Source organism: Parus major, chromosome 1A (genome assembly GCF_001522545.3).
Source record: "Parus major isolate Abel chromosome 1A, Parus_major1.1, whole genome shotgun sequence".
In the NCBI taxonomy this organism is placed as follows: domain Eukaryota; kingdom Metazoa; phylum Chordata; class Aves; order Passeriformes; family Paridae; genus Parus; species Parus major.
This window is the reverse complement of record NC_031773.1, coordinates 50,011,697-50,082,089: the sequence shown is the minus strand read 5'-3', so window position 1 is coordinate 50,082,089 and position 70,393 is coordinate 50,011,697. Positions and strand designations below refer to the sequence as shown.

The 70,393-nt window shown below is 45.3% G+C and overlaps 2 protein-coding genes and 1 long non-coding RNA gene across 7 annotated transcripts; 2 read left to right on the top strand and 1 right to left on the bottom strand.

Annotated features, from left to right (window-relative positions):
* The first annotated feature begins 35,872 nt into the window (after window positions 1–35,872).
* On the top strand, window positions 35,873–48,320 carry HMGXB4 (HMG-box containing 4). The gene is made up of 10 exons (XM_033514307.1): window positions 35,873–36,027; window positions 36,630–36,793; window positions 38,078–38,153; window positions 39,054–39,992; window positions 41,374–41,457; window positions 41,967–42,031; window positions 42,328–42,433; window positions 42,942–43,111; window positions 44,283–44,405; window positions 45,999–48,320. Exons 1-10 carry the CDS (start codon window positions 35,889–35,891, stop codon window positions 46,041–46,043), a joined length of 1,911 nt encoding a protein of 636 aa, XP_033370198.1. The 5' UTR covers window positions 35,873–35,888; the 3' UTR covers window positions 46,044–48,320.
* On the bottom strand, window positions 38,605–49,308 carry LOC117244413. 4 transcript variants are annotated; one of them, XR_004497447.1, is made up of 5 exons: window positions 48,918–49,305; window positions 48,591–48,801; window positions 39,561–39,726; window positions 39,156–39,455; window positions 38,605–39,070 (listed from the first exon to the last, which is right to left on the bottom strand). It is a non-coding gene; the product is annotated as an uncharacterized LOC117244413 (long non-coding RNA). The 4 variants fall into 4 exon arrangements; XR_004497445.1 differs by having other exon boundaries at window positions 38,605–39,455; window positions 48,913–49,308; XR_004497446.1 differs by having other exon boundaries at window positions 38,605–39,455; window positions 48,976–49,308.
* A 48-nt stretch (window positions 49,309–49,356) lies between these two features.
* TOM1 (target of myb1 membrane trafficking protein) lies at window positions 49,357–70,185 on the top strand. 2 transcript variants are annotated; one of them, XM_015629353.2, is made up of 16 exons: window positions 49,357–49,465; window positions 56,658–56,742; window positions 58,488–58,566; window positions 58,733–58,882; window positions 58,994–59,128; window positions 59,370–59,516; window positions 60,493–60,609; window positions 61,058–61,191; window positions 61,846–61,879; window positions 62,375–62,483; window positions 63,468–63,588; window positions 65,975–66,050; window positions 66,454–66,516; window positions 68,211–68,270; window positions 68,629–68,665; window positions 68,771–68,919. In XM_015629353.2, exons 1-16 carry the CDS (start codon window positions 49,414–49,416, stop codon window positions 68,917–68,919), a joined length of 1,548 nt encoding a protein of 515 aa, XP_015484839.1. In that variant the 5' UTR covers window positions 49,357–49,413. The 2 variants fall into 2 exon arrangements, with proteins under 2 accessions (XP_015484839.1, XP_015484841.1); XM_015629355.2 differs by lacking the exon at window positions 66,454–66,516 and having other exon boundaries at window positions 68,771–70,185.
* The last annotated feature ends 208 nt before the right edge of the window (window positions 70,186–70,393 follow it).

Genomic DNA, 70,393 nt, shown 5'->3' with positions numbered 1-70,393 from the left:
GCTTAAGCATGGTGAGAAATCTATTTTATATTTTCAACACCCAAGCTATTTGCCTTTACATGCTGAGTGTATCTTTGGCATGGTTTGTTTTAAAAAGAGACAAAGATCTAATTAGGTAAGTCCACTACCCCTGCATCTCTGGGTAGTTTAGAGTCTGCACATAAGTTAACCTGCTCTAAAGCTACACACATGCAAGTCAAACACATGCACCAGAAGTCCTTTCATAGCTTGCTAGAAGTCTTTAGGGAGGCTAATGGGACAGCATGTGAGCAAGCTCATCAGGTCAAGAAACGTACTAACAGTGCCTTTCTCGCAGGTTCCAGACCCACCCAGACCCTCTCTGCCCCTGGAATCAGCTCCACTTCACGTGGTCACCAACTCCTTACCCGCAGCACTGCCCACAGCATGGGTAGGGATCAGCACCTGGGATTTGCCCTAACAAATTTACCAGGGCTTCAGGTGCAACACTGAACAAAACAGAATAAAACTACAGCTTTCTCAGCACCCACTTAATTCAACTGCTGTGATTTCTGTGTATTGACTTGACCTAAATTATTTAACAAGTGATGTTTATTAGAAGGAGCAGCACATACGCTTGCCCTGTTCTTATTCTTTTCCAGGCATCTGTCTATGGCAACAGTTTGGCGGGGAAGAGGAGGAAGGAAGGGAAAGAAAGCTGCTGATTTTTGTTTGGTTTTTTTTTTTTTCAGGCTTACAAATTCTCTGGTGACTACAAAAGGTATTTTATGAGTGAAGTGGAAAAAGGCCCACTGGAATGTCCCAGTTGCTGCAGGGTGTGGGATCTAGGCAGACAGCATTGACCCACTCTTCTCCCCCTCCCAGCCAGGCCCATGAAGGTGCTGTTTGTCAGCTGGCTTTGCCAATTCACCCCATTGTGGGGAGCTACAGCTGCACTGATGCTCTGTGGCACAAAGGCTGGACGCAGTGGGAGGGGACTGCTCAGACAGAAAGGCAGCAATATTCTCCTCAGGAAAGAGGGGAAGAGCTGGGGATCAGCACCAGTGCCACAGGGTCTCAGGCCTGATGATCTGGAAGAACACTGTCAGCCTGACAGCATCAGGCACAGATCCTCACAACCACAGACAGCAAATAAGCAATATGAAGTCCTGAAATTTTCTCTTTTGGTCATGCCATCACCGCACTCCAAGAGTTCTGAGAATCCAAGAATTCAAGAATCCAAGTTTCTAGTGATACTTCCACACATCCCAAGCCACCAATCCCCTACCCCAGAATCTAGCTGTGGCAGGATCCTTGTACACTGGGCATAGCATAGTGTTTGTTAGCTTTACTCTCCTTGGAGGATTAGATACTTTACTGCCAGTCTTTATGCCGTCAGCTGCTCTACCCAAAAGCTGCTCTGCCTGGGATTTGACTTTTAAAAGCTGTCTCTGAGGGCACACAGAACTCTGGTGGCAATGCCTCCATGAGGTTTTGCATGTGTACTGCTTCTGAAGTCCATCTGTTCTCCTCAGAGAAGCTGGGCTCCACTGCTGTTCACCCCAAAGGATCAAGAGAAATGAAGGAAGATGCGACGACTCGTCTGGACCCCTTCTTCAGCAGGAGGTAGAAAAGATGCAAGTGAGAAACTGCTAGTTGTGCTTCATCTAAAATCTAACTGCACATGGCAAATTGGGCAGGCAGAGCATGGATTGTTACATCCTGTAGGACAAACAGGATTAACAGCCCTGGTGCTAGCCAAATGCAGAATTATAAAAAACAGAGATGGAAGGGCTCAAAGAACATCTTGTCCACCCCAATTCCACAAGGCACCATCTGCTGTTTGCCTAGTCAGCTCTTAAAAGCCTCCCACGATGGAGATGTCACTGCCTTTCCAGGCAACTTTCTCTGTTGCTTTTTCTGCCATTGCTGTCAGGAAGTTTTCTTCTCATGCCAAACTAAAATCTCTCTTTCTATGATGCAGGGCCATTATTCCTTACCCTCACCAAAGCAGTCAGGGAAAAAAAAAGTATTGTTTCCTTACTGTGGCTTTTTGTGTTTTTAGAAACCATTGTCAGCTCTGTCTTCAGTTATCTCTTCTCTCAGTTTAGCTTAGTTCTTTCACTGTTCTCCAACCCAACATGTTTTCCACCGTCTATGCTCTCTATTATATGTCACAAATTGGCTCAGAACTCTTGGAGTGCGGTGATGGCATGTCCAAAAGAGAACCCAGCAGTCTTCCAACTGATGGTGTTCCTCCTTGAACCATAAACTAGTTTTCAGGGTCACTTTTTCCATAAAGCATTTCAAATCCTGCCTTTCTAGATGTTTGCAGAGCTCACCCTCAGCTGCAGATTTAATAATCCCCTAGCCTATCCACCAAGCTGTTTTAATGAAAACATGGTATTATAGAGCACCCACTCAATAAATCTTTATGGTCTGACAGCAAATCATTGAAAACTTATCTCTAGATCTGTTTATCCTTTTTCCATTGGACTGTTCTCTAGTTTGTGTAGCTCCATGTCTATAGCAGACTGACATCCTTGTTTTGCCCAGTTTGTACAGTGAAAGCACCAGCAGTGTAGCACCAGCCTGAGTTTCCAAGGGGGTCACGCTAGGTTCAACCTCCAAAGAGGTGGATCTTTCCCTTGCAGGGGCTCCCAGCACAGCAATGTGACTGTAGAGGCTTGAGCTCCACTTCTGGTAGCTGCAGTAAACGAAAGACCAGGCTCCACAGTGTGTTTAGGAAGGGAAAGCTTTCTGGAGCCATTAAGTCACTAACGTCCGTGTAGTCAGACCTGAAAGAAAGGTGCTGAATTGATGGATGTACTTGTCATATTTATGGTTTGTAGCAGTGTGATGAATGTGCTTTGTGGTTTATAATGTGATGCTCATTTAACTCTCCTTTTTAAGATCTGGCTGATTTATAGAAGCCAGTGTTACTACTGCATTTCAGTGGGGTGACAGGGATAATATTAGAGCACAGAGGTTTGTCAATTAGTCTCGTATGACAAAGCCAGGCTCCAAATGGCTGCCTCTGATTGGGAAGATTTAACCCTGGAGAAAATGGATCCATTTAAAATATATCTCTGGTGGTGGAGTGACCCACTGATTTATGTCCTTACCCAGCATTTTGTGGAAGTCCTAATTTATGAGGCTACAGCTCCAGGTGCCTCAGTGAGTCAGCTCACAGAGGTGTGTCCCAGCACACAGCACATCTCTGGCTGCAGCAGATGTCAGGTACCGCCACCCAGCTGTAGCAGAACACCCCAGAGCCATCCCTTCCCTACTTTTCCCATGATAGCTAATGGATTGGAGTATATTTGGTTTTATTACCCATGGAGAAGCACTTGATTTTCAGGAGTCAGGGGTTCAGCATGCACCAGAAAGGGTGGGTGCAAGATCTCTAATCATGTGAGTCAGGGCAGGCATATAGTACTGCTGAGAGCTTTGATTTATCAGATTTAACACACATCAGTGTCCATGTTCTCATCCTCTGCTCTGCCATGGACTCTCTGCTGACTTTTTTAGCAAGTCTCTTCCTCCATCTGCCTCATCCTTCCCCCCACTTTAAAGCTAATGGAAGTACTTAGCTCACACATGTAATTAGCACTCAAGCAGCACTCTAAAACCACCAGACTCATGTGTGTTTTAAGCTTTTTCACCCCAGGAAGGCAAATGCCTATGTATAACACAAAATCACATCATACTATTTCTGGTAGGCTCTTCCATGTTCATTTAGCTCAAAATGCTTTGCAAGGCTACTGGAAATGCAGTTAGTTATCAAGCTAAATATAGCAAAACATCTGAGGTTGAGGCAAGAAATTCAGAAAAGTGAAAATGTGTGCAGACAGAGAAGGAAGATCACCCGTTAAAATCAGTCAACACACCTAGTTCTTTTTCATTTGCTGACTTGGACTCTCTGGATTTTATGCAGATGCAGAATTTTATGACAGCTGCCCCTTGGGAGTGCATTACACGCTGAATTTTGTCCCTGGGACGGAGACATTTTAAGCAGACAGATGGTGCAAGAAACAAAAAGTTGGATACACAGGTGCCTGGTGCTGGACAGGTGCATGGAGGTCAGGATGAAAAGTGGGGATAGCTCTGTTTTGGGAGGGGAGGAGCAGACCTAGCCAGAGATGCTGTCAGGGGTGGGGTGGAGAGGTGCCTGCTGACAGGGGTTCCAGAGGCAGAGCTGGTACAGGGCTGGTAACATAAAAACGTGGTTGGGTTTGGGGGGGAACCTCATCTGTTGGCTCAAACAAAACCAAACCCTCATGACCTAGGATGCTTTTGAAGGCTGCTGAGAGCACCTCAGCTCCAGCACCTCCTGAGATAGCCCTGGAGAAATGCCTCCCTCCCATGGAAAATGGTCACATTGGAAAATGGTCAGTAAACCATATGTTAGCAGTGATGTGGCAGTGGGGCTCTGTCACCAGAGAGGCCACAGACAGCCTATCTATTGCTCTGAAGTGGGTCTCCCCCTGCTTTAGTTCTTACTGATATTTTTAGGCTGAGGCACTTTATGCCTTCAACTTCCCCCTTTTTTTTTTCACCATCAAATGGCCGTGAACTCTCTCACACGGTTGACAGAAATTTGTATCCTTCAGCAGTAATAGATCCATCAAGACTAGGCTGAGGTAACTGAATGCAGAAATGCATATTTGAGATGCTGTACATTCTAATAAACTACACTGCATGAGTGGAATAGATATTGAATTTAACATATGCTGGCATGAAATAATTCTTACTAAGTGGTGTCTGGAGTCAGTTTTCAATCTAATTTCCCTTTTGTAGATTTTTTTTTTTTTTTTTTTTTTGTGTAAATAGATTTTATAAAGATCAGCAAATTTATTTTTGGGCACATAGTAAGTTTTCCTTATGATGAAGAAGACAAGAATGGTTAAGCAGGTTAAGCATCCACCTGTACACTTAAGGGACTGAAATTGTTTGTTGGCCCCAATATACTGAAACTCATCTGAATACATTTCATCAGAGAAAAAATTGAATTTTTCCGAGGTCCAGCAGACTTTTGAAAAGCTAAGTCTTGTGTCAAGGTTAATTAGGAGATAACTTTGGAAAGGCACCAAGGTAGCTGGCCCAGCATGGAAGACGGCCATCAGGCTGGCCCTCACCCAGCCCTGTGAGGCTCTGGGAGACTGGATGCAGCCATGCAGCCAGAGAGGCTCCTGCCCATGCCCTGGGGTGAGCTGCTGGGAGGGATAGCTTTGCTAAGATGAAAGGCAGAAGAACCCCTCTCTACACTTCTGCCTTTGTTCCCACTGCATCCTTCAAAATGGGGCTCAGGCTGGAAAGTAAGAGTTCCATACAGACATGGTTTCTTTCTCCAAATATCATCATCATCATTATTATTATTATTGCCATAAATTGTGCAGGTACAAAGCCAAGAGGAACATCATCATTACCCAGCCTGCTTGAGATGGGCAGTGGGAACAGAGGTGGTGTTCATCCTCATCACCAGCCTTCAGAGAGGAGGCCTGTGCACAGACAGGTTTGGTGGATGTTTCCTATTAAAACAAACAAGGGGAGGACAATATAATATATTGCAGTCATTAAGAAGAGAAAGATGTTGATTTCCCCAAAGACTTTACTACAGGACTTCAGCTCAAAGTAGCTGGCACCTTGTGCCACATGACCATCATCTGTCATCTGTCATTTCACCCCCTCGCTGGAGCCAACCTGTCTGAGCAAACTCCTCTTTCTGGCTGCTACTTTCCCAGTGAAGTCTGAGCCAGCCTTTTGCTCCATGACAACACGCTGAATCCAGCCCAGCCTCTCAGCAGCCAGAGCTCTTGCCATCTGATGGGTGGTTTGTCTCAGCTTGGTTCCGTGCTGGGGGAAACAGGCACATCTCACCACTGGGCTCGCCAGCTTTTGGCAGAACACCAAGGATGGCACAGCATGTGGAGTATCCCCTCATCCCCTGCAGGTGTACATCTACAGGGTGCATCACCCCACTCACCTCTGTGCAGGGGGTCAAGCACATTCCAGCCCTGCCCACCAGCAGATCCCTCAAACTGACGCTTTCCATGAAGAATGTGGACACATTAAGCTTAATCCACTGGTCATGGAACTTATAGCACACCTGACCCTTCAGTCAAGGTATAGCCTTGAAAGGTCAGAGCAGGCTCAAGTGAAAAAAGGGCTCTGCACTGCTCCAAATTCCTGCAGCTCCACGCCAACCACACAGCTGTGGTGAGCAGCAGAGACCAGGCTGCAGGCGTGTTAGCAAATAACTGCTGTACAGACTGTTTATTGTCCACTTGATGCCAGTCCTTGTCAGCATCAATATCCCAATTTCTCTTGCTACAAACAAAGGTTAAGTGAGTCCAATTACTCTAGTAAGGTAATATCAATAATGCTACTAATTACAGCAATTGCCTTATGGATCATTAGTTCGTGATTATGACTTTGTCAAGTGCTTTGGCAATTTTATGCAAGAATCACTCACAATGTGTCATGGAAAAGAAATATCTTCCTGGCATTGCTAGGCTCCTCTCTGTATAACTGATCCTAAAAGTTTGTGTGAAGTCTGCCAGAAGCTTCTTAGGAAAAGAGATGTCTGTCTAGTATTTGCAAGTCCACAAGACACAGTAGGAAGAGGATAATGGCAAGAGAGGGATGGAGGGGTCCTACCTTATGCAAATGGTAATTCATTGTTTTGAGTCCTGAAGAATTTCAGAAAACAGGATCCCATGCAAATAAAATGGACCCAGATTGTGTGAGGTACTGACATGTTTTTCTAATAAGAAGCATGATTGTCCTTACAGCCTCCCTGGAGAGTCTTGGCATGTCTTATTTTCTTCGAATAAATAATTAATTTAGTTTAATTAAGATCATCCAATAGTCTGGAGATAGGTTTCACTAATTTAGAACTCATGGAAGGGTCTAAGTATGTAGATGGTATCCACGGAAACTGATTTTTCTCTTTCAGTCGAATTGGAAGTGGTTGAAATCTCTCTCTGTCCTGTAAATTTTCCTTTGCCCATAGCTCTGCTGTCAGAGCAGTGGTGGCCAGAGACAGAGTGTTCCAGAAGACATGCAGTGGGAACCCTCTGTGACCCCTTCTTTGGTCACAAACAAGTGAGCTCTTAGTGCCCACATCACACTGAGGAATTTTTTCTCATTTAACAGCTTTTCCAGGGCTTTTCCCAAGACCTTCTCCACATGACCATATTCCACATTTTCAACCCCTTGCTTAAGTGAGAACTAAAATCATTGAAAAACAACTTTAATTAAAAAAAAAAAAAAAAAAAGGAAATTGAATTTAAAGTCAGAGAAGACCCCATTACAGCCCACAAATCTCACTCATGCACATGACAGATCATAAATTTCACCCTCCATTTTTTGCACCAATATGCAGCAGAATTAAAATGCCTGTTGTAGAAAAGGTCCTTGTCTGGAAGATGATAAGCTTCCTCAGCTCATCATCCCATCAACAAATTCAAGGACTCTTTAGCATTTTGGAGGATCTAATGAAGATCTGAAAGCCTTATGAAGCTAAAGCAAACAGCTGGAAGTGAGATTTATTCACAGACAATCCCAGGGTGCTAGAATATCCCTGCAACATGTAGGCATCTTGTCTACACTTGCTCTTCACTGTTGTTCTGGATCTGCTGTAGGAACCAAACTGACAAAATAACCATGGTGGAAGTCCAGCACACAAGAGTGATATAACCCACTGCTACTCACTAAATTTTCAGAAATGGAGAAAAGTCATTCTGTTCACTGTTACAGTTCCAGCTTTAACAGTGAAACTCATGGCTAAATGTCTGCCAAGTTGTACGGCTGGACAAATGGTTCAAAAATCCAGGGACCTCAGAGAATATAAGAAGGTAAATCTCAGATGAACATGACTGTAGGAAAATGGCATCCAGAAAATGCAGCATCCCAGACCAATTTCTGCCACATTCTACCAAAACAAATTTGGTAGGCACTAGCACTTTGTTGGCCATAAAGATGCAGTACAAGCAATCATATATTTGGATGGCTTGTGTCGTGGTTAGAGCAAACCATGTAGGAAAACCAGCTCTTCCCACATGTTGAACACACCACAGTGAAAACTGAGGAGACAAGGACCTGACCTCATTTCTCACTGCATACCCTCTTAAACTTAGGAAGGTGACTCAGGCAAGGATGAAAGCAATATTCAGTCCATAATCATGTGAAATATTTAACAGAGAAAGCAGATGCTTAATAAGATTTTAAATTACTCATTAGAGGAAACCTTAAGCAAGAGACAATATACACAAGCACATTAAAGAGGACAGCATCATGGTTTTTTCTTGTTTTAATGTACAAGCAGGCAACTGAAGGGAAAAAAATCCCTTAAACTATTGTAATAATGCAGCTCCTGTCCACATCATTGGGATACCAGCTGGAAAAAGATAGATAATTCACCTCCATTTTCATTTGGCAAGATGAGAAGATCAGATGAATTGTGATGGTGTGTAGCATTGGGTCGCAAGAGTAAAATCTGCACTGTTTGTTCTCCATGGTCGGCATTGATTTACCCTCACTTGAACTGAGAGGTTATTTAAGCAGTAATTTCAGCTTCCTGCAACACAGAACCAATAAATGGATTCTCTCGTGTATTTGAGACATTTTTATTAAGCACATGCATGGAGAGACAACTGTTGATTATTCTCCAAAGACAACTGAAATAATAATTATGGTAACAAAATGTCAGAGGAAAAGCGTGGCTTCAAGCACTCCTGCCATTTGTTTATCCCTGACATGCTCATAAATACCCACCTTTCTCCTCTTTTTTCTTAGGGCTCCAGAGGTGGCAGGGTGGGGAGAAGGGAGTGAGATGCAAGCAGCAAGGCTGTTTGTGGCATTCCTGGTGACTGAGACCCTTGTCATTCATTAGCATGTGGTGAGCAGCTTCATGGAAATGGGAAATGATGTTGTACAAAAGGATTGGAAGTTAATTTCTTTTTCCTCATGGGAACATTTGGCCTGTCCTCAAGACCCTCCATTGCTTGGTTGTGCTTTAAGCAAACCAAGAAGCCCAGCCCAGACTTGATGTCTTCCCCTACCTACAAGGGCACAGAAAGGACCATAGCCTAGTTGTGTGTGTCAATGTGCCCAAGTGCCTGAGACATGGCTGGAGAGCACTGTCATCCCACCTTTTGTTTTGTGGTTTGTGCAACCTGATTTTTGCCAGTCCCATTAGCAGGGGTACAAGAGGGCTCATCCACTTGGTCCATGAGAGTGCACCAAGGAGATATCAACACCAACAATTCCTGTTGCAGTAAGGGCATGTTTTAGGGGCAGGCTTGGTAGTGTTGGGTTGGACTGGATGATCTTAAGGATCTTTTCCAACATAAATGTGCCCAAGGCACAAGGAGCAGCCCTTACACAGGCAGGCACAGACCCTTGCTAACTGGGCTGCAGCATTTCCACAACCATACCCCCTGGGAAATGCACTACATGGATATAGGGAGCTCAATGAAATGCTGCCTCTGAGAGAAGAAAACTGACTCTCTTCACTATGGTCCCTGTATGCATACCCTATTACCAAAGTCAGGCACAAAACAAGTGTCTGAGCACTGCACAAGTGTAGGATCCCCTTCCACCTACTCCCTCTAGTCCAAAAATGATGCCTTTTCCCAGGGAAGTCAAAATGTGCCTCATGTAGCTGATTAAGGGCTGTGAAAATTCACAAAGCTGCCACTCCATCCCCAGCACTGGGAGTATGCACCACACAGCTAAAAGAGGAGGTGCAGCTGACTTATCCCTGCTTCCTCGGTGCATCCATTCCTGAGCAAAGCATCCTTTGCTCATACTGTGCTAGAATTAGTTCCCTGGCTGAATAAAACACTACAGCCTGCAGAGCTGTAATTTTGGCACTGCTCACCAGCACTAAAAACAATTTTGAAAAAGACAAAACAAAAAGGAATAACATATCTGTCAGTTCTTGGCACTAATCAGTGAAAATGGCTCTACTTCAGCAGTACCAAATGAACGTAAAGGTAATTGAAATGCAGCAGCCAGCAGGCTGACCACCTTTAACAGTATAGTCTCTGTGCCAATTTGAGAATTATTTGGATTTTTCTCAGGGGATTTTCATATGTATAATTACATTAACATGTAGGACCCCTGTGATACGCCAAGCCAACAGCTCTGAAGATCGCTGTCCTCTCTTTATAAACAAAACAGATTCAATCCAGGGAACAGATGCTGCCCTCTCAGGGAGCCTCATCCTGTCCATCAGACATGCAGCTACGTCCATGCAACTGCTTTAGATCATGGCAATAGTTACTGACCAGCGCTGGTACAGACACAAGAGTAATCCAAACAAAGACACCTATCCCATGTCTGTACCTCTGACCTTTAATCAGGAGCCACCAGCCTGTGGTTCTGAGTCAAGACTCAGAAACAATTCAAGTGAAGCTCAAACATAGGATCTGCCCCATGACAGAGACATGGCAGCGCAGGAGCTACAGGTAATCCAAATCCCCAGCTGTGATGGGAAATGGATTAAACCTCACAGTCCCATCCTCACGTCTGAGTCAAACCAATCCCTGTGGCAGAGCAGTGGAGAGAAGGCGCTCAGCCAGGTATGAGAAGTAGGACACAGTGATTATATGGAAGATTATGATTAGATTTATTACTAATACAGTATCTAAATATTGCCAATGCAAGTATCTAAACAACAGCTGTATCATCTATTACAATGGATTACAGTATTATCAGGTCATGGTCCCTCCTGTTGAGTCACGAGCTTCAGTGAGACCACCCTGCTGTCTACACTTCCCAGAGAAGTCAAGGTGCAGCTAGGCCCACTTAGTGTCCAATTTGGTCAACAATTTAAAGGGTTATAAGCAGATTTGTCATTCTGCCCTGCCATTCTGCAGGGCCAAATACTGTAAAGATGTACATGTACAGAAATTCCAATTACAAAACAATAAAACACCTATGTAGCTATTTTAGGATTTTATCTCTGTATTTGACTAGATATTAGTGCTTTTTAATCATCTGTCCAAAAGTGAGTGTTCCCTGCCTTTATGGACCCTGCAGACTGCAACTTTGGGAGACCAATTTTCTGAGTTGTCCCAGTCTCCAGCAGTATTTTATGCCCTCCTGTAAGCCAGTGTGCAGCAAAGAAAACATCTCAGCTCCCCCAGCACTGGAATGCATTAATTATGCAAGCAACCAGAGAGTTCCTCCTGCAATACCCACCTGGTGCTCTTATCTGAGGACACATTGCCATCAGAGAAAGGTATGTGTGAGGGGAGAATAAATTCAAAGACCTGACTAGCTTTTCTTGCAGTCACAGTCCCCTCTCACCATGAAGAAACAGGATTTCTGGCCAGGCTTTGTCAATCCCTGCCTGTAAATCTCTCCCAAAAACTCTCCCAGCCTTGGCTCCAGGAAGGACACACAATGGTCTGCTGACCATTGGCAGTCAAAAGTTGTTGACATGATTTTGTAGGGTCAGGAAAGCTGGACACATCTATACCATAAGTAGTATTAAGTGGTCTGAAGTATTCCTAAAGAATAAAGTCCCTTGGAGGCAAGGGATTGCCCAGGCAGCAGTCCTGCCTGGCTCTTGGCCAGTGTCCAATCTGATCCTACATGAGAGGCGAGTGTTTCTTCCCAAGACTCAAGAGTTGATAAAGCACAACCCCAAACCCAGAGGCTCATGGATCACACAGGACTTGCTGTGGCTGTGTCTGTGTAGCTCAGCCTGGGATGAGGAGCAGTGCTGAGCTCACCCAGGTCACTGGCTCCTCTCCTTCACACACATCTGGATGTGGCCTTTGGGGATATGAACCAGCACAGATTACTGGGTCACAGCAAGCCAGCCTGAGCCAGGTCATTTCTCTTCAGAACAGAGCTGGCTGGAGTATGAATGCTGTGTGTAAAACGAGGAAACAAGGACCCAAGAGCTGATGAGATTGACTACCAATGGCAGTGGCCTCATTTCATAAAACTTTGGTCACCTCCAGTCTCCTCTGAATCTGAGGAGATTTCAGTTTTGGTTTTCATTCTGAATTCCTCAAACCCAACCTACCTTTCAGTGAGTCTGCTTTTGAGATTTCTTGCTTTGCAGACTGGGAAAACAGGCTTGTTAAAACATTTAGATGGGGAGGACTAAGAGCATCTCCTCTATCTGTAATTCAGGCACAGAACAGAAGGTGCAACCACAGGGCATATCAGAGCATGCTGATTATTCTGTCAGGAGCAACTTAAGATGGCAAATTTGAAGCTCTTATTTCTGATCATGAAACGCCTGCAAACACATCAAGACTTTTGCACCTGCACTCATTATTCAAAATTATTTGATGAGCGGTATGTGCAAACATGTTTAACTGCACATGGATCATCTACAAATAATTTGATGTGACCTTCACTCAAGAGTTCAACATTCACACACTGCCAAGGGACCTGTCAACCACACCATTCTTTTCAGCCTTGATTTCTTAGGGCTGAAAAAGGGAAAATATTTCCTGCAAGAGGGATGAGAGAAGAAGAACAGCAGGATATTTTGCTTTTCTGTGAGATAAAAATCAGACAATGAAGGCAGGGTTCAAATTTAGGAATATTTTCATCCTTTCCTGTCTAAAGTATCAAGAAAGGGACACTCCTGATCACTGGACTGTTTGGAAAACTTCACCTCACATTTTCTCCTTGTGGTCTCAAAAAGTCATCACATTTGCCTACATGAGGGTGATCCTCTTTGCAGTGGAACATCCTTCTCCCTGATTTCACATCTAATAATTGCTCTAGCTCTGGGAGCCTGGATAGAGCTATTAAATGGCCTGTAGCATCATGCAGTCTTCTTTGTAACACAGGTCCCCCAGAGGCACCAGTTCTCCTCCTCTCTATTTGACTGTTTCAGTTTTGCTCTCTTTCTTCTGGAGCCAAAAAGGGAGGAAAGAGGAAAGAACCAGTGACAGACACCACTGATATTGCTTGATAACAGGAACTCCTACACCACAGTGATGGGTGAGAGGAACCTAGGAAAAATCAAATTTGACTGACAGCCTCAGTCCTGGATCTCTTGCCTGTGGTATTGGCATGATAGTGCTAAAGGTCTTCTCTCTAACACAATAATATTTCACATACCTGCCAAGCACGCTGATTTGAATGCATTCATCTCCCAGTTTCTGTCACCACCTATCATGGTTCATCACAATCACTGCTGCATTATTAATAATCCTTCCTCTGTGTATATGTGTATGTTTGTGGCCCAGATGGAAAAGAGCTCCACCTGATCAACAGCAATCAGTGGAGGGCACCGTCTGGGATTTGGAAAAAATTCACGAGAAGTCTGCTCTTCTGTGTCAGTTTGAGAAACAGTCCATCACCTAGGACATCATCTCAGGTACAAGCTAAAGCATCCTCTCCAGCTGGCCATGCAGGGAACAGGTGAAGGATGAAGTGACAGGGAAGAGCACAAGAGTTTACTTATTTTAATGGAACTAATCAGGAAGCTATCCTGATTAGATCAGAATGTGAAGAGTGTGCAGGTGAATGGGAATTTCACCCCAGAACTCTCCAGGAAGCCATGAAGATAAGAGCTTTGCCTGGCTAAAATCCTCACGGGGAGGGTGTCATGCAACATTTTAGTGAGCTGACAGCATTGTCAATAGGATGACACTACCCTATTTTAAGTGCTCAAGTGGGAAAACTCTGTCTGGTGGCACAGCAGAGCAATAAAGAACCTCATCTATTAGTCATGGCTCCTGTTGGGAAAGGAAAAAAAGAAAATCACTGGCATAAAAAGGGCCAAGGGGCACTGACATGTGATCCCTACTTCAGAAAATTCTGGGAAAGGACATTGAGAGCCCTGTGTTTCCCTTAACACTTGAAATATCTAATGGCTCTCCAAGACACAGGAATGTGAGCAGTGATATTTCCAGAGAAAGATTCAGTAATAAATGCTAATAAATGCTAATAAATCCTGATCTGTGTTTTGCCAGAGGGCAGCTCTCTTTCAAACAAACATGTATGTTCCATCACCATCTTCCCTTGACAACAGAATGGCAAACAAAACTGTATCCCAGCCCCCAAAGATAACCCCCAGCCCATTATTCCCTCTGTGTGAGCCGTCTATGGCACTTTAGAAGGCTCTAATTTTACCTGTAGGGCCCAGGTGGTGAAATGGAGAGTCCTTCATCTTTAGCAGAATCATCCTGGGACTCATATCATAGCAAATTTGCAGTTTTATCTGTCCTTTGTTCCCTACTAGATGGAGTTTCATGGCTAATGAATAATGAAACCATCTCTTTCCACAGTACTAAACATGATGGTTGGTATCTTCCTCAAGAAAAGACAAGGCCAAATGAGCGTGAGAATTGAAGCTGTCCTTCATCTCTGAACCCAGTTACTCTGGGAGAGCACTCAAGTCATGCACTGGGCCTGGCATATATTTATTTCTTTGACAGAAGGCTTATCTTGTCAGTGTGACAATGATGTTTGATTCTCACAAGTGCTTTTCAACCAGGGTGTACATCATAAACATCCCTCCCATCCGTGCCTTGTGGCACTTCCCACCCTGCGGTGACTCTGCCCTGCATCTGCAGCCTCCTGCAGCGTGAGGCTGGCAGTGGTGGAACCGAGCCATGGGGTGCACTAATTCACAGCTTACAGCAGCTGGGAAGGTGAATCTTTGTTAAGGTCCCATCCTGGGAATGAGAGAAGCTGAGCTGAGCCCCATGTTCCCTTCAAGTGCTTCCAGAGGGAGGCAGAAACCCCTGACAAAAGAGTGTGGCATGGGGGTGAGCATGCTTAAGCTCACTTCAACTGCCTGCCACGCTCTGACAAAGAGATGTCCATCCTGCCTCAGGAGAAGGATTTTTCAGGTTTTACCCCAAAGCATATGATCCAATACCTGCCCTTTTTGCCTTGCCTCAAGCACGTTGTAAAGGGTTGTGAAGTTAGTCCAGCCACTTTAAAATCCAGCCACAGCTTTCGTGTCCATGACCACAGGGAGAGGGGCAATACATTCCATGGATAAACTACATGCAGCATTTAAAAAAAAATATTATCAGCTCTAAAGCTGTTGCCCTTTAATTTCAGTGAATGACCCCCTGTTCCCGTGTTGCAGGACAGAGTTTAAAGAAAAAAAAGAAAAAGGAGAGAAAGGAAGAAGCAATCAATTTCACTTTCCATCTTTAATCATTGTGAATGTCTCAGACAAGGTTCCCTCCAACTAGTCATCATTTCTGGCTAAAGAGTCCCTGCAATCTCTCATCATCTGTAAATTCAATGACACTTCTATCTTCACTGACCTTCTCTGGACCTTTCAATATCTCTTAAATTTTTCTTCACCTGACAAACAATGATTTCTGACCTTCCATCAGCTTGATCCTTCCTGTTGTCCTCTAAAAAGGAGCCTGTTGCATTATTCAGTCAGTCCCTGACTATTGCTTGCTTTCTGCTTATTTAAAAGTAGGTACTGGAGTCTCTGCTTTCAAAAAAAAGTCCTTTATTTTAGGCAGATTGTCAGTGAAAGAACAAGTTGATAAAATCTTTACACAAACCTCAGAAGAAAGCTTTCAAAGTGAGTTATCCCCTCATTTCTACTCCTAACACACACACACAGAGCTGGATAATGCTGTTGACAAGCCTGGAGAGAACAACAGAAGCAGTTTTTATTGCTATGGCATCGACTTGCTTTGGAAGCTGCCCATAGTTTAGCTCTTTGAGGCTTTTTTGCCCTTAAAAGAAGCTGTAGTTTTGGAGTAAGGCTCAAGATGGGTCCTGGAAAACACAGAGTCTGCTGCTAGCAGAAATGGTGAGTGCATTGGTCTGTGTACTCTCATGCCTCTTTGTCCCTCTCTATAAAACAGTGATGCTGTTGACCTGCTTTGCAAGCATATTGATGGCTGCTAATGAAGAGCTCTAGGAAAGAGCTGGCTGTTGTCCTACATCAGTAATTTCTCTTAGTTTTGGACTGGCCCCTCCTCCAGAACATTCCATCTCCCCATCCTCACGGACATGAAAGCAAGGACATGTTCTCCCCCAGCCCTACCTGCTGCTGTCTTACAGCCCAACACATTGCCCAGGCCACTGGTTTGCCTGAGAAGAACACATGAACCTCTGTGAGCCCAGCTTTCCCTTTCTTCTCCCCAGGCTTCTTCGGGCAGCAGCAACATTCCATGCTGAAGACACTGCAAGTGTCAGTGATGGTTGTGAGGAAACAAACCAAAACAAAACAATGCTATTCACACACCACAGCTGCTCCTGCAGCTTCTGCAGACTTCTCCAGTGCTGCAACACTAGGCCAGCTCTTCCTTTCAAAATTTACTGCAGAGTCCTGGCAGCCAGGCACTTACTCTTTTTCCATGAAACCTGAGATGCTGAAAAACAGCTAAAGGCTTCTGCCAATCCTTCCCTTTCATCTCCTTGCTAAGGCTTCCTGCTACCCACACTGCTATTGCACTCATGCTCAAACTACCCCAGCTTAACTGGTTTCTGCTGCCAGCTCTCCAGAGGACAGGATAGTGCAGGGAGGGAATGAAAAGAAAAAGTTTATTTTCTATGCTGGGTTTCTTTCCTACATATGGTTTCTTTTCCGCTTGGAAAAGGGCTGAAGTGATGATTATCAGGTGTGTGTTAGCAAAGAAATCCTAGAAACCCTGTGCCATATCCTTTTCATGCTGTGAATCACTGACCTTGAGCAGAAAATAATCTGCTATTGAGCCACATTACAATGGGGTATATGCAACGTGGGTAGCCCTGCTGATATTTGTCTATCTTTGTTTTACTATTTATATCTGTAATTGTCCTGAAGAGAGAAATTAATTACAGCCTGTCTCCTTATCCAGTGATTTTGTTCATATTACAAACCTCTGAAAGCACAACTCAAGCAATTTCTGATTACTAGTGAAAGTGTCAAACTGGAATACAAGCTTCTTAATTAATCTCTCCCTCTTTCCCTCTTTTCAAATAATGATTTCATGGTGTTTATGGAAAAAAAAAATGAGAAGAAGAAAGCATATGTTAGAGATTGAGAGCAGAGAAACAATTTTCTTCCATGTAGAGGATAATTACAGGGGAGAAGCTGGAGGTAGATCCTGGCTGAAGATTTTAGGCATCATATGTGGCATTTTTCCTTCTCTGTAACAAGCTGGACAATGTATATGTCCATGGAAGCTGGACAATAAAAACTGAGCATCCCATTTGCACAGTCCTTCACATCCCCAGGGCTCTCAGGGTCTTCCACTTGCTGAAAAATCACATATTTTCTACAGAAATGTGATTCAAACAATTATGCTTTGTGCAGATGAGTTAATGCACTCGTGTCTGTCTGTTCAGTTGTCTGCCTTTCTTTTTCTCACTCCCCTGAGCTCACTGGGAAAGTTTAGCTGATTTTAATGACAGGAATAAATGAAAGGTTTCATAGAAAAAAAAAGAGAATGTCTGGGTAGAGGACATAGTCCCATGTCCTAAATTATGGAAAGTCTGCAAGCTGAACTCATAGCTCATTAGACTCCAGACAGTCCATATGGATAGAAAACCTTTTAAAAGTCCCAACCACAGAAAAAGTTTCAGCTGTAGTAACTTGACCCAGGTCTCATTAGTTCCAGTCGTCATCAACTATTCACTCCTTTCCTCCTGTGCCTCTTACTGGCTCTCAGCAGGTTTTCAGTACCTTTTGGCCATCAGCAGTCTCCTCTCCAGGCACTGAATCCCCTCCCTCTTTTTGATTCTTAATGGTGAATAGGGATGGGGAAGGAAAGACCTTCCACCTCTGCTCCTCCAACATCCACTTGTCCCTCTGGATGCTTAGGCAGAACAGAGGCTCTGTTTTCCCTGTTTCTCTTGTAATGATATAAAAGGAAGAAACTATCCTTTGCTCTCACCTTCCTCTAAACTGCTCTTGAGTGAGAGGATAACTATTTTTCATTATGACTATTACTTCCCAGGTGACTTCCCTCTTCCTGCATTAATACCAATCTGCTAATCTACAGCAGATCATGGGGATGAGACCTTGTCAGGGCCCAAGGACAGCGGTGGAGGTCATCCAGGTCCATTTATGGATTGCACAGCAGGCACAGGGGCCAGGGAGCACCACTACCAAAACTCAAACACATGCAGCTGGGGTTGCCCCAAAGGCAGCAGTGCTCGAGCCCCATCTAGCCATCAAGCCTGTGGATGTGAGGCAGCACAGAAAGGACAGGGACTCCCTGTGTCAGAGCAGTGCCAACAGCCTGGGGAACCTGCTCCAGGCTGCTGGGGTAGCTAGGTAGGGTAGTTCAAGCTGTATCACTGTCTCTCGCTGTGGGGCTCACCATCTGACTGCTTGCTTTGGAAAGGAAGCCTGGGATGGAGTGCCTCCTAAGGGGTTCCCGTACAGAGCCCTGCTCAGCTCTCAGATAAGCAGCTTGTAGCTGAAGGCAGTGTTTATGTCTGAGTTAATTCCCCTCCCTTAGAGGTTATGGAGGGATTTGAGCAGTTTATTCTGAGAAAAAGCAAGGGAGACTCTCTCCCCATGGTGATACCTGTGGGAACGCTGAAAGAAGCTTAGTGCTACCTGTCATGCACCTGTCTGATCTCCAAGTCAGAGAAAGCTGCACAGCTACAGGTAAGGAAAATTCATCCTCTGGTTTTGGAAAGGAAAGTCAAGCTCACTGTTAATTAAAGCAGAAAGTGTAAATGTTTCTGTTAAGATAGTGTAGATAGGACCCCACATGAGATCTTGTCCTTGCCATAGAGTGGATTAGGAAGAAAACAAACAAGCATGTTGGGAAAAGCAAAGATTCCTCATTATCAGCATTTCCTAGAAGACTGTCAGAGCAGATTATGAGACCCACAGGCATGTCAGAAGAAACTAGATGCATAAATATTGTAAGTCATCTTCTTAGATGGTGGAAAACTAACTGGATACATACTTGTTATCTTGCTTTCCCACAGAAACAAAGTTAATAAAAATAAAAAAATTAATAAAACTATCAGGTTTCAGTCCTTCTCCCTTCTCATGAGTAGCTTCTGAAGAGGCTGATTGTGAGACCAGCCAGACTGGACAAAGAGGGTCAAAGACTTTTATGTCTTAGTAAGTCAATGAACAAAAGCTGTCTGAGTGGTGAATACTTGAATAGCACAGTTGAAAAAAAAAATCATTAAAGAGTCAGCTCAGCACTCAGAGATTAGAGGATCCATAAGCAAGAGACACCTGAGTATACCCCAGCCATAAGAACTTGAGGTGGAACTTAGCACCCCAAAAAGGACACTGTGCTGTGTTGGTGCTCATAGCTCACAGTGCCTTTCCTCCTGCCAGGTCCCTTCTGTCCCCTGTCTCCTGGAGAGCCCTCTTTGGAAAACAGGGCTGAAGTCTCAGCACGTATCTATCTATGCCTGCCTGCTGAAGCAACAGGAAAACCTCCACAAAAGGAAAGAAAGGAGGACAGGTAGGAGTCAGCGGTCTAGGAGAGCTAAATAAGACCCAGAAGGCCCAGTCAGTAACTGCTGAAAAGGAAAGAGCATTGCACAGCAGTGAAACTGTGCTCAGCTTTTCTGACAGATGTTTCTGACAGATGTGTTCAATACCCCATGTCTCACTTCATTTGGTTTCCCTCTCATCTGTTAGCCAGGGATGTTGATTCATGCACACACAAGCAGATATGCACCCTTTGGTGTCTGATGGTGCTTTTTATCTATCCCCAGGAATCTAAGGCTGGACAGACCTTTGAGAACAGACACCAAAAGAAGGAGGCCATACCACAGCTGACCTGTGAGATGCCTTACCTTGAAATGCAACTCAACCTAAATGACGCTGGGCAGGGAAGGTAAAGCTGGCTTCTATAAAAAGCAAATACTGTGGTGAATGCTCCAGCAGCAGTGTAATCAGGTGAGAAAACAAGGGCTGCCCAAACATAGTGGAAATCTTTCATGTATCAGTTATCCTCTTTGAGATGACATGGACGGACAATCTATCTTTCTTCTCTGAACCCATCTGCTGAGCTGAGAAACAGAAGGAAAAAGGCATCTTCCTTGAATAGAAGGAAGCATCCTTCCATTACAATGCACACTTGTAAGCCAAGAAAGCCAACCTTGTCTTGGGCCGCATCAAGAGCAGTGTGGCAGCAGGGCAAGGGAGGAGAGTCTGCCCCTCTGCTCTGCTCTGGTGAGATCCCACCTGGGTGCTGCATCCACCTCTGGGGCACCCAAAGTAAGAAGGAACATGTACCTGTTGGAGCAAGTCCAGAAGAAGCCAAAGATGATCAGAGGGATGGAGCACTTCTCCTATGAAGACAGGCTGAGAGAGTTGGGGTTTTTCAAACTGGAGAAGAGAAGGCTCTGGGGAGACCTTATCACACCTGTAAGTACTTGAAGGGGTCTACAAGAGAGCTGAAGAGGGACTTTTTAGAGAGTCATGTAGTTAGTAAGGGCTAATGTCTTTAAATTGAAAGAGGGTACAGATCAGTTAGATACTAGGAATAAATTACTGTGAGGGTGGTGAGGCAGGGGAACAGGCTGTCCAGGGAAACAGTGGGTGCTCCATCCCTGGAGGTGTTCAAGGCCAGGTTGGATGGGGCTTTAAACAACCTGGTCTAGTGGGAGGTGTCACTGCCCATGGCAGGGAGGTTGCAATGAGATGTACTTAAGGTCACTTCTAACACAAACAACTACGATTCAATGATTTTCTTCTAAGCAATATGATTTGACAAGGACCAGAACAATTGAATAGACTCAGAGCCACACAATGAGCTTTTTAGAGTCTACTTTTCAGAGCAGGATGGCACTTGAAGGCAAACCTCATGGAGTTCTGCCATGAGAACCTAACAGTGCAGCTATTTGAATGCAATGTGTGATGTTGTTTATAACCTGCAGAGTGGCTGAGTAGTGTGGTATGTGTTGCATTTGAATGCATTACATTGCACTGCTAACTGACTCTTATCTTCTTTCTGATGTGTGGTCAGAAAACTATTTGTAAATGTTTACTATCAAAAATGCTGTCATGAGCTATTCTACATGTTAAGTAAGTTGGGCTGAAGTGGACACAAATTATCCCTATGATCAAAGCTTTTAAAGTTCAAATCTTTATTTAACCATGTTTCCTAGGAATCTCTTGCTTTCACATCGATAATAAACTGTTATGCTGAGGCCCTCAAGGAGCAGTAAAGTAAAATTTTCAAGCAGGCTTGAAATCATAGGCAATGTTTCTTTTTATGTTGGTACATCCTGTACAGTGAGAAGATTTCAACTTGACACGTGTGTTGCTTTGCACTTCAGCGCTCACTACTTCAGTGTCACTCCTCACCCTCTGTCTAGTTCCCTGTTCCAACAACCAACCTGGCATCCTGCTTCATATGGCACCATGTCTTAGACCTGCCACCTTTTCCCACACATTGTGACATTTCCCTTCCTTCCCACAATGCTGTTGCACATGCCAGTGTTGTCTGCTTGACTGTATGAATTTGGAGAGACTGTAACAGGTGCTGACGTATGCCAAACTTCAGAAAATTTGTCTGTGCTCTTTTAACCCCATTAGGAGGTTTTAAGTGATGTGCAAGATGGCAGATCCTCAAAGCTCTTAATCCTCTGACACCTACTGTGGTATTTAAGCAGCTAAAAACCAATAAGGACTAGAAACATTATCCTTTTGCACTCTTATAAATCTTTTTGTATGCTTACTCATGATGTGGGCTTCCAGACTGTCCTAGACTCTCACTTTTTATAAATCAATTCCCTGCTGGTTTGCAGAACTAAAGACCTAAGTCAACAAATCAACAGCATGTTCTTCTTAACCTAAAATTTCAGTTAGAATGAGGAGTCTACACAGACCCCTGCCTGAGTATTTTGTAAAGCCTTGAAATATCAAATCAAAACCCTTCTAAATTCAGCACTTCCCTTGTCTCCTCTTTTCCCTTTGAGTGGAGCAGGGACATATAATGCAGCACAGTCCTGCAGCAGGAAGTTTGTGGCTAGCAGCTGGATAAGCCTCCCCTAGACACAAATTAAGGTGGCTGAAGCAGAGAAAACTAGTTTGACTTTTGAACATAGTCCAGCTTTGTTTTATCAACAACTATTTGTACAAAGCTCGCAACTGAAGCAGCACAGATATCAACAAAGTAGTTCAACCACTTGGTTTGATCCTGAGGCACTGACACAGGCAAAGCAGGAGGTACCAGCCTGAGAGCTTGCCTTCAGGACTGGCTTTTTGCACCATCCAGATGGGACTCACCTAGTGGCTGTGTGTATGCCAGGTGAGTTGCCATGCTGGAGGGAGTCCATGCAAAGGCTGTTTGTGAGGGGACTCTGCCAGTCCTCTCCCATCCTGCACAGCAGCACAAACCCCAGAAATTTCCACAGCCGTGGGAGGTGAGGATGTGGTGACAACCTGCAGCTGCTCAGGGGAAAGCACATTGGAGCCTCCAAATTGTGTGAGACATGGAAGGAGCTGGGCTGAAAAACACGGGCTATCATTGGAGACCTTGCAGTTCTGAAGTGACATCCACATGAGAGCAAACACACCTGTTAATCTTGGAAACACTGGAGATGCCAGACAGTGGGATCACTGTGGTGCCAAATGTGATAGGGGCTTCTTTTTTGCTCATGACAATGTCCTGAGATGTGAGATTCTTCTGGACCAGCACTCTCTGGAGAAAGAAAGCCGACGTGTGCAAACTCCTCATGCGTCTCTCCAGCCAAAGTCCTTATCAGATGTGCCAGACCTGGCTGTTTCTATGTTACTTTTCTCCCTTTGTGTCGTGGTCCATGCAACTCAGTTCTCAGCTACGTCATCCCCTGTTTTATTTAAACCTGTAGTATCTGTACAGCAGTGACAGTACTTCTAATTTTGCTCCAACATATTTTAATTCTATCCTCCCTTTACTATTCCCTGCAAAACCAGGTTATGCTGCAACAGAAAAGCATTCCACCTCAGTTTAAAGATCAACTTCATGTCATAAAGGGAGTAACTGTGGTCGCAAGGCAGCTCCCAAGGCCCCGGTTCAGCAGTTTGTCTCTGATCAGCAAAACATTTAAGCACATGTTTACCTGCAGGCTGATGATTGTATCACTTAGGCTTGCCAGAGCCATGCCTTTCTGTCTCTGGTTTATGCACCCCTAGAGACTCATGAACTACTTCTAAGGGGGCCTGAAAGGTACTTAAGAAGAGCAAGCTTCTCACCAAGAGGCTTGTTTGCTACAGAGAAGGTCCAGATTCCTGCTCAGGGAGTGAAGAGACTGAGGACCAGTGTTTGAAAGCAGGACAGGTCTGACAGGGTCAGGCCATGGGCTTTAACAAAGGGCTGAGATCCCACCACCTCTAGGTTTGTCTTCATGGTATCTTGCAAACCAATGTCAAGTTGCTCTGGAGCCAGTCTGACAGGATGCCATCAGCTCCAGACCAAACATGGAGCAGTGGTGGTGAGCACAGGGCTGAGTTTGAGCTGAGACACTGTGATGAGGGACAGGCATTAGCAAAAGCCTAATTGTGTTAGCTGATTTAGAGCAAAATCAGTGTCTGCCTGAAAAATATCTTACCAATACTTCTTTAGATTGAAAGCTATGGAGAGCTTGGCGTTTCTTATCCTCTCCACCATCTGGACAGAAATGGCATGAACTTCCCATTTTTTCTGGGACAAAGCTGTGTCAGATTCTTTCCTCACAAAGCTGATCATGAATAGGCACCTGATTTCAGCCCTGGGGGCATTGTGTCCATTTCTGCTCTTGCTTCATCCTCCCATGCAGCCACAGCAAAACAAAGAAGCCTGCAAGTGGTGAATAATCTGGGCCCATCCAATCTTACAAAGTAAATGTCCCATGTCTGCCCTTTATCGATCCATCTGCAAATGTGCATATGAAAGTAGGTAATTCGTGCTGAGATTTACTAAAAATATATCTAACTCACCTTGTGTTTTAACCGGCCATTCAAATTACTTTCAGAAATCTATTATGTGCATTATCATTTTTATTTTCAGCACAAAGGGGATTTTTTCCCAGCCAGTCAAGTTACTGTCTACTTTTATACAATAAATTGCAATAAATTAAGTTAGCAGCAGTATAAACAGAGGTAATAGATCCCTGTCTCTGTAGTGGCAGCTGACAGAATTATGGAAATGTAGAATGTCTATTTCTGAGTTTATTCTAATGCTGATGAGTTTGCACTGATGTTCAGTCTCTCTCATTTCTCATTTTATCACCTCTAATGCAGTGATTTCCCCCCTGCAAGCTTCTCTTTCCTGAGGCTTGATTTAGTCAAGTAAATCCTAAAGGCTAATTTAAAAATGAACTGTAGAAAAATGCTTCGAGTTGGCATTGTAGGTACCACTTAGGCTTTTGTCTGAATAACAAAACTTTGTTACAAAATAATAAAAGTTGCTGCAATTGAATGCATTCAGTGCATCCAATAAAAATACAATCCATTTTCCCCTTGAAATATGCTCATAACAAAACAGAGCATGTATTTTTGTTTTAAATCCATTTCAAAATTCCAACCCCTGCTGAAGGACAGCATGGAGCAAGTGAAGTAGGAGGGAAAATGTGAAAGTGAAAATTTGTAGCCCAAAATGTGTATTTGTGTGTGCAAACACATAAAATGGTCTCCTTTTCTATTTACCTTTCCACAACTCTGGCTGTGTAAAGAAGGCCTCAAAAATGCATGGATTAGCACCTCTTTGGGGGATGCTTTCCACCACCAACTGAAAGAGGAACTTCTGGGAATAATAATTAAGCCCTTAACCTTCTGACAGTTTCCAGATGCGCCAATCCCCAGTATTGATTAAAAAAAAAAAAAATCAGTACTTTCATAAATTACAGAGGAGGTGACATTGGAAGAATCTCTATCCAGAATTATGTTTGATGACCCTCTGTTCTGAAACTCCCATCTACCTTTTTGCAAAGGACAGGAGCACTATCTTGATTTTGTGAAAATTTGGTGAAGGTTGTCTTAAAGATCTGTGACAAGAGCCACATCCTTCCCAGTACATTTGAACAGTTGCCTTGGTCCATTTCCAGATCTAAAATTTCATTCAAAACAGCTTTTTTTTTATGAGGAATAAAAGTGTGGGTTGGTTTTTGACTGGGGGAGGGGAGTGGGGGGAGGATCTGTAAAAAAAACAAGCTAGAAGAATCACAATAACCTTTCCTTCTTGCCCCTGCCCTAGAGTTCAGCTTGTCTTTGAAGCAGATGGGGAAGGAACTACTGAACCTACAAAGGCCAGATTGTGACCACCAGAGGAAACTTTCTCCTGGTTTTAACACTGATATCTGAAGGGTTCCTGGAGACTGCTTAAGTTTTCTTTGGGAAAAGTTTTCTTTTGGAAAAAGCTGAGATTTCTTTGGGAAACAAGCAAAACAACACTGACCCCACCAGATAGGCTGTGCACCCATTCATCACACTGCTATGGAGCCTCAGAGTCTAATGGTTGTAGGTGGGCAACTGGCTGGAATTGTTCCTTTTCCCAGGAAATTCCTGAACTGGTAAACTTGAGGATTGTTTGAGACCAAAATTATTTTGATTTTTTTAATTCTCCAGTGTATTTCTCTCCTCTTAGCACTTTGCTTTTAGCATTTTGTTGAGCAAAGACAACTGCAACAGTGCAACAACAACAAACAGTGCCAATAACAAATTCCTGTTATCGAGTTTCATACCTGAGCCGTGGAATCAACCTCTGTTGGTTTCAGGGATACTCTCTGCTCTCAGCCAAAGCTGAGTTAGTTACTTTGCAGTATCTTGGAAGCATATAACATACCATAACAACACAGCCATTAGCATATATATATATATACACCAGTGTCTGCAAGCTACAAACTGGGGCAATTTCAGAGAAAAACAAGGAATCTGAATAAAAAATAAGGGCTCACTCATTAAAACTCAGCCTTTGCAAAGGCACCAAATGCAGAGCACAAATCTCTTGCTGAGGAAGAGACAGGTATTTTCTCAGTAGGTATAGCTGCCCTTGCATACCCTGCAAAGCTGGGAACTGGCTAAAGGAAGCACCCCAGAGCACACAGCTGTGACCAGGAGCTCAGGGCAACAGGAGACCAGAAATGGCACTGCTGCCATCTAGTGAGTTTTATAACCATTTGAGCTTAAGAGAAGATGCAAATCTTGGCAGGTAGCACTAGCTTAGTAGTGCAGAATAACACAGACATAAACTGTGAACTTACCTGTGGTAAGGAGAGGAACACAGAGAAAAATACAGTCTTCAGCACATAATGAACATAATGTTGTGTAGATCCACATTCAGCCCAAAAGGTATTGCTGAGACATGACTGCTAGCAATGTCCAGAGCAGAAACATTTGAGAAATGATGCCTTTGACATTTATGTGATCATTTGTCTCCCATAAGCATTTCTTGACAGGTTCTCAGAATTCAAATTTGACTTCTGTTCTGGAATATGGCAGGGCTCTGCTTTACAGAATGGAAGAGTTTAAATTAAAAATGCATTTTCAACTATAGTACTTACACTAGAATTAACACAGACATTTCCACCCTTACTTAAAATTGTGCTTCTGTACTCCAAAAAACCTGAAAGCAGGGATTTCCACTGCCTCCTTTTGTCATAGCACACACCTTCATTTTACCAGTTATTTCCCTCTCCACTTAGCTCTCCTTTCTCCTTGTTTCACAAAAAATTCTCAGTGATTAGTGTTCACATCTTCTGCACTCTACCTTACATGGTGTACATTTTCCATCCCTTCATCTTTTCACCCATGTTTCAATCTTCCCTTATGTGGGAGTTTTTCTATGTCTCATCCCAGTGGTCTGACTAAAACATAGTCTCCTTTGGAGTAGATCTAAATTGAACTTAAAACTCCTGCTGAAGACATAGCACCAATTTGCATAATAGCACTGCAATATCCCACACACCATACTTGGTGCATTTTGCTTCTCTTTAACCACTAATTTTGTCCAAGCACAGAACTATTCATTTGTTGAATGTGCTGAAAATATGCAAACACACTTAATAGAAATGGAAGAACGTCTGTTACTTTTCTCCTTGCTTATACACTGTCCTCATCCTCCCACCTATCAGAGCTTATAATTTACCAGTGCTGTTTCCAGGACAAATGTGTCTAAAGAGTCCTAAATTTTAGTTCAGTAATAGGATTGCTAAATCCAAATATAGAACGATCCAAATAAATATATAGAGGTTTTAGCCCAGCCTCACTCATTTTACTAGAACACTGATGTGGGGGTGTTTTCAGCTGTGCTAATTTGCAAATTTCTTGGTAATAATCATCTTTTCTTCAGGTTCCTTCAATTGGAAACTAATGCATTTCAAGGAGGAAAATGTGACGAAAACGGCAATAACTGTAATAGGCTCAATGGGGGAGGTTTTCAGATTTGTTTTTTATTTGGTCATTTATTTCTTCAGAAAAAGCAAGCAGCTCAACCAAATAAAAAAGAAAACTCCTTGCTTACGAAATCTAGCAGACAATACAGTGCTCTCGAGTGATGTGGTAAATGCTTCCATTACCTGAGACATTTAACCATGAATTGAATCTAGGGCTGCAAAACATCCCATTCTTTCTGTGCTCCAAGTGCAGCACCAATACTCAATAGCCTTCCCTGGCTGGTACTGCTAAGAAAAGAAATGAGTTATGACTGGGATATACACTGGTATAATCTCTCTGCTTCTCTCTACACAAGTACACTGTTATATCCTGCATAGAAACAAACAGCAGGTTTTATGTTGGGTTTTTTTTTTACTTTCCCCCATTCTGATATCATGACTGAGACCCACCAAACTCTTCCCTAGGTTTCTCACCAAAATAAATGTGGGGGAAGACCCATTTGGTTCCCCATTTGGAACCAACCCATGCTGGTTCCTTATTCGGGACCAGCACTTCATGGGAAAACAATTTATCCCCCTTGTGTACAAGTGATCAGTGCCCAGCCCAGGCACATGATAAGGATTTGAGAATTACCAGGAGGCTGGTCAAAACTGCTTCTCAGACTGTCACAGCTTCAGCATCCCCAGACAATATTGAAAACCCTCAACTTCCATCTGGAGAGCAACTGATGAAAGAAAAGAAGAAATTTCAAAATGTTGCTGTATGGTGCAGTGAGTTATGAGCTGAAGGAGCTTCCACTCTGATTCATCTTGAAGCACCTTAACTTCTTCTGAAGGTTTCTGATGTGCATTAGAAAGAAAATGTTCTCATTTTATGTTTATCCCACGTTTGTACTTACACTTCAGACCAATACTGTCTTCACACAAAAAATTTTTATGACTCTTCTGTCTGCTTGGTACAAAGAACAGCTAAAATTTGTTTTATAGAGGCCTTTCATTCCTCCATCTTTCCCAGCATGAGCTCAGCCGCAGCCTAGACTGCAGAATCCCCCCCTTAGATTGTTCTCTTGTACCAGATTGTGATGCCACAGGTCATTATTTTTAGGTTCTTCTGTAATCCAGAAAAGCGAGCTTGATTTAATTTTATTTCAGATTGTGAGCAGTGAGAGGTGAGGCTTCTTTAAGCAAGTTTGCAAACAAACAATAGTGCAATCACAAAAAACAGTCCCTGTATCCCTGACCAGCTATATTTACCCTCATACCAAGGGCTAACTGCTTTTACATATTCGGGGAAAGAAGGGTTGATGTCTCCATGAAGTACAGTTTTTCTTTCCTTTGAGTGACATATTCAATTTGCAAAATGAGAATGAGTGCAGGTATGACAGCTCTCTAGAAATACTTCTGAGCAAAAACAGCAACAAAAGACAATAATTATATTAGCTAAAATAAGATGTTGGCGCAAGAACAAAAGAATGCAAGCTAACCATGTATACATTTAAGCTGGTAATTAGGAGATGGTTCCTAAGCATCAGACAAAAGAGACTCTGGAACAGTCTCCCAGTGAGCATTGTGGGGGAATGAGACTTGATACTTTAAAGATTGATCAGTTTACAAGAAGGGATTGAATGACAATGGGCCTACAACAGCAGGAAACAGCACTTGATGACTCAGACAATGTTGTCTTATCCAGTGACCCTGAAAGCATTGAAAATTACCTGTAATGTAAAACACATAAAATGTCCTGCAACTCCACCAACTTCTCCCAACATGTGCCACTCCACAATTCATAGCTTTTTGTTATTCCTCACCTCTCATCACATCAAGTAATTCTTGCCTTTAGTGTCACAGCAGCCTTGGTAAGTCTGGAGCCCTTTCCACGTGTTGTCTCTTGCCCATATTTTTGCAGCAGCTCCATAGTCCATGGCACACTACAGTCACAAGCTTGGCATTACCCCAGCTGGCATCTCAAGAATTTTGCAGGCAACACTGTCCTGTTGGCAGCCTCTGCAAACTCCACTGCCACTTTCTAGCTGTTCAGGTAATGGTGAAATCTCCTGCTTTTCCAGAGAGTTCTGATCTCCAGCAATGGCATGTGTAGCCAGAAGCAGAGGCAACATACAGTCTTGGTCCACAGAAATAGCCATGAGCCATCTACATAATCTGGAGAGAAATCTTAGTATTGTGGCAATTTCTGTTACCCAGTACAGGACAAGGTATCAACACTCTGATCTGTCATAAACAGAAAGCTGCAGGAATGAAGCATCCCAGAGTTGCAGGCTTTTTTTCCTAAAAGTGAAGGATCATGCTACAGTGTCTAAAAAGAAAAAAGCAAGTCAGTCTGACCTTTACCTATAATGGAATCAAGGTATGAGAGGAGGAATTTAAATAAATTAACAGATTCAAGGGAAAAAGAGGAAAATGCAAACCAAGAATACAGATAGAGCTGATTGCCTGCTGTTTTATGGGACCAGGGCTGTGAGCAAACACCAACAAGGTTTCCAGGGAACAGGCATGGAGGACGACCTCAGCACTGAAAGCAATGCAATACACCTTGCATGGCTCCGTGAAACTCAGATTAAACCAATCCTACCTCCCTGGCAGGTGGTAGAAGACAGCAAAATCAGTGAAAAGAGGAAAATTCAGTGCTGATTGATTGCCTGCATTTAGCCTTTCCTTTTTGTTTATCAACCCAGTATAGTCCTTTCCCCTTTGCTTAACCACTTCCAGGAACAGGCTCTTCCTCTCCAGACCACACAAATCCTACTGTAATTCACTGTACTTTTTCCCTGCCAGATGGACACTGACCTCCCATCTCATGTCAGCTCTCTCAGCACGAATACAGAGGGTGCAACACGAGGAGCAGGGGGAGAAGGTGTGTCCCTCACTGTGACAGATGCTGTGGCTCCGGGGAACATTCAGGTGGCTGTGCTGACATTACAAATGAACGCACACACCTTTGTGCTTTCATTAATGACTGAACTGACAGATGAAGAGGCATGAAAATGAATGCATCCTGCAAAAAAAAAAAAGCAAAGACAAATGGGAAGTAATTTAAATAAAGCCCCAACACTAAAACAATGCATGTAACAAATCTTTTGAAGTTTTGATCTTCTTGGGAAGCGAGTCCTTGTATCCAAAGAGGAGTCAGCAGCATTGCTTATAAATAAGAGAAAGGAAATTGTATGGGTGAAGCAATTGGCAAGCAAGCAAGCAAGGTTCATTACACCCAAATGACACTGTGGCATCGTGGTCACTTCCTCCACTTTCCTGTTTAAGGGCAGCTTGGTAGCCAGTAACCCACAAATTTTGTAATGTGCACGAAGAGTAACACTGTCTTCACAAAACAAGCAACAAGACTAACAAGTGCTACAAGAGTAGTACTGCCTGTGTGCTGCTTTTTCTCCGTAGGTGAAGAGCAGAGGTTTTAAACCAGGTCCCATTCCAGTTAATGCCAAATCATCTCAGAATCTAGGGAAAAAATATGAGAAACTGGGGCAGGAGTGAAAAGAGATTTATGAGTTGGAAAATGATGACAGGTAAAATTGATAACTGTTCACACAGCTTTGAGTGCTGAATTTAATTCAGCACATAACTTAGTTGTAAGCTCATGCTCGTGTTATTATTCATTCTTCTTACACTCACTGCACTTGAGACACCACAAAACTATGTACTAAAACCCAATGAAACAAAAGAGGGCTACTAAATCTAGCAGTTTGGGCTGTTCAGTCAGGAGAAAATAAGCCAACAAGGATGCATGGTGGAAATAAAGTGGGAAAGCAAGACCAGACTGGGTGGCTTCATGGGCAGTAAGTCCTTAGTACATAACTAATCTTGCATTAAGCATAGGGAACTGTACACACATCCTGAAATGTTCTGCACTGCCAAGAGCATTTTATACAATATGTAACTCACAGCCAAGAGGACACCTGAAGGAACATACAATGTACCTTTTTGCAGTTTCTTTCCCAGGGACGTAGGCAAAAGAATGCAAGATGCTCTGAGCAAAAGGAATAAGCAATATTCTCACAACAGTCTGAGATTGACTGAAGCTGCACTACAGGTCTTAAAAGCTATAGGGACTGTTTGATCTTCTGATTCCCTTGCTACGACCTCTTTCATTCCCGAGTACAAAGAAACAATTCTGTCAAGTGTTAAGGATTTGAAGGGGTTGTGACTCCCTTAAATTTGCTATCAGCATTCTGACATTTTCCCCACCTGACCTGCTTAATCTCGATGTATACTCTAAAGAGATTCCTGGATTTTCTAGAAAAGTGAAAGGCTAAGCTGTCTGAAAGCACCCAATAAATGCCAATGTTTTGTAGTAGCTGGCTCCCTTTATGAGCTCTGAAGAATGGGAATGATTGAAATGAATTTTTCTGAGCATTTCTTTACTGATGAGAAGTGCAGTAGCAGGGACTACATGTTATTGTTGTTACTGTTACAATTCCTATTATTATTACTATTATGTTTGTTCTGTGGGAGGAAAGCAACGTGAATGGATCTCAACAGGGGAAGTCTGAATGATTGGTGCTTCAGTGGCTTTATGTGCAAGTATCCTGCTAGATGCTCATTTTTGCAAATACACCTGAAAATTCATTCTCTTTCATACACACACAGTCCCTGACACAATCTAATATCTATGAACCATCCAGCACAAAAACATTAAACTGCAGGGGAGCTCAAATGCTTTCCCTTTCTAGGGTGCAGAATATTAAATATACCATCCCCACGCATTTACTAGCTATCATCACCAAAGACTTGCTATCATCAAATACCAGGCTAATTTTAAGCTCTCAATTCAAGCAATCTGAATCCCTGTTTCTTTGGGCTGCACACAGCCTCTCCCAACCATGCTCATGGCTTCTTAATTCCTCCCACTCTGCCTCCACCTGACCCATAGGCCAGGAGCCTCCAGGAGCTAACTGATGTTTCTGTTATGTCCATAGATGCTTTTGTACAGCCTCTAATACGAGCAAGAAAGCTGAAAACTATAAAAACACAATAACTGTGATTTTGTTATGCTGTGCACTGTCAAATGGGGTATGAATCCACCACTGGGACACCTAGAAACATCACCAAGAAGTAGAAGTAAAGGAGCAGATCATGTCAGGTTCAGTTCTGATCAGCAAGATCCTGGTCATAAATTTGAAGAGGCACTTGTCCACCTTGGTGGTTCCTCCCTCAGTTTCAGTCTGGAGGGCAAAGAGTGATTTTGGTTTTGCCAGTAGTACACATATACGTGCATGAGAACATCTGCACAGGCTTTGTGCTCAGCCTAGAGGCTGGTGAGTTTTTACCCTGATGTGTTACAACTGCTGCATTTGCAGACACTGATCTGTCTGTTCAGGCTGTACACCTCACTTTGCATCAAACTACACTTTCCCACAGCATAACAGGCATAGGCCTCTATTCTCTTCAAATCCCTCTAGCCCTACTGCAAATAATTACCATCATCATTCTGTACTTGTTAGGACACAAAAGCATCAGCAGGACCAGAAGGTGGGTCTGTAGGGGCTGGGGAATGGCCTGGGTCAGGTCTAACCTCAGGCACGGCTGGGAATGGTAGTCTGCAGACAGCATGTGAGTGTGAGCAGCCTTGCCAAAGAGGCACGGGGGTATCTGCTGGCACCTAAATCAAGGGACAGCTCTTGCATCAGTGGAGCTTATGGGATCTAAGGTAACAGTGAAATGAGGTTTGTTGAACCTCCCAACAGTCAGAGCGAAGGAGGGCTAATCTAATGGGAAAAAGGATTATTTTCTGACCTGGCTGTTTCCTGAGCTTTTTGTTAACCTCTGTCTTGAAGCCTTTGCAACAATGAACGAGCTCTTTAGAAGATGCTGGGGACAGTTTGCCTTTCTCTTGGCTGCCACCTTTGGACAATCGATAGGAATGGGCGTGAGGGTTGCGTGATGCCTTCACAGGCAGTAGTCCCGAGTGTGCAGTTCAGTCGTGAACAGCATTATCTCTGCCCCAGCTGGCCCCGAATCCCCACCTGTGCCGCGCATCCACTCAGTTCCTCCGGGAATCAGACAGTCTTGGGGGAGATGTGCGTATTCGTGTGCGTCTGTGACTAATCTCTCGGAACTGTTGGCTCTGTAACTGTTTAATAACAGGATTTCTCACTGCCCCACCGCGGCAGCAACAAGCAGCCAACATCCAGCGGGCTGCGAGCGCAGCCACCTGTCTCTTACAGGCACGGACGGCAACACATGGGAAGCTGTGCCGGCACCTCGCAGCACCCGCACACACGAAGAGGAGGCTGCGCCAAGCCAGGGGGAAGGTGGGCACCCCTCCACTGGTGGTGGTCGGGGTCAGAGCCGGCGCCGGGCACAGATGCCACCCGTGTGTCGCACGGCGCCGAGGGGACACGGCGCTCCCGGGGAGCCGCGCCGGCCATCGATGCGCTCGGCGAGCCGGCGTCCCGCCCCGCGGCTGCAGCGTTGGAGGCGCTCGGCGCTCGGCTGGCCTGCGCTGGCGCTGTTCCCTTGTCTCCCTGTTCAAGATGGCGGGCGCGGGCGGCGGCGCGGCGGGAAGCGGAGGGGCCGAGTGAGGCGGCCGCGGCTCGTCCCCACTCCGCGGCCACGGCTCGGCGCCGGCGGGCCTTGTCGCCGCTGGGTGGCCCCACAGTTGGGGCACGCCTGGACCTGTTACAGGGGCGGAGCCGCAGGCTGGCGTGAGGCTGGAGCCCGCTCGGGTGAGGGAACGCGCGGGCGGGAGCGGGGCGGACGAGCCCGCTTTGAACGGAGGCGGCGGCGGGGCCCGGGCTCCGGAGGGTGTCGGGGCGCATGCGCAGGACGGGCCGGCCGCCGGTGCGTGCCCGCGGAGGGGCCGGTGCCGGGGTTGGCGCCCTCGGCTGCGCGCGGAATTCCCGGCGGTCCCGGAATTCCCGGCGGTCCCGTCTGCCCTGACGGCCCCGGCTGGGAGCGCTGGCGGGACACGGGGTGAGGGAGCCACCTCCGCGGCCAGTGAGCAGCGGGGCTCCGTGCGGAGAGCCCCGGGGCTGCAGAAGAGCAAGGCTGGGCCTTGAACCCTCAGGCTTGTGCGCTAAAGAACGGGAGAGGCGAAGGGAGAGCTTCCCCACTGAGCCTGTGCCATCGCTGCTGCAACCCGGGAGTTTGAAGCAGGGGAACCTAATTGAAGTTCACAGGATGAGAGTAGTTAAGGGTATGCTTTGTATTTGCCGGATTGGAGGTCTGGGTTGTGAGCGCCTTAGGGCGGTAACTACCAACCTTTGTACCTGCCAAGCAGATAAGGTTTAAAAAGAGACTAAAAGGTATGCATGTAGGTACAAAAGAAATCTTAGGTTCTCCAAGCCTTCCATTCATGAATGACTCTTCAGCTTTGTTTTGCTAGCAGTATCTGGATTAGGCCCTTACCATCTTGAGCACAATACTCTGGTGTTGTGTGTCTTCCCACTGAAGTCTGTATGACAAACAGTACAAAATGTTGACAATGTCTGGTTTAAGATTATAAGCCCACAAGTGGCAAGATGCTCTTTTTTATTGCTGAGTGCAGTGCTCTCTGCATATACACATGCAGCGCTTTTGTGTGTAGGTAGAATCCTTGTGTTTACTACCAACAATATATAATGGTCAGAGCACTGACTCGACATTCTGCAGTGGGTGTTTTCTCAAAACCTGAAGAAATAACATGTATTCCTATGAATTTAAACATCTCCTGTGTACCCACAAGCCTGATTGAGTTGTGACATTGTAGTATCAGATAAGTAACCACTATAGGATGAGCAAGTTATACATTGTCAGCATCAGCCAGTTGTTTATAAAATCGTGTTGCATGTACAAGCACAAGTTCCCCGCTCCCAAAGTATTGCCATGTAGCTTCAGTGTGGCGAGATTACCATGACAGCTGGGATAAGCAGACTTCATGGGTTTTGTGGCTGGGTGTTTACACATGTGCACGTACACAAAAACACACAAAGGCAGCTGGGAGCAATTGGATTAATCCTGTCGGAGCAGAACGTGGATCTTTTTTTGCTGAGCTGGTCACTGGCTGAGGGAACATCAGTGTAGCTATTCCACAGCAGCACTGTCCTGTTGTATGCCCCTAGCTGGCACAGTGACTCAGTTAGAGGAGGCCTGAAGCCTGGAGGCAGAGGTTGGGTTGCTGCAGGCCTGGCTAAAAGGAATGCTCTCTTCCATCCCCTCTCCCAGGCTGGCATTCAGAATGGCTGCAGTGGTAGCATTGGGAAACACATCAGAAGGATACACACCTCTAATACAGAATGTGTGACCCTCTAGTAAAAAAACCCAAACAAACAATAATAACGACTCTTTTGTAATTTAGTTCCTTCTGCCTGGTCCCTTCTTTTCTTCATCTGAGATTCAAGGGTTTGAAATCTATTTTAACATCCCACGCTTTGCTACCGTGGCTCCTGACAAAAAATGGCTTTGACACAGTTTGTGTGCGGTTTTGTGTGTCATGAAAATCAAACTCAGTTGTCTTCTTACCCTCTCTCTTTTTTTGTAAATAAATTAGTTCAGTGATTCAGATATTTTATAAGAAAGAGATGGTATTTTCTGTCTTTAAAACGATGCAACATCCATTTTGATTAAAAAACACAAATCTGTCAAACCTGAAGAGTGACCTTTCAGGTCACTCATTTCCTTTCCCACTGTCTTCCAAAGAATCCTTATTTGGTTCAGAGAAAGTTTCCCCATTTACATAGTGATTCTTCTTTATGGGAAGGTTATTTTCATTCTCTGTTTCTCAGACCTTTTCCTATAGATGGGAACGGGGGAAGGAGCCCAGACGTGGCAACTCATTCACAGGCTCCTGCAGGACCACCATGGCTTATGATGGCACCAAGAAGAAAGAAGGTATGACTGCTTTGTAATCTCAGAGGGATTTGCAAAAAAAAAAAAAAAAAAAAAAAGATTTTTTTTAAGGGTGTCCCTTGCAGCCCTTGCCAGACCATGCAGTCAGAGTGGGAAAGAAGTTAGGGTGCTGTGAAGCCCTTAAATTTAACCTGGCCACATTACTGGAAGATCCCAAGCCCTTGACTTCCAGGTGTAAAGTACTGGGATTAGAACTTAAGAGAAATGGGTGGTATTTCCTAATGCAGACACCCTGATTGGGAGCTCTGCCACTGCAGCCTTTCTTCTCTCTGCCAGGTCAATGGGACAGGGGATGAGGTATAATGATACATTTAGTCATTGTATTTCTAGGTCCACAAGTCTTTAGGAAGGAACATACAAGCATTAGAGATTAAATCTGGAATGCCTGTGTTAGAGCACCAAGTCCCATCCCTCTAGTCAGACATTACAGACTGTTACCTTTCAGGCCTCTGTGCTTGTTAGGTTTTGTGCATCACTCTGTGCCAATGTTCTCTGTTAGCTTATTTTATGAGTGGTCCACTTGTCTGTCCTTCCTAATGTGGTATTTAATTTCTTCCCTATTTCCTATTTCACATAAATCACAGAGTTCCTAGAGAGTCACCGAAGTGCTGATGACGTGCTGGCACCTGGCAGGATACAGAGAGAGAAAAAGCGCTCATACAAGGATCTTCTGCAAGAGGAAGATGAGATAGCAACTCAGGTAGAAACCCTCAGAGAAAAGGTTCAAGGTGTAAGGACATGCATAAAGGTAGTAATGGGATGGAATGGGTTTCTTGTCCTTTTCTTGATTTTTTTTTATTTAGAAGTGTGCATACAAGACAGCAAGAGCAGCTAATCATGTCCTGTATTGTTCAGTAACTTTCCTGGGGAAAAGGAGGGAATCAGTCCCTGATTCTGATTTTTCTGGCCTCAGAAAATGAGGTAGTAGGAGTGTTGTCCTAGTGTTGATGTAGAACCTTGCAAGTCAGAAAATTCTATTAATAACTTCTTACCTACATTTTTAAAAAATAGCATTTACAGTTGTATAAATAGCCAGCAAAGGATGGATAGAATATTAATTGATGCACTCTTGTCTTCCTAATTTTGCAGACAGACTGAAACCATAGCTCTTGAGAAGAATGAACTTTGCCCTATTTACTTCTTTGAGGCCTTACCTCTTGAAATCACATAGTTGCAACTTAAGTTTCTTCAAAGCTTTCCTCTTTGAGCTACAATTTCTGCTGTTAGGTCAGAGGTGGCTATCTAGTGATTTGGGTTTTTTTTCATTTCAAAAGCAAGTTCTTGTTTAAAATTAAAATCTTCTACCATGCAGTTGGAATTCTTTAGAGGAGCTTCAGTTTTCGATTTATAAATTGATGAAGACGCAGATAATAATTAGGTGATATGGAATAATATGGACATATATTTGCCCCATCATTCTAGTTGTCACCTCTTTGTACCTCCTGTTGCTTCTTTTTCAGCATAGGAAGCATGAACTGCTCTCCTTTGTTTTCAAGGCTTGGCAGTCTGTGCATCTGAGGTTATTTTTTAGCTTTATTAAAGGGTAGATTTCTGTCTTTTGTCAGCTTAATAGCTGATCTCCAAGTGATGGCTTTTATTGCCCATATCTCAACACTTTGCAAATGTGCTTTATCTTTTATGTTGCTCCTCTCACTTGGGGGTCTCCCTACAGAGATATGTCTTTCAGTTTCCTTGGAGCCCTGTTGTGCTGCTGTGCCTACAGCAAGCTCAATGTTAATTGGATGACTGTTGTGCTGAAATCCTGACTAATGATATTTTTTGTATTTTCACACCTGTCTGTAACGTGTGTTTTGTCTTACTTTGAACCTACACTGTGTGCTCTTGGGGACAGAGTAGGTTTTCTTTTAGCACCTAGAATGATGATCCTAGTTCATACCTATGGTTCCTTGATGTTACAGTGGTAGAAATAACTTCTGATACCTCCTACAAATTTTTATCCATGTTAATCGTCCATGTGACTCTCATATTATTTTCCTCCTTTTGTTCAGCAAAATTTTTCTTCTTATTCCAGGACAGTGAGTTTTTTCCGGGGACAGAAGCTCATAAAAAAAAGAGAAAGCATTCCTCTGATGAGTTCTGCTACAGAGGTAAGATAGTAATCAAGCAGGGGAAGGGGCTAACAGATCATGACTTTAAGGAAAGGATGCTTTTAAACCAGTGTAAACAAGATTTGTGGTTAGCATTTTATAGGACAGTACATCAACCTGTCTTAGAACATGTAATCAGAAACCTGACACTGATTGGCACCAGAGAGCAGATTAGGGAATTATATTTTCAGAGTTTTAAATTGCCGTTGCAGGGGGGAGAGATCTTCCCTCCCTTTTCATTGACAAGTTGTAGTTTTCTAACTCACAGCCTCACATTCAACATTTGCTTTTTTTGTTTTCCTATTGCACTACGAACTAATTACACTTACAGGTAGTATAACTTGCTCTGAACTTATAAAAATAGAATGTCTGAGATTGAAAAATTAGTGCTTTTCTGTTCAGTTATTCTCACAGTTAAGAAGTTGGCCAGAAAATGACAATTCGGCTCATAGAAGCTTAACACATTTAGGATTTATTATTGGCCCAATAGAAGGAGAAAGCCAAGCTGAAATTTCATCTTCCATCAAAATCTGTCTACGGAATGGAAAAGCTCACATTTTTGAGTCATTGATCTCACCTTGTCTAAAAACATCATGAAAACCTTGCACTTGAGATGCAATTTCAGATAGATGTATTTTCATCAAAACATTTTATTTCAGAACTCAGAAATGGAGTCTCACAAAACTTCAAGAATTTTCCTCCTGTCTCTCCCTTCCTTAAATGATTTGACCAGCTCAGGTGTCACATCCTCTGAATTGTATCAGTAAGGCTGTGCTGATGTGGTTCTGTTTCAGCCAGGATATAAATCTGTCACCTGTAATTGTAAAGCTCAGGATTCTCACCTCCTTCGCTGTCTTTAAGGGAATCATCTCAGTGTACATTTCTCTTGATCTTTTTCAGGTGTCTCGCCTTTGGATCTACCATCAAAGAAGAAGAAAAAAGCAGCTTCTAGCCCATCCTCAGCTGATACAAACATGGATTTACTCAAGGCTATCAACTCACCTTTGGCCACAAGCTCAAAGTCTTCAAAGAGGACCTCTGAAAAATCATCTCATTCTTCCTCTGGCCATTCTGAAAGCAGAAAGGAGCATCCCAAGAAGAAGCTGAGTGGGAGCAGTGGGGAGCACTCAGTGGATGATGGCAGCTCCCACAAATCTAAAAAGATGAAACCTCTTTATGTGAACACGGAGACACTTACTCTTCGTGAACCTGATGGCTTGAAGATGAAGCTCATCCTTTCACCAAAAGAGAAAAGTAGCGCAGCAGATGATGATTCTTTATCCTACTCTTCAGCACCAGCAGCTGCAAAGAAATCGTCAAAGAAATCAGCTCGAGATGAGCAAGGCTCATTTCTGCTGGGGCACGATCTGCAGAGCTTCCTGAAGTCATCCCGGAAAAAGCACAAACCTCCTCCGGACTCACATCCACCTTCTGAGAGTTTCGGTGCTGACACCTCCCTTCATTCAGAGGGCCATGGAAGTGAGTACGAAGTTTCAGGTATGGAGGCACCGCCAGAATCTGGTTCTTCTTCTGGTGGAGAGTTGGAGGCTGGAGAGCTGGTGATAGACGACTCCTACCGGGAGATCAAGAAGAAGAAGAAGTCAAAAAAAAGTAAGAAAAAAAAGGACAAGGAGAAACACAGAGAGAAGAAGCACTCCAAGTCTAAAAAGAGTTCTGGGCACTCTCCTGTGGCAGTAGGAGAAGTAAGAGTGTCACCACCACCTCCCAGTACCCCCTATGTTATCCCTCCACCTCCTGCTGTTTTCCACTCAGATGGTCAAGGTGAGAAGAGGAGGAAAAAGGAAGACAAGGAGAAGGACAAGGCTGAGAAATGGGAAAAGGAAAAGGAAAGAGAAAAGGAAAGAGAAAAAGAAAAGGAAAGAGAAAAAGAAAAGGAAAGAGAGAAGGAGAAGGAAAGAGAAAAAGAAAAGGAAAGGGAGAAGGAAAAGGAAAGAGAGAAGGAGAAGGAAAGAGAAAAAGAAAAGGAAAAAGAAAGAGAAAAAGAAAGAGAAAAAGAAAAGGAAAGAGAAAAGGAAAGAGAAAGAGACAAAGTAAGAAAAAATTGTAGAGAAAATAGAAATTGGGTGGTGGGAAATGGTGAATTAGGCAATCCATTACAAAGGCATGTTAAATTGAAACAAAGGATCACTAATGCCAATTATCACTGTTTTAACTGAAGCATGTTTGGAAAAATGTGTCAGACACTGTGATTTCTATTTGTAGCAAAAGGAATATATGTTCTTCTGGCCTTATGGCACAGACAATCTTTAGCCAATAGAGGTTCTCTGGGAAAGTTATACTTAATTTTGCTTGGTGCAGGTCATGTACCAAGCACATCTGCATCTTTTTCTAATGTGACTGGCTCTAGCTATTCCCAGGCAGACTTTTTGACTAGTGCTCAACGTTCCTGTAAAAAAGAATCAAGCTGTTACCTGAAAATTGAAGATATTTACCTATTTACTCCTGTATTCAAATGAAATTCTAATTCTAGTAGACTACCCTGTTCCCAGTTTTGTCCTGTACTTATATATTCAGTTTTCCATGGTTACTGCATAAAGATACAAGTAGGAGAAATGGTAGCTAGCATATGAACAAGTTTGCAAATGAGATAACTGTAGCTGTGCAAGTGAATGGGGAAGAGCAGCTTGTGCATGTTCATATAGAGAAATAATGCTTTGTGTGAGGAAATGGACAGACAGAGCTCAAGTCTATTCAGCCATTATCCTATTCTGTTTGGGAATTTTTCCCTGATCATAGCTCAGCAATTGTGATGCCTTTGCTGTCAATGTTCTAACTACACAGTCTCTTTTCCTGCCAAATGGAAGTACTTTTTAAGTATGCAAGGAACGGAACAAAACATCATGAGGACTAAATTGTTTTGACAGATCTATAATAGGTACTGTGAATAGTATAACAGATACTGGGTTTTATTATAGATTTTAAAACTGAGATACATTAACAGAGTTCTATGTTGACCCTGAATTTAGAATAGAAGCTTGTTGAATTTTGCAAGATAAGCCTTGTACTAAGACTGGTTCTGGCTGATTCCTGTGCTTTCATAAAGACTAAATTCAGCCAGAAGATGTAAAGGACTGCTTTTTAAGGTTCCTGATCTAAGTACCGTACCTTTCTTTAAGTCTTTAATAAATGCCAAATTTGTATTAAATTGGTGACGGTCTCATCATAATTAAAAATCTTGGTTTCCTTTCTTCTTCTGACTAGCCAAAGAAGAAAAACATGTCTGCCTATCAGGTGTTCTGTAAGGAATATCGTACAACTATTGTGTCTGAGCATCCTGGAATAGGTAAGAGAAAAATCCAGCCTTCTCTTCTTTTGATTTTACACCAGGCAGATTAACTAGCAGAACATACTGTATCTATTTCAGACCAACTTCTTAATTTTGACATAATGCAGAGAATCTGCCAATGTTATTTAGAATAAGAGGTGGCAAAGGGGACAGGAGTGGATTTCATTATTGTATTATAATTGTATTTTAACCAAGTTGTGAATCTAGATAAAGAACTTTCTAGGTCTTTCTTTACTTAAAGAATTTTCTTCATTGTGTCCCTTTCCTGTAAATACACTCTGAATTCATCTTCCTGCTATCAGCTTTTTTTTTTTGCTTTTTTTTTTTTCATTTTAAAGAGTAACAGAAATGCATATTTTCAGGACAGTGTGGAGCGTTCCAGTTGTATAATGGCTTACTTCCTAAATGTGTATGGATGGGCCAGTAAATTTCCTATGTTCTCTCCAGGATTTTATTATCAAATTTAATTTAAACATTTTTCTTCTTTCTTTCTTTCTTTCTGCCAGATTTTGGAGAGCTAAGTAAAAAACTGGCAGAAGTGTGGAAGCAGCTACCTGAGAAGGATAAACTGGTGAGTGTTTGTGTGAGATGTTTTTGTGAAAAGATGTCTGTGAACCAGGTGCTTAAATCAGAATGTGCTGGCAGTATTGCCACAATGCCTTGAAATATGTTACCTATATCCCTAAAGCATGTAAAGGTGGAAAGTATGGAAATCTTTCCCTTGCAAACATGAAAGCATTCATTTTCTTCTCATGTGATTGCTTCACCTTCTAGCTGTGTAATATCATTCTGCCTCCAGGTCCTGGCATCAGGTAACAGAATTACCTAATGTTATGAATCTTTATTTTCTTACCATTGTAACTACAGATCTGGAAACAGAAAGCTCAGTATCTCCAACATAAGCAGAATAAAGCAGAGGCCACCACTGTGAAGAGAAAAGCATCATCTTCAGATGGTGCCCCGAAAATGAAAGGTAATTGTTGCACTTTGTCTCATCTCTTTTCTTGGACAGGGAAGGTAGTGTTACCTTTAGAATAAAAAACAAATGTCCTTACCTGCTTTCTCACAAAGCATGACATTTAAATCACTAGTCAAATCAACTTTTCTGTGAGAGTGAGAATGATGTCAGCATTTTTCATAAAGATCTCCTCATCTGATTTGTAGAATGGTATTGGTTTTGGCAGTTTAGGAATTGAAGTGTAAAATAAGAAGAGGCAGAAAGGAGGTTCTAGTGGGATTAGTTTGCTGATAGAGGGAAGATGGGTTCTTGTTTTAGCATCTCTGATACCAAATCTCCCCAACTGCATTCAGCTGAGGTAGTTGTTCTGTGCATGTAAAAAAAAAGTTTCAACTCCAAAGACTACACAACTGGGGCAACAGAACTATTTAAGCATCTCATGCCTATGAGATTTGAATTGTAGTAACTGAATAGGCTTGTGAGTAACAGCAGAGTATGGAGTTTTAATTTGTGTGTTTTCCAGCTTCTCCAACAGGAGTTATTTCTCCTCACAAAAAATCCCCCACCAGCACTGTGGTGGTGCCTTCCTCACCAGCCAAAGTCCCTGAGACAGATCCCATTGATGTAGCTGCACATTTACAGTTGCTGGGTGAATCTCTGAGCCTCATTGGACACAGACTGCAGGAAACAGAGGTGAGCTTGTAGCCAGCTATGTCACAGCGATGTCCTATAATCTGCACAATGAATTCAGGGGGATGATTCTTTTATTTTCTTAAAAGTTTAACCAATGGTTTCCTGTTAGGAAGATAAATTAGAGGTGGCATGCCCTGTTTCTTTGATGCATCACTCTTTATTTTCAGTGAAATAAAAGGCTTCAGTAAACAGTAGGCATCAAAGAAGGACAGATGCTTTGCAGTTCTAGGTCCTTGAAAGCAATTTGTAGTTCAGCAAACTCTTCAGTCTTTTCTCACTGTATGTTCACCTTGGATTTGGTACTTCCTTGCTATTTTGTCAGTCTCTGGTCAGTTTCTGCTACTGTTCTACTTTTTTTAAAACTGTCAGCCTTTCCCAAGAAGTTTTTTGCATGCCCTCTAGTTTTCTGGCAGTATCATATTGCCAGTGCTTTGGATAGGGCTACAATTGTTTCAACTTACCTGGTAACATAATGTCACATTTTTAATGGTTTCTTACTGTTAAATGACAGTGACTCTGTAAATGCACATTCACACCTGTACACTGAGAACTCAGCCCAGCATCTAAGGAGAAAACATATTTGTCTCAAATAATATCATTGAATTTTATGAGTAGCATGATAATCTCACCCCACTATGCTTGCTTATTTTATAAACAGTGAAATAAATGTTCTTGCATTTTGGGTTTGGTATGACTGATTGAGATCATGAGAGGAATGACCAGAGCCCAGAAAAGCACACAAATTCCCTTTCCTGAAAGTATATCAATGACTAAAGCATTTGCTACAGGCTTAGCATTCCTTTAACTTCAAAAATAAAACAACTTTGTCATTAGGACTTATGTGGTTAACAACATAGATGGTACAAAATGGCACAGAAAATATATTACAAAAATTTGTGTAATCAGTATTTTATGCAACTGACAACGTTCTGCTGTTTTCTGTTGATTCCTACCTTTACCTTGCACCATTTCGTTGCCTACTGAACTCTCAATTTTTTGAACTAACAGTCTCTCTGTGAAGCACAAGGCACAGTTTTGTTACTGTGTAAATAGTGAAAGTGGACTGGAGGAGGTGAAGATACAGTATCTGCATGAGAACTGAAACAGTTGAGGAAGAAGCCAAATTTCCACTACTCATCCCTATCCATTTTTTTTCTTTTCTCACTACCAGGGAATGGTGGCTGTTTCAGGAAGTTTGTCAGTACTCCTGGATTCAATCATCTGCGCTTTGGGCCCGTTGGCATGTCTGACCACACAACTGCCTGAGCTGAATGGCTGCCCAAAGCATGTTTTGGTGAGTTCTTTGTGTTTATTTTCTTTATAGCATTGTTAATATCAGTAGAGTCCAAATAGAGCTTTTTTTGATCAATCATTAATCTTTACAGTGTAATTTAATTATAATTCCAGTGCAATAAGAAAATTAGAAAATTTGTCTTGGTCATGGGCTTTTATAGAGGAATATTTATTGAAATTCTTACAGATACTACCGTTGTACAATGCTGTGCAACCTTTTTTCTCCCAGTGGCAACTGACCTAATATTTGTAGAATTGATTGCAGTGTGGGTAGGTCCTGTTTTAGTCATGATGGAGTCAGTCAATCTGAATCAAATAAAAGTATACCAGTATTTTTGAAAGTTCTAATTTTCCATAAAATAAAACCCACCTTCTAGCTGCTCTGTATGATACAAGCTGTTTTTCCTTCAGTAGCATAAAAGCAATTTGTGATCTCAGAATTCCTAATGTGATGGTGTAGGACCTTTTACAAGTGGCCAAAACCTTTTCTGAGGAAAGAAAAGTACTCTCTGTCTTAAGGAGCTTCATGACTACAGTTTATTTTCCACTTTTAGCTACTCTTACCATTGAGCCCTGGTTTAGCAACAGCTCATGGCATCTATGTAGCCTGACGTGGACATTGATTAAGATGAGAGCAGCCATCAGGAGTCATACTTCCTACAGGATACATGAATAAAGCAGCAAAGGAGAGGAGCAAAAATAAAAAAATACAGTCTGCAGAAGTTCAGAAACTAAAAACACATCTGTCAGAGGGAGCAAATGGGATATGAATTGACATGTCATAATAGGGCAGCCCAAACGTGTATTCATTAAGAGAATGGGTTGTCAACAACAGGAACAAAGCTGACAATTTAGTCTGTGAACACCCACAAACTGGCTCTGTGCACAAAAGCTGAGTCAGTGGGGTGTTCCCATCTTAAGCTGTGGAAAAACTGATGCTTTTTTTCCTTCCTGCTTGCCAAGTTTATTCAGAGCAGTGATGCCACATGACCAGTGGTGCGTTTATTAGAAACCCGATCAACTTATTGTTATGAGGAGCAATAGAGCTTTAGGTGAATTATGGCAGCTACCCTTCACTTCTGTAAACTAGTGTTCAGAAGCTGATAATAAATCTGATTTTCACAGTCAGATACAACAGTAGTGTTCTAAGACACGGATAAACCCCAGCAGTTGTGTTGCAATTTATATTTGAGACAGTAGATGGCATTGCTAAGTTCTAGAATCACAGCTGGTGCAGGTCAGCTCCTCCATCTCTCAGTTAAAGGTGCTGTTTCTAAGGCCTCCTTCAGCTGTCCAGCCATGGGCTTGAGCTTACTGAAACACTGCATCTGAAAAACATACAGCTGGGTCTTTTTTTCTGATGTGCATGAGAAGGGTTCCTACTCTCAGAACTCTGTTACGTTTTCCAAGAAAAACTGAAGGGTGCTTCTTTTTGCCGACATGCTATTAAAGGTGATCAATAGGCAGATTTGGTTGTCTTATCCTATCATAACTTGTAACACAAGTGACTGTGCTTAGAACCCTAACCTGATCCATTTTTTAAGGATTTTGAGTTGTTTCCTGACACTAAAAACCACTGAATTTCCTTTCCCAGTCAAACACACTAGACAACATTGCCTACATCATGCCTGGACTTTGATGGGAAAGGATCCTGGGATGTACTCAACCTCTGTGTAACTGACTTGTGTACATGCACTACACCGACGCTCCCAAAGGGCTCCGTGTGGAGGCTTTTAAAGTTTTGTATATGTATAGTATATACATAGGATTGTAACTATTTGATTTCTATTTTATGAAAAGTTGTGAAGTTAAGCTGAGAAAACCCTTTTGTGTTGGTGGGTGAAATGTCCTCCAATCTGAAAGTATTTTGTATGAAGAATTCAGAAAGCTTTTGAGATATTCGCCTTAAATTCAGATTTGGTGGGGGAAGCAAACAGAGAATGGACTTCTTGATATAAAGAAGAAAGCTGTCACCATGAGAGGGGTCATTGGAACAGGTGGCCCAGAGGGGTTCTTGAGTCTCTTTCCTTGATGATATTCAAAAACTGAATGAGCAGCCTGCTGCAGTTGGACTTGTTTTAGAGAGATGGACCAGATGATCTCCTGATATCCCTGCCTAAACTAAAGTATTCTGATATTCTATGGGCAGGTAGAGATGATAATATATTTTGGACCAAGGAATAGAACTGAATTCTTCACCAGCCCTATTTGTAACTTTTTTTCTGTTTAAAACCCACTTCTTGAGCAGGAAGCTGGATAGGTTTTTGCCTCTTTCTTTTGGTCACTTTCTCCAACCCCTACTCCTCAGTTAGTAATAACTGAAAGTTGTCAGTGTCGGCTGGCTGGTCTGGTAGCTGTCATTAGAAGTGAAGTAGAAAATGACAAGAAATTTTATTTTTTTCTGTGGACTCCTACTCAAATCATCATTAGCACAATGTATCAACCCATTGTGTTGGCTTGAGAGAATGAACCTCCTGCTGATTCTTCCACAGCATGGTCAGTCTGCTTTGATGGAAAGGAGTAGAGAAGCAGATGGGACAAACTTGGATTGTTTCTGCCTGTCTTGCACCTGTTTTGTGAAATGGCTCATCCCCCATCCCTCTCACCAGCACTGTTGCAGGAGCTGTGCTGCTGCTGCAAGGCAGTAGCCAGTGGCCAGTCTGAAGCAGTTACGGCCACGTAAGGCACGTGTGGGTTGATTGGGGCAGTTTCCCTTCCTTCCTGCCACATACTTGGAGTTTGGTTTTCTGCTCCTCTGGAAGAGGAGCCGCAGGAGAACACTTGATTCCTGTTTAGGCTTTTGTCTGTGTGTATGTATGTGTATGTGGTGTTCATATCACATGTATTTAAATTTTACCAATATCTGTAACAGATTTTAATTTATCCTGTATATTTCTCTGTGTGTGTGTGTGTATATATTTATATATATATACATAATTTAAAAGCAAAAATTCCTCCCTCAGCCAACAGTGTGTGAAAAATGTGAATCAAGTTTGCCTCACCTCATTTCCTGCAGGAATCAACTCTGTGTATAGTAGTAAGCATGGGCATTGTGTAAGGAAACACCAGGAAGATTCTAAACGTTTTTAGAAACAGGCTATCTTGTGAAGGTAGGCAGAACAACTGAAATATCATTTGACTCAGGCCTTACCAGCTCTGTAACAGAAAGGTTTTAAAATTACAGAAGAGGCATTTTTTACTTCCACGTAAGTCTAGTTTCTGTTTTTTAGGACAGCTGAAAGTAACCTGTCCCTCACTGTGGCTGAGCCACAAATCAGAAGTAAATTAAATCCTGGGGTGTGGAGGAGGGTTTTTCTCCCCATGCCTCTTTGCCACGTATTCCACAGATGTGCCTGTACAAGGTAGTCTGTCTCCTACAGATCTTTTCTCAGTGCAGTGAGGGGTTTTCTCAGCAGGGGAGGTGCAGAAGGTTCTCAGACCACCAGGCCAGAACACATGTTTTAACAGCTTAGGACAAATCCCAATGAGCCTGGAAATAGGAAGGGCCCAGGAGAGAGGCAGCCCAGTCGTGCTTCATATCCTGGCCCATATTAAATCATCTGCTGTTGTGAGCAGCACAAAATAACCGGCTCTTTCCAGCCCTTTACAGTTGAGAGCATTGTGGTGAAGGGGTAGATCTTCTGAAGAAACAGAAGGGGATCAACTCTAGCTTTGTCCTCTGTACAACAGAAAACTCTTGAGGAGTGAAAAATACGCACGACCCTGGTGTATTGTATTTTTATTAAAATTTGTACACTTTGTATAATCTGTATCTTGTGGTATTTGGTACTATAGGGAAACTTTGTCAAGACTTAGCAGTTTTTATATTTTTGTTATTTCTTTGCTGTTTGGTCCAGATTACATTACAATTCTACACAGACTTTTTTGTACTGTACTTACAATATAATTTTTTTTTTTAACTTCTGGAGTATTGTCGTTCATTTCTGGCATGTGCTGTTTTCTGCAGCTGTTGTTACTACTTGTATTTAGAGTTTCTCAGCAAAACACATCCAATCTTAAACCTGCTTAACTCACTCCCTTAGCAGGCAAGCTGTACTGTTTCCAGCAGCAGCAGTCACCCAAAGTATCACTCAGGTTCCTGACTGCTTGGGAACCCCCCAGAAGGGAGATGTGGCATGGAGCACTGCAGGTAACACCAGGGCATTTGTCTTCCCTGCTACCTCACCTCAGTTTGGGTTCATGGCGCTCAGGTGACACCGATACACAGGACTCGAGTGTGTTATTCAGGATGTCAGGCGTGGCAGTGTTAGAGCAGGTTTTGTGCCGGTTATTAACACGTCCCCATTTTCCAGGTATGGGTGTTGGTTGATTGCAGCCTCAGCTTGGGCAGGGCAGTTGCTTAGGCCAGGAACACGTCCCAGAACGTGCCAACCACCCTGTGGAGAGACATAGGATGGTTTGAGTTGGAAGGCACCTTAAGGATCATTTCCAACACCCCTGCCACAGACAGGGGACATCTCCACAAAAAAATTTGCTCAAAGCCCCACCCAACCTGGCCTGGAACACTTCCAGGGATGGGGCATCCACAATTCCCTGTCCCGGTGCCTCACCACCCTCGCAGTAAAGAATTTCTTCCTAACTCCTACGAGTACGCTCCCACACCGGGCTGTGCAAAACTAAAAGCCCATCGCCACGGGCTTTCCAGGGTCTGGGCACCGCTCAGACACTCGCGAGTGTTCTACACGAGCTCGGCGTGGTTGCAGAAAGCGGCGGAGGCTCTCGGCGCCGGGAGCCCCTCGGTTCCTGCGGCCGGGGGCTAAGGGCCAGCAGGGCCAGGGACCCGTCGGCTCGCACACCGCCCTGCGCTGGCAGCCGCCGCCCCTCCGCGGCCGCTCCGCGCCTCACTCAGCCCCTGACGGCGGGGCCGGTCCGGGCGGCGAACGGTGGCGTCACAGCGGGGCCCGGCGGGGCCCGCCCCGGCCGGCGCGCGGGTCACGTGAGCGGCGGCGGCGGCGGCGTCAGCTGATCGCGGCGCGGCGGCGGCGGCGATGGACTTTCTGCTGGGGAACCCCTTCAGCTCCCCCGTGGGGCAGCGCATCGGTAAGAGCCGCACCCGCGCCCCCCGAACCTCCCCGCGCCCCCGGTCGCCCGTCCGGCCCTGCGCCCCCGGGGGCGTCCGCCGGACCCTTCCTCGGGGAAACGCCGGCCCCCGCCTCCGCGGCGGGACCGGCAGCGCGCTGGCCAATCAGAGGATAGTTCCGCTCTGACTGACGGGCGCCTTTGGCCAATAGCGGGCGCGCAGCCCGAGGCGGCTCCGTCGGGGACCCTGTCAGCCAATCCGGGTGCGAGGGGGTCTCGGGGTGGCGAGGTGAAGTTTGCTCACTTAAAGGGGCCGCGGGCCGGTGGTCCGCGCCACGCCCCCCGGCACCGCCGAGTCCCGTGATTGGCTTGGGGCCATTCCCGCCCGCGCCTCTTCGGGGCTGCGTGACCCGCGGTGGCGCGAGGGGCGGCCGCGAGACAGCGGGGCTGAGGGACAGGGACAGCGAGGGCTGAGGGACAGGGTCAGCGAGGGATGTGGGGACAGCAAGGGCTGAGGGACAGGGTCAGCGAGGGATGTGGGGACAGCGGGGATGTGGGACAGGGTCAGCGAGGGATGTGGGGACAGCGGGGATGTGGGACAGGGTCAGCGAGGGCTGCGGGGATGTGGGGACAGCAGCCTTAGGCTGGGCTGGCCCTGGGACACACAGCTCACCCAGTCGGACCCATGTCCCCTACCCGAAGGAGTCAGGCGCTGGGCAGCTGGGAGTGTTTGCCCGTCCTGAGCCTCCCTGCACTGGGCTGTGGGACGAGCGGTGCCTGGCAGTGCCGCGCCCTGGCTCCTGCTGGCTCACAGCATGGAGCAGCAGCTCCGGCAGTGAACACAGCACCCACCCTGTCACCTGGCAGGCCCAGGGACACTCTGGTGTCCTGCAGTGCCTGTGCCCAGGGCAGCTTGTGGAACGTGGGAGAAGGATGTGGCCTGAGAAAGTCATGCAGAGATGCCGCAGATAGAGAGAAGAAGACTGTCAACAGCTGCACTGGAGTCAGGACAGGGATGCAGTTCTTAAAATACTTAGGATGAAGACTCTCTGTTCCCATGTTGTTTTGTCTAAGGGCCTTGAAGTTGTGCTTGAAGGTTGATTCCCATTTAAACTCTCCACTTGTAAGTTTATTCACTTGCTCTTTGTTGTTCATTGCTTGTCAGACTTTGCACTTTGCTGTGAACATCCAGTCCCACATTAAGTCTTTCTGGTGTCCTTACATGGGTGAATAGGAGGCTCTGCCTGAGGTGAGAAGAGAGCAAGGAGCTGCTCTAAGTAATGCTTTTATTATAATGATTTTAGGGGCTACCTTAACACTGTCCCAGAGTGTGTCAGGGGCATTGTGATGTGCCACTCTGGTGTTGGGACAGATAGGTGAGATGCATTACAGTTAGGTGGTGGAAGAATCATCAGAGAAGACTTTCTGTTACCAAAATTCTCCAGATGATCTTCAGCATGCCCCCAGAAGAACATCACATGTTTCATCCTGCCCTTTCCCTAATGAATGCTCTTTGTTCCCTCGGTGAGTGTATCAGATGTGTCCTTGTGTTTGGGTGAAGGCAATCTGAAGGTTGCCTTACAGATCTTCTGGTCAGTTCAGTAACCAGGTTGTAAGTGGCTTATACCTCTAGACTTTGTTTCAATTAAATGAGCAACAAAGCAACAGGAAAGAAGAGGAAAAAAGAAAAGGTATTTCAAAAGTGTTGTCAGAGAGGAATTGAGAAGCAGAGATGTGATACTAGGGAGATCTTACTGACTGGGGTTCACTGGGGTTATGGGAGTACAGCATATGGGAAAGGAACTCTGTGGACGACTTGAAAGGGCTGGTGATTGAAAATATGAATATTTTCTCCTTTTGTACATTGCTTATCAACATCCTGGGAGCATGGATAAAATGCTATCCTCCCTACTTAATTTGGGACGCAAACACAACTTCCCCAAACTCGTTTGGTAGGTCTGTGGCAGCTGCATGTCCAACCTGTGAGCCTGATCACCAAACTTGCACAGTGCTGCTGCCCTGGGCTGTCTTCAGAAAGATAATGATGTGTCCTTGTAAATTATTTGGGCAAAGTCATGTATGCTTGATATAGCTTATGAAGTCTAAAATAGCTTTAGATGAAGACTAAGGAAAAAAAAAAAATCCTCTGTGGCACACTGCAGCAACGTTCTCAAATTCCTTCATTAATGTTAATCTAGTAAGACCCATTTCTTTCGCTGACTAGGAAAGCAATGCTCAGATAATCTCAGTGATCTGTGACAGAATGAGTCACTTGCAGAGGAGTAGGTCTTCTAGTTTCTTACTCACAGTTCTGAGATTTAGTCACAAAAGTTGTCTCTGTCCTGGTTTTGTGCCATGATGTCTCTTCCCAAATAAGAGGAATACAGACTTGCTTGTTTGGATTTTTTTTTATTTATTTCTGGGTTTTTTTAAACACCAGTGGGAAAATTTCCAAAGACTGATAAAGCATCATAGTTCAGATTCCCCCCTCAAAAGGCAAATCCTCTATGCCTCCATCTAGAAGAAGCTTTTTTCCATTTTCAAAATGGAAAATCTAATTTCAAGGAGGTGAATTCTCTCTGAGTGAGAGAATGGAGAAGAAACCACCAATGCTCTCTCCTCACCCTAGAAGTCTAAAATAACTAGTAATTATAGCAATACCAAAAGGGACAGAGGCAGGTTATTTCAGTGAGTGAGGGCAGGCAAGGGATAGAAGTAACGGTGTAGCGCAGAGATGACACAGATTTTTTTTATGGATGGGGGTTATTTCAAGCATGAGGACCAGGAAAAGTTGAGACTGTAAAGACAGAGCAAGTAAGAAAGGCTCCTGGGTGAGGGAGAGGCAGATGCAAAACAATATGCCAGAAAAATCCCCACAACCTTTTGGATCCCACCTTGCAGGTGTTCCTGCACCCCTCTGTGGATCCCTGCAAGGTTGTGCTTCTCAAAAAGGCATTGCCTTGTCTTCTGTGCCTGCTCTGTCTGGAGGAAAAGCAGCAGAGGCAGCGGTTGAAGTCACTTGATCCCTGAGAATTTGAGCTGATTCACAGGAAAGGAGCAGGAGTTCAGAGACACAAATACCCACACCACTATGTCAGTGCAGTCTGTGTCCATCACCATCCTTGAATTAGGTTTGAAGTCGTATCTCTGATCTCTCTAGAATGCATGTTGTCCTCAGGCTTCTGGCGAAGGATACAGCTAAATGGTAAAGTCCTGACAGAGCTAGTGCTGAAGTTCCCTCAAAGGAAGTAAAAGCATGAGGCTTGTACAGGATGCTGATTTGGGCCTGTGAGCTTGTGAACTGAAGGGAAGCTGGGAGAAGGGACATCTTGCATTGCTTTCTGCTGAACTTAAGCTGTGTCATGCAATGAACCGCTGGTGCCCTCAAACTCCTGTTGACATGGATGAGAAGGTGCTTGATGCTTTGCTGAGGAACTTACAGCCGGCAAGAAGCACTGCAGGGAGCATTGTTTGAAGGCTTCACTTGGAGGAGGGGAGAGCACACCACTGGCAAAGGATTTCTGAGCAGCATCTGGCTGGTTATGGGTGCTTCACGTCTGGAATAGGGAGCAAAGGGGACAGGAGCCTGCACAGTACCTTCTGTCCCTGGCTCCTGTACTCCCCCAAACTACTGACTGCAGTGCTGGTGTGCTGCTGCAGGGACAGCTGAGTGGGATCCCCAACCCCACAGTGTGCTCTCCCCTGCAACCAGGGACAATAACCTTGAAAAGAAGCAAAGTTTGAAATGTACTCATAGCACAAAGTAATGTACAGCTCCTTTGTGCCAGTTATGCCAAGTGTTTGGAGTTCTTTGTTATCTGTTGGTTCCAAATAACTTTTATCACCTAGCTGCAGTCAGCAGGAGCACATCCAGTGCCATGCAGGAAAAGAGCTGATGCTCTGGTTCAACCCATACCACAGTCCTGCGTGGTTCTGGGTCAATCTGAGCAATTTGTGAGGCAGCAGACTGGAATCAGACAAACCCCAGTGCTGTCACACCCGGGGAGCCAGACTGGCTGCCAGAACAATGTGGCTTTGGAGCAGCCCCATGAAGGGCCTCCTGTATATTCAGCAGCCAGTTGGTTTGGGGCTTGGAGGGGGATGCCATTCACAGGCTTGCAATAACCTCTGCCAGGGGAATTCTCTGCTGCAGGTCAGGCTCAGCTGGTAACACACAGAAGTAGGTGCTGCCTGATGAGTCCCACCAAGCAGAATGCTGGGCGTGTGGCAGTGCCCTGCCTCCCGTGCTCGCTCTTTTTAGGGACTTGTCGCTGTCCCCAGCCATCCTGGGCTCAGATTTCGTGCAGAGCAGACAGCTCATGTGCTAATTACAGCTCATGAAATGGGGCCAGCCACCCTGATCCTTCATGTGACTAATTAGGCTTTGTTTCCTTCCCTTCTGCAGGCTTTACAAAAGAGCAAAGTTCAGGATTTTGGAGAAAACTCCATATCTTACTAGGCTTGGACAGTCCCTTACAGCTTGGAAGAGAGCAAGGAGGATTAGAAGGGCATTAGCTCCAGCTTTCCCAATGCCAGCTAGGCCAGGCCTTAATTTGTACTGGGCAAATTCAAGCATTTTGTCCTTGGAATTGCCTCAGGATCACATTCCTGTTTCCCATATGCTCTAATACTGCTCTTCCAGCTTTGCATTTTGTGACCCTGTGTTGTGTTTATGGCACTTTTGTTGCTTTCCTGCAGCTCTCCCTTGATGAGTGTATGAACTGGGGTGACAGTAGCAGGATGATCACCGTATTGTGGGGTAACAGGGGCAGGTAACAGGTGTGTCACTTCTTAGGAAGCCCAGTTTTCCCCTAGGTGGCCAGCCAGGTGAAGGAGCACACATGGTTTATTTACATTCCTTTCTGAAAAGCAAACCTGCTGCTCGACCTTGGCAGGATTGGTGCATTTGGAGGGAAAGGGTGGTGGTGAGCGGGTTACAGCGTGTCACCTAACATTGGAGAGCGAGGAAAGGGTGTTTGCAGATTCAGTTCATGTTTGTGTACAATGAGAAGGAAGGCTGGGGAGATTTGAACAGCAAGGATTGATGGTTAAATGAAGATTTTATTTTGTCCTTTGTTTCTTCTGAAGCTCAGAGCTTCCAAGCAGGCTCAGCCCTGTTCCTAAGTTGTGGGTTTTTCCTTCTGTGTGCAGTGAGAAAGAGTGGATGTAGACCTTTTCAGCAGAGCAGCCCCCGTGTAGTGGGTTTCTGTGATTCATTGGCAGTTCCAGCAGTGCAGGGAAACTTCTGGCTTGTTCAAACCATGATGTGTCATGAGCAGGGTATCCTGGAGGAGAGCACAAGTGAGGGGGGCTTTGTGACCATGTCAGCCAAACCCACCAGACTGACCTGAGCCACAACCTGCCTGCCCACCTGCAAGGCTGGTGACCCAGGGCAGGAGGAAACCTGGAGCTCTGACATTGTGAGTCCTGATTCCAAAGGAGCCCCAATGGAAAACATTTTCCCTTATGTGCTACCACAGGTTCCCCCATTGACTGGTACATGCCCTGGTGCATGCCTATTGCTCTGAATGTGTTCTCCACCACATCTCTCAGTGCAAGCCTTCCTCCTGTGCCTCACTGAGGAAGCTTGGATCTGCCAGAGATCAGGATCCCTATGTAAAGTTTATACTCAAAGTGACAAAAGATTACCTGAATCAAGGAGCCTTAAGGTTATTCCAATAATAGCCAGACCTTTAAAAAGGTGGAAGAGCATCAAGAACATTCTGCCACTCTCCTTCCCTCTCTGCCCTCTTCCATGTGGCTGTGGCCACAATGTCATCAGTATAATCACTGTGTAATCAATGCATTCTGTAGCCAACAGAAAAGGTGGTGCCTGAATTGTGATAAGATCCAGATAGCTTCACACTGTGGTGTGCAGTCTATGGAAGGGACACGTTTGTAAGAGGCTGCATTGCACAGTGGTGTGAGTAGCTCTGTGCCTGACCCTTAACAGGACATGATGGATGTGCTCACCCAGGCAGGAATTAAAAAGTCGTCTTCTTCCTGCGTTATGGCCTTATCCCATTACCATCTGAACGGGAATTTAATTTCATTCCCACACAGGGATCATTAGCTGCTGGGTCAAAAGTAGAAAAAGGCAGCTCTGCAGAGGAAGGACCTCTCAAAAGGGGTAGAGGACCCACAGCAGCAAGGGACAGCCACAGATTTTGCAGGGACAGCAGTTTTGAAAATGCAGGCACTTCTCTAAGTACCTTGCTGGGACTGAGATCTCCTGAAGAGCATCTGGTAGGCGCTAAACCGGTCTGGCCAGTTTTAATTCTCTTGCCCCAGTGCTAGGTGTTTTGTAGGATGAGAGAGCTGGAAAGGATGGTTCTTGTCCTCTGATTGCCTTTTGCTGCGTCTCTGTGTTTCCCTGTGGTCTGGGGAGTGCCTGGGTCCTGCTCACCCCACTGGCAGTTCTTTCCCTAGCTACTGGTGGTGTCCCTGAAGGCATCAGTCAATGGCATGGCTAGCACAGAGACATGGATGATTACAGGGTGGAGACACTGGTGCTCCCAGTAATAGCTGCTCATTTCCCAAATCTCTGCCTTGAATAAATAACATCAAGGCTGACTGAGGAATTCCTAATTAAAAGGGACACAATCAAAGCTGGAACAATATTGCTTCAACTTCAGCCTGCGGTTTGCTTCTGCCCACACTCCCTAGAGGCCAGAAGTTCAGGGGAGAGGTGTAAATGTTAAACAAGAGAAACTCTGCTTTGGCTTTCTATGTTTGCTTGTTTGTTTTTATAGAGCTGGTGTACAAAAAAAGGGGGGGTTGATTCTTTTGTCTCCTTACGTGGTACAGACTAAGAATTGGAGCTATTGGCATTAGATCCGTATCAGTGTGAGCAGGCTGAACTCACGTTTCTTCACCTTGCAGTAACAAAGCAAACAAGCCCCCTTTTCTCCGTCTGTGGAACTGAAGCCATGCTGAGCCCCTTTTCTTTGTGTGCAGGACACCAGAGGTGTTTGTGTGTCAGTGGTCATTGGTGGCATGGGCAGAGCTGGGCACTCACCATCCCAGCAGTGTGCTCTGCCCTGGTGACACCTACTGGGGAACACCTGGTGACCCGGCATTTGCATATGGATTTGTTTCCTTGCATGTTGTAGTGGCAGTCAGGGAGAAGCAGGCTGGGGTCTGTGGTCTTGTGAGAGCTTAACTGAAAAGCTCCAGGGCTGTTCTTAACCTTGTCTTGGTTTCTGTTTTCCAGAGAGAGCTACCGATGGGTCCCTGCGGAGTGAGGACTGGGCTCTCAACATGGAGATCTGTGACATCATTAATGAGACTGAAGAAGGGTAAGAAAGCTGACAAGGGCCCATATCCAGCAGCAGGTCCCTGCATTCCTGTAACACCACATCCCTAGGCTGCAATGGTAGTTTGCACTGATGGAGGTAATTAGCTAGGCTTCCCAGCAATCCCTGAGACAAGGCTCTGCTAGGAGACCTAGAGACATAGCAAAGCTGTCAGAGCATTTATTAGATGCTTCTGTATTATCTTGGTGAGCACTAGGAGCCATTCAAATGGGCCTTCAGGGTCCCCAGACAACCTTCTGTTCAAGCCAGGCTGCCTCCCATCTCCAGAAGGCATATTTGCATTTCTTCCACTTTGATTTATTCCCCCTTCATACCCTTCTCTTTCTCTCCTCTGGGAATGTAAAAATCTAAGGGCTGGTGACTGAGAAGAGGGGAAAATCTCAGGCTGATATTCAGTCCTCTCACTGTGCCAGTCTTTCTTGAGTTTCTTCTCAGGTATTTTCATGTACAGTCACTCAAACACACACAAAGTGAGTGGGGGAGATCTTGTCTCCCTCTCCCTGCAGGGAGATGTTCATCAATCTGCCAGACTTGGTAATTCAGGAGCTGGGGATTTGCCAGTGAATTCAAGGGAGAATGCTCCTTCTCACAGTGGAGATGTCAAGAGCAGCATTTAATAAAGAAGGTGCTACATGGAATAAAACATGTAGGTTTCACTCCTGCTGTCCTACCCCACAGTGATGTTGACAGAGGATTAGCGAGCCTAGTTTTCACCTTCACAGTTGTATGGAAACAAAGTCAAACATCTCTACTTACAATCTGTCAGCACTCTTTCTCTGCTATCCCCACAATGCAAATACACCTGTGTCTGTCCACAGTTCTCAGGCCTGAGCTGTGGCCACTTCTTTCAGATCTGAGCACCTGATAACACAGCTGGACAGACTCTCCTGTTGCCCTGCTAGTGCCTATCCATCGGCACCTTGCTGCCCCGCAGGCCAGTACACTTCTGCCCTCCTCACTGCCTCAGTATCTCCACCCCACTTTTCTCCTGCAGCTTCTCTTCCAGCTCAGCTTCTCTTCCTGTGCTCTGCAAGAACATGTTGGTTCATTTGTGCCCTCTTAAGACCACAATGGTCTGAGACCATGGGGTTTCTCCCCTCTGAGAATGGTTAATGAGGCCCTGCGATGCTGTTGCTCTCCTACACACTTCCAATATACACATGATTTTGCCCCTGTATCTCTCCTGCAGCTTTTGAGCCTCCTTCTCTCCATGGAAATGTTAAACGGCTCTCCTTTGAGTAACACAGGAATTGCCACAGCTTGATCTCTCCTTCCTGTTTCTAACCCACATCAAGCTCTTCTGTGATCTCCTCTTCAGTCTCTCTGCCATGGGATTTTGCTCTATCCCCCAGGAGTTTCTAGTGTTGATTTTACTGTGTTCTCTGTTGTGTCCTGAACACCTTGAGCTGTTGCAGACATCAGCACAGAGGCTTCTAATTTCAGTAACAGCATTCAAGGACATGGTTTAATGGTGGACTTCACAGTGTTTGGTTTATGGTTGGACTCAATGACCTTAGAAGGTCTTTTCCAGCCTAAATGGATCTGTGATCAGCCAACCCCACTCCTCTTGCAGAAGCACAAGCAAAAGCTGCTTTACCAGTCACTGCTTCAAGCCATCCTGAAAACATGGTGAGGACACTCACTGAGTATGAGGCATCCAGAACCTGTGGCTGTTTTCCTTTGCCTCAACCTTCTGATGATCTTTCTTCATCTCATTTCTCCTTCAGGCCCAAAGATGCCTTCCGAGCCATTAAGAAGAGAATTGTAGGGAATAAGAACTTCCATGAAGTTATGCTGGCTTTGACGGTGAGCGGTCAGGGCTCTTTCTCTGCTCTCTGATACCCTGCTGTAAAGCTTAAGTGCTGAACACAAGTTCTAGCACACATGCTGAACAGACACATGTACCTAAAGCCAACAAGGGTAACACGTGAGGGCAGAGAAGGCTACAGCTAATGCTTTATTGCCTTTGAAGGTCCTGGAAACCTGCGTCAAGAACTGCGGCCACCGCTTCCACATCCTTGTGTCCAGCCAGGACTTTGTAGAAGGTGTCCTGGTGAGAACAATACTGCCAAAGAACAATCCACCTGCCATAGTGCATGACAAGGTGCTGACCCTCATCCAGGTGAGCAAGAAGTGTGAGCATCTGCACCAGTCCAGAGAGTGTGTGTCTTTAGGTGGTTGTACAGAAGGCTGTTGTATTTGGTGATGGGCTGTACTGTCTCCTTCTCCCCAGTCCTGGGCAGACGCCTTCCGCAGCTCTCCGGACTTGACTGGTGTCGTTGCTGTATATGAAGACCTGAGACGGAAGGGTTTGGAGTTCCCCATGACTGATCTGGACATGCTGTCACCCATCCACACACCACAGAGGGTATGTGAGTATTGCGGAAGAGAAGAATGTTGGGCGGCTGCCATTCTGGAACAGTGAGGGGATTTCAGGAACTCTGTCTTGAATTTAGAGGGCTTTTGGGTGGTGAGAAGCTCCAGGACAGCCAAGAGCTGTTGGAACCAGATGAGGAATTGACATCAATATTTCTCCTCTAGTTGAACTGCCCTGTCAAGTGCGTCTAACATCTCCTTCTCTCTGTCTCTCTCCCCTCCTTTGTCTGTAGACTGTCTATAGCTCCAACTCTCAATCTGGGCAGAACTCACCTGCAGTCAACTCCCCCCAGCAGATGGAGTCCATCCTCCACCCTGTCACCCTGCCCCCTGGGAGAGGCACATCCAGTGACGCACCCATCACACCCACACCAGAACAGGTGAGTTGGACACAAGTCCCAGGACGTTGCTGACTATTCCTGTGTTTGAGGCTATTTCACAATCATTGTTCTGGGACTGCAGTACTGCTCCCGCTCTAGCCTCTGTCTTCAAGGAGCTGTTCCTCTAAAGCACATTCCTTCAAGAGCTCCCCAGAACTCCATTGTGGTTACACTGATGAACTGGGATACCACAACCCAAATGGAGTGGTTATGTTTCCCTCAGACAGGGCTGCTTGCAGGTAGAGGGAAGTGGGGAGCTGAGACATGATGCCTCCTTATCATCTTTGTTTGTCTTGCCTCACTGCTTACTTTATATGAATCAACCTTGTGTGGCTATGTGGTTTCCAAAGTCTAGGGCTTCATCGCTTGTTTCCTCATCCTCTTTTCTCCTTCCTCACCCTGATTTCATATGACACCACGTTCAGCACCAAATCCCCAGCTGCCAGTATTTTGCATTCCCTTACAGAACAGAGGGTAGAGGGTCTGTTCTAAAGAGGCTCATTAGCACCTTGTAAACCAGAGGACTAAAGCTTCAACTGCACACTTAGCTGAGGCTCTCCTGTTGAACGGGAATTAATTATTTTCTCCTCTCTTACACCACTCTCAAAATTATACAATTTAAATGGCTACCACATGGGAGCTGTTAGCTGAGGAGAGATTTGAATCATACCAGCAGCCTGTGCTGGCTATTAAAAATCAAGGCTAGACGAGTTGCCAAAGATCCCAGGTGAGGGCCTGGCATCTGCTACCAGCAAATGAATTTGATGGTAAGTAATGGAGAGGTTTCCTGCTGGGAGCTTCTGAGAGCTAAAATGAGTGGTGACAAATGAACTCCCTGGAGACTGTTCTCTCCAGCTCTGTGAACAGGCATGCACACACATGCATGCAATGTGGTGCCATTCCCTGCCATTCAGAGCTACCTCAGCTATGTCCCAGCCTCCCCTGGCAGAGCTGTCACTTCACTTTGCTTTTGCAGATCGGGAAGCTGCGCAGTGAGCTGGAAGTGGTGAATGGGAACACAAAGGTTATGTCGGAGATGTTGACAGAGCTGGTGCCGTCCCAGGCAGAGCCTTCTGACCTGGAGCTGCTGCAAGTAAGGAACACTGGGCAGGGTGGAGGGCTGGCACATGCAGCACAATTTAACAATGACCTGATGGACTGGGGCCCGAAGCATGCCAGGTGTGGGGAATGACTGGACAGTTTAGTGTGGGGCTTGTCAGGGAGTGAAGGGATAAGGGAGACACAAGGAAAGCGGATTTTCAGTGGTGGATGGAAATCACATTACCGAGGCTGGAATTATCTCACAGGGGAACTTGTCGCCCCCAAGGACCTTTCTTTCTGGATTATGTGTTACACAAAAAACATAATTATTCCATGTAAAGCTCAGATTCAATTTATCTCTCACACCAATATTTGTTGCCCATCAACTGTCCATGATAGATTCCAGTAGCCTCTGGGGTCTGTGTTCCAGTCAGACTTCCAAATTTGTGAGTGCTCAGCCATAGTGTGACTTTTGTGGTGACTTGCCCTGCTTTGAGCAGGAACTGAATCGGACATGCAGAGCCATGCAGCAGCGAGTCCTGGAGCTGATTCCCCGTGTCCTCCATGAGCAACTCACTGAGGAGCTGCTCATCATCAATGACAACCTCAATAACGTGTTTCTACGCCATGAAAGGTACCTCTCTCCTTCCTTCTCTTCCCTGCTCTCCCACAAGACTTTACAAGCCCTTGAAGGCTGCCTATCCCACCCTTGTGATCTGCCCATGAGTATAATACTCGAGATGTATCTGTCTGTATCATCCATCTCTGAGAACAAAGCCTGTTCTCAGTTTTTGGTGACTAATTCCTGTCCTTTCAAAGCTGCTGTGTCAGTTCCTGATGGGGTATAAAGATGTCCCTGTGGCATAACCCAAAAGAAGGAGGCAAGTGCATGGAAAGAGGTGGTTTTCTAGCTCTGAGGCAGATGGGAACAGAAAGAAATCGCCCAGGTGGGATCAGCATATCTTTTTTTTCCCTTCCGTTTCAACAAACATATCTCTTTGCTGGGATGAAGTCTGGGGAGTTCGTCCTCAGATGAACTGTATGGAGAGCTGTTGGTTAGGAGTAACTCTGAAAGATCCTAAGAAACTTTCTTACACCACCTCTCAGGAGACATCAACTCTGTGGGTCTTGTTGGGGTATCTTGAGGGAAAATTGGGCCCTGAGCCATTGTTCCCCTCTCCTAGTGGGTAGGAAAGGGCAGTGTGTGCCAAATCTTATAAATCTCTTTTTATTGCTGTAGGTGAATGAACTCACACTACTGAAATGCGTCCTGTCATCTTTCTTACAGGTTTGAGCGACTTCGGACAGGACAGCCTGTTAAGGTAACTCAGAGCAACTGCCCCTCTGTGCAGCTTGGTTTGCATCCTGCAGGTCCAGCAGTGCCCTGCTGACTTGGAGGGAGGTTCAGTCTGCTCCACTTAGAAATGGTGGGCTTTGCTGTCCTAGCCAAGCTGCACCAGAGTACTTGGTGTGCAGGACACCCCATTTCCCACTGCTAACCTCTCCTGCCCTGCCCAAAGAGCAAGAGCAGAGCAGCAGCAGCAGTTATTGAATAGTGAGATTCCCATTCCCATATGAGCATTCTCTGAGCACTACCCTGTCCTCTGAACCAGCATCTACCCTACTTATTGACATCCAGCAGATCTGGGAGGCTGGCTACCAAGGCATATGCTGCCCTGGGACACTATTGCCAACCAGTTCTCTGATCACTGTCCCTCTTCTTCAGAAGGTGCAGAAGGGCTTTCCTCTCCAGTATCAATGAGCTAGGATTGTAGGGTTAGAAACTCTCCACCAGCTTCTTTTTTCTTCTTCCAAAGGCACCAAATGAGGCAGAGAACAGCTTGATTGATCTGGGAACCAGTACTCCTTCAGCATTGAAACAGCCTGAAGTCACCAGCAACCTTTCCTCTCAGCTGGCTGGAATGAGTATGTTGCCATGTGATTTTCCCCTGAGTCTTTCTCCTGCGCTGCTTTGAAAATCCTTTCTTGCCCTTGACTCATCTCCCAAAATTATTTAGTCAGATTCCTAGAGTAACCTAGAAAAATGCCATGTGTTTTCAACTAATAATCTCATGGAGAAACCTGTATATGCCCCAAGGCACTCAAGCGTATGTCTTGGCATCCTCATCTCATGTTGTGCAGGAGGTGTCCATTGGTTTGTGGCTAAGGACCTGGCCTTCCAGCAGGACTGGGGATAAAGCTGCTCCCTCTGCAATGCCTGGCAGCATTGCCTGCTTGCCTCTCTTGCTGTGTGGAGTCAGGCTGACCACTGAGGTCTGGGAGAAGCAGAGCATCTGAAGTTATGCTGCAAAGGCAGCCATGAGCATCTTGGGTTCAGGATGCAGGATTTGACAGGTTGTTTACTCAAAAAGCCCAATGGCTCCTGGGAGTTCTTCGAGACATACCAGCAGCCTACATAGCACTGCCTGGATGCAGTTGCAGAAAATTGGCATCAGACTGTTTTTACAGACAAGCCAGCTGAGATATTTTTCAAATCAAGTGGTTTTTTTTCAGATGATGCCTGAGTCATGAAAATCCACTCATCTGTCTCAGAGGTGCTTGCCCAGAAGCACAGGTTACTTTCTTCCATAGGTTATGGAGTAATTCCCTCTGGAGTTGTCTAAGATGGTCAGGAATATCTGGCCTTCAGCATCAGTAAGTTGATGCTGCTGCTTCTGTCTGAAACTAAGCCAAAAATATCTACTGAGTGGGCAAAGAAACAGCTTCTGTTACTTCACCTACAACTGCACACATGCATAGACTGTGCTGCAGCTGAGGAGCAGGATGGAGGAGTGGGCCTAGAGTAGTTTAGCCTGTTCTGATGACAGTTTTCCATCCAACACTCTCTAAGCCCACAGTCCTCCATTTGCCGTTCTGTGCTGCCTGCTCACCCTGCTCTCTCTCCCACAGACCTGGGCTCAAGCAGTGTAAGTGCAGGGCTGCACTCCCTCGACACTTCTGGCAAGCTGGAAGAAGACTTTGACATGTTTGCCCTGACCCGTGGCAGCTCGCTGGCTGAGCAGCGCAGAGGGTGAGTGGAGCAGCTCGCTCTGTCCTGTCCTGCCTTCTTGCAAGGGATGAGGGCTCAGGGAAAGTGGGGCCATGCCCCAACTAGCAGCTCCTGGAGAGAGCTCCTGGGGGCAGCTCCTGGGAGACAGTAGGATGAAACAAAAATGTACTCTTCACACACACAGTGTTTGTAGGATGAGATCTATGATCCCAGTCCTTGTTCCTGCTGCCATCATCTCCCCTTCATGGCATCCTTCTGGGTATGGGGAGATGGAATTGATCCCTGCATGTGAGCATTGCAGTGCCGCATACTCTGGGAGACTCAGTGTCTGGGATGAAGGTGTGAAGTGGGGCTGGCTCAGTTTTCTTGTCTGCCTCTGAACTCACATGCTGACTGGGGTGATACTGAATTTGGGAATCACTGATTACTGATTCAGCCTAACAGAATATTGAGCTGGAGTACAGGAAGGGTGCAGTCAGTTGTGGTTTGCAAGAGGGCACTCTTCTATGCTTCAGCTTCCCTCTTGGCAAGTGGGACTGCTGTTTCCTCCTCCATGGTGTGTTTGAGACCTCCTGGTGTACAGCCCTAATAGTTGAGTCTCCACAGTACTGGCTGAACTGAAGAGGTTTTCTCCACTGCAGAGTGGATTCCTGAATCCTTGTTCTGGAGGAGCTGACAAGAGCTGTGCTGACCAGATCCTCTGGGTTTAGAGACTGTGGCTGATCTCATGCTGCTCTGCCTGGCAAGGCCATTTGCTGCTCTTTGTAGAGTACCAAGCAGTAGAGCCCATGGGTACATCATTGCTTCCAGCCCTCCAAGGCCTGTGCTCCTGCATTCCTGCAGCCACTGGAGTGTCTTATCCTGCAGCTGGCCAGTAGCAAGTTAAGGTCTCTTAACAATGTCTCCTTCCATTCCTCTGCCTCAGACTGTTCTGGTAAATGTAGTTGGGAAACCCATGGCCTTCATGACTTCATATGTTTTGTCCCTGGGTTTCCCCGCTGCTTTTACTGTGGGTTGTGCTGCCTGAGGACAGAGGCAGTCCAGCACAGAAACAGTTGTACCAACAGCACCCAATCTGGGGCTGAAACCGGAGCCACTGGTATGCGCTCTGTGCTGGAGTTCTGGACAGAGGTGGAATTGTATCCTCTCTGCTGTAGCACAGTCCCTAACAGGCTGAGGCTTATGATCTCTGCACAAGTAACAAGACATCTTCTATTTATTCCTCACTGCCCTTCATCTGCCTGCACTTGCACTCCTGCCAGGTAACCTCTTGTGGCTCAGGCTTCACATTTCACTCACAAACCTCTGCTCTCAGTGTCTCCCTCCACTTCAAAAGACCCATTGCTCTAGAGTTCCTGAACAGGACTGCGCTGACAGATCCTCCGGGGTTTGTTCCTGACCCCCCTCACTTCATGTGTGTCTCGGTGAGGCAGTGCTTGAGGCACTTCAAGCCTTTCCTGCCATTCTTCCTCATCAGTGGCATGATAGCAGCGCTATATTTCATCCTGGATGCCATTGTCCACAGCGGCCCCTTCACTGATGAACACTTCTTTGAGAAGTTTGAGTGGCAGTGGCCCAAGCCCCTGGCCCCCAACAAAAACAGCTCCACTTGATGGTCTCCTGGATCTGTGGGAATGGGCCTGGGAGCAGCTGGAGAGGAAACTTGTGGAGAGTTCCTGTGAAAGGCTTCATTTTCCTAGCATGGAGAGTTTTCCCCACTCGGCATGGATCAAATGGTGACGTGTGGCATTGTCATGTGTGGTAGCAGTCTAGAGGGGACACAGGATTGGGATGAGGGAAATTATGGGTGACATAAAACTGTGTGTGGAAAGAGATTGCTGTAATGGTGCATTTGGAGACCTGGAAGCAACATTAGGCTCTTCTGATTATCCAGTCTCGCCTATGGCCAGCATAGGCCAGTGAGCCTCTGCCACCATCTCTTGTCATGTGGTGTTAGTTAGATGTTTTTGAGCTGTTTGTGTCCATAAAGATATGTATGTAGGGGCTTGTTCCTCAAATTCTTTCTAAAATATCTCTAATATTCTGGTCAGTCTGTGTTAGTTTTCTCTCTTTATAGTCCACCCTAAAGAAGGTGAGTGTCATGGTTAATGTACCTAGCTCTGTAAGTCTGTGTCTTGGTTTCCAGATGAGTCCTTGTCAGCCTTCTGTCTGTGTACCAGGGGAGTTGTATCCCACAATGATGTTCCAGTGAGCAGATTAGTCTGTTTTGTGGTGGGCTACACTTTTAATAAGGGCTTTGTACACCTTTCTTGAAGCTCTTGGGAGCAGAATGACAAGGATGAAAAGTTGTGCAGTCAGAAGAACTGAATGTATGTTTAGAAGATATATTCCCTCCTCTTCACTCTCAGGCATCTCATCAGCCTGTTGTCTCTCTTTTTGCTTCCAGGGTAAAGTACGAAGACCCCCAAGCCACCAAAGGCCTTGCTGGTGCCCTGGATGCCCGGCAGCAGAACACAGGAGCGGTAAGTGGCCACAGCTTTTACTGCATCACCAGGAATGGGAGTAACCTCCTGCCTCACCAAGGCACTAAGGGTGCTGTCTGTTAGGAAAAAGTCGAGTGATGATAACTCCCAGTTTCCATCAACCTGCATTTCCTAGCTGGGCTGCATACCTCATTCCTTAAAGCCCTGAGGTAAGGAGCTGTGAAAAGTCTGGGGTTGCCTCAGGCAGTTGAAAGATGTTCCCACAGGGAAATTTCCACCTGGAAATGTATGTTTTATTCCTCTTCAGCAAATTTCCAAGTCCAGTCGCCTTCTCTCTGCAATCAGAGAAGTAGGCCACCATTATTAGTATTTTCTTTCCCTCACCTGAAACCCACTGCCTCCCCTCTCCCTCACACTGCAATGCAGACTCTCTGTCATCCAGGGGGAGTCTGGTGCCTCTGGTGATGGAGCCCAGCTGACAAAGTGGATGATGCGTCAAGGAATGGTGAGATCTGAGGTTGTGGAGCACCAGCAGGGAAGAAGGAGGCTGGGGCTGCTGAAACAGAAGTGTCACTGGCACAGCACATGAGGATGCACAGCAGACATCAGCAGATACTGCTGACTGAAATAGAGCAACCCTGGGCTGGGCCAGCAGTGGAGACCAGGTTTGGGAAGGAAGCGGGCAGTGTGCCAGTCCTTCCTCAAGTAAACCTATGTGTACGAAAAAATCCTAGAAGCTCTGAGGCCAAAAGAGATGTGCCACTCTGAGCTAGAGGATGGCCTGTTTTGGGGTGCATGTCTGAGGCAGAGGCAATAGCTGGTGGCATCATGAGGGCAGCTGCTACCATTTATTCTCCTTGCAGTCTCTCCTCCTTAGCATGAGGTGCCTTATTTGAAGGGAAACACATTCCAACTTTAACTCTGTTGAAGGCCTCCTCCTGTAGCCAGTGGTTGAGCTTTTAGGCAGTTGAATTTGGTCTTTTGGCAGCAGGAATTCCTGCAATTACATTCCCTCAGGCACACAGAGGCTTTGACAGCTCCTGGGTCTGAAGCTTGTTAGCCTTGTCTTCCTGTAATGGGCACAGCCCAGGCAGATGTCTGCTCTAAGAAGTTTCCCCACATGCTGTACAGTTGGCTTGAATGCACTTCTACCCCAAAGAGATCCTCTCTGGGTAGGCAAAGCTAGTTTGCTTTGAAACTTCCCTAATCTCACACATCCTCTTCCGTTCCCATTTATCCATCTGCCAGCTGTGATAACTATCTGCGCTTGCTCCCTGGTTTGAGGAAATCTGCCTGTCTTTGGTACGAAGGTGTTACTCTTTTTCTTGGTCTTGGTGTTTTCCTGAGGGCAAGGGAGCTATATATATTAGAAAACTAATAAATAAGTTCCCACAAATACTCTCTCATTCTTTTGCTTGGGGAGCCTCTAGCAAGGGCTGCTTCTTGCTCAGCTTTGTTCAGAAGCTCTTGACTCAAGAAAAGGATCTGAGGTTTTGAATCAAGCTTTGTTTTTTTCAAAGTTACCTCTGTCCACTAGGAATATGTCTCTTTGCTGTTTAAATTGACCAGAGCCATGAATTTTTCTGAGCTAGCCTCATCCCTACTGGAAGTAAAATTTAATTGTTGGTTACTTTCTCTTTGATGGGTCTGTTTCAGTAGTTTGGTGAGATATCAAATCCTGCTGTGCTCCATGATCATACCAGGGAATCAGTTCTTGGCAGGTGTCTTTCCCCCTTACTGTGCTGTCAGACCTGGCACCTCCAATATCTTCAGCATTGCAGACTTTGACATCAGACTGTCACTGGTTTGTAGAGGGAAAAAGTGCAGAGAAATGCATATCTCTTGTTCTCTGGCTGCCTACACAAGCAGCCAACTTCCACCTAGTGCGTCCTCACCAAAAAGTAAATTCTGTTCCAGTCATTATACCCCAAAGCCAACCACCAAGCCACAGATGCTTTTAATGGCATGAATCCTGGAAACTGTGTGTCTGGGCATGGATGGAACAGAGGATGCTGGTGAGCAATGGCACTGGTAGCTGGGAGAGCTTTGCAGTGGCAGTGGCTGGATTTGGAGGGGCCTGAGCTGACTGAACAGTGGAGCAAGAGGCTGAGCTTCTGGGTTGGGCTTTCTTCTTACACAGTGGATTTACTGGAACATCCTCTATTTTCTTGGCCTCATCACCCTTTTTTTTGGTGCCAGGTACCAGTTCCTCAAGCCAATTTCATGGAAGACATAGAAAAGTGGCTCTCCACTGATGTGGTAAGTGAGAGGCTGCCTTGGAGCCAGCAGTCCAGCCAGAGATGTCTGTGGGGCTGGACTTCAGGTAGTGTGTAACGACTGTACAACTAATAGTGTTGGCATCGCTGAGTGTGTGGCACAGGCTGCTGGGAGGGACCAGAGAAGGAAAAGCCAGGGACACAAGCTTTGGGATACCACAACAGTATCATCAGCCTTCTGGGAGCCATGGCTAATGAACTGAGGCTCAGGGCCCCTCTAACATGTCTGTACTGTAGAAGTGGGGGGAACATTATCCTGTCTCTCTGTGTACAAAGAATCACATCTGTGAGATGCCTTTACCCACCTTCCTTCTCACCATGCCCTTCTCTTTCTTTGCTAGGGAGAATCAGAGGATCCAAAAGGTGTTACCAGTGAAGGTAAGACATGCCAGCCAACCCTTTTCTTTAACTCTTCCTGGCAGCACTTTGGCTCTTCCACAAATCTTCCTCTTCGCTAATGCTCTGCTCTTCTCTTGCCCTCAGAGTTTGACAAATTCCTAGAAGAGCGAGCGAAAGTTGCGGACCGCCTCCCCACTTTGTCCAGCTCCTCAGCAGGGAGGTCTGTGTCCCCTCCTGCTGCCAGCCATCATCAGAAGCAAGCAAAGGAAGATGATGCTATGTTTGCCTTGTGAATGCTATGGACCGGTGTGCTGTGGAGCAAGAGGCTGTGTGTGCTGTTTTGCTTGCCTCCAGCCAGGGGCCAGCAGAGGAAGGACTCTGTCCCCTTCCTCCATTCTCTTCCTGTTTTACCTTTGAGTTGTTTTTATTTTTAAGTTGCTTTCAGACTTCAGATAATCTTTGTTGTGTTTAGGGATATCATACAATAGACTTGTAAAGGGGGGTTTCAAAGCTGCTAGAGAATGTGGGAGTTCAGTGGGCTTTTCTTTTTATGGTACAGTGTGGGCAAAGCAGAAGAAGCTCCAGAAGAAGCTCCCCAATCCTACTCTCCAGTGAGGTAGTTAGAGATCTTGCCCAAGAAACAGGAGAGGCTGCAGTCTGCTGCTGAAATCATTCCTGCCTGCCTCTTTCCTCACTCCTCCCCTAGAATGTATCTCCAGCCCTCTGCCTGCCAGTGTTAGACTGGAAAGCACGGGGATGTGAAGCATTACTGGTGGCCGAGGAGGAACACTAATGGTAGAGGGACCCTGTTGCTCTAATCTCTCTTGCACAAGTGCTTGTGGTATGCAACACCTTCCCACTCACAACCCCTTTTCTTCCTCGCCTCCCTTTCCCCATCAGTTTATCCAGTATCCTACCCACAGCCCAGATGCTTCCATTGCATGACAGCCAGTCGTCCAAGCCCTCGGACTCGGACAGGACTGCAAGCGGTACCCCAGGCTCAAGGGGTTGTCTCCCATGGGGTAGGATGTGCCTTCAGCAAACTATTTGCAGTTAATTTAATTCTCCATTATCATACTTTCCTCCCAATGTGCTCTTACCTCCCTCTCTCACTTCCACTGATGCCTTCCACCACATTGTGCCGTGGTGTGGGGAGTCTCTGTGAGCCAGGCCAATGCCACAGCCTCCCTCAGGACGGCTGTGTGTGCTGGGGTCACAGAGCTGCGTCCCCCTAAAGCAGGAGGCCCTTCCATCGCCACTGTTACACCCATGGGAACGTGCTGTTGCTGCAGAAGCTCGTTCAGCTGGTGAACACGGAGGGGAAGTGAGACATCAGTCATCTCATGCCAGTGCAACAGCCCTGCAGCAGCCAGAAGTTCCTCTGCACACGGGAGAAAAACCCTTCAGAGCAAACCGCACACACTGCCCACTTGTAAATGAAAGCCAAGGAGGAGGGTGCCAAGCTCAGGGCTCCTGCTCGTGGGATTTCTTGATGAGCGTGGGAGAGTTGTCTTTTTTTACTGCACATTAAAGGAGCAAAGACTTGAGCCTCCCTTGAAGAGATGGTGTGTGCTGTCTGTGCTGGTGTGGGAGGGGAGGATGCTGTGGGGAGAAGAGGGATGAAACCATGCAGCCACATTTGCTCTCCATGAAAAGGCGAGGGCACTGATACTGAGAGGAGACAGCATGGGGGCTGAGGGTGCTGGGAGCCAAGGCAGGTGCTCCCTGCTTTTCACTACAGTCTTGTGGGGAGGTGATTACAGGCCA

Coding starts and splice junctions, on each gene's coding strand:
- HMGXB4 (XM_033514307.1), top strand. CDS start 35,889: ATGGGAAGGTTATTTTCATTCTCTGTTTCTCAGACCTTTTCCTATAGA. Junction 36,794..38,077: donor GTGTAAGGACATGCATAAAG/GTAGTAATGGGA, acceptor TTCTTATTCCAG/GACAGTGAGTTTTTTCCGGG. Junction 42,032..42,327: donor TACCTGAGAAGGATAAACTG/GTGAGTGTTTGT, acceptor TTGTAACTACAG/ATCTGGAAACAGAAAGCTCA.
- TOM1 (XM_015629353.2), top strand. CDS start 49,414: ATGGACTTTCTGCTGGGGAACCCCTTCAGCTCCCCCGTGGGGCAGCGC. Junction 61,192..61,845: donor GTGTTTCTACGCCATGAAAG/GTACCTCTCTCC, acceptor TCTTTCTTACAG/GTTTGAGCGACTTCGGACAG. Junction 61,880..62,374: donor GGACAGGACAGCCTGTTAAG/GTAACTCAGAGC, acceptor CTTCTTCCAAAG/GCACCAAATGAGGCAGAGAA.